This window comes from Trichosurus vulpecula, chromosome 1 (assembly GCF_011100635.1).
Source record: "Trichosurus vulpecula isolate mTriVul1 chromosome 1, mTriVul1.pri, whole genome shotgun sequence".
NCBI classification, from domain to species: Eukaryota; Metazoa; Chordata; class Mammalia; order Diprotodontia; family Phalangeridae; genus Trichosurus; species Trichosurus vulpecula.
This window is the reverse complement of record NC_050573.1, coordinates 319,290,428-319,360,870: the sequence shown is the minus strand read 5'-3', so window position 1 is coordinate 319,360,870 and position 70,443 is coordinate 319,290,428. Positions and strand designations below refer to the sequence as shown.

Here is a 70,443-nt window from a genome sequence, read left to right as displayed (position 1 = left end):
CCTGACTCAGATCTTAAGCAGGCTCTGCACTCTAGCTCTGATCTGCCAGTTAATTCCTTCCACCATGTGGTCCTGGGTCTGGAAGCAACTGCCTCTGTAGTTCTGTACCTGCCCCACCTCTGCTGCCCCCAGGGTGGTGGCCTAACCAGGAACTTCCACTCTGTCCCCCACCACTTTTCCCACTAATCTTCCCTGTTTTCTTTGCTGTTTGTGGGTTGAGAAGTCTGGTAATTGCCACAGCTCACTGATTCAGGGTGCTAAGGCCTGTTCTGCCCGATTCCTGGTCTGCTTTGTCCTGCCACCACCCATGCTGGGCTCTGCTCCCTTCTGCTCCCAGCTCCATGCTCAGTAGACCTCAACCAGCAACCATCCAGGCTGTCCTTGGCTGGAGCCCTGCTTCCCTCTGTTATTTTGTGGGTTCTGCAGTTCTAGAATTTGTTCAGAACCAATTTTCATAAGTTTTTGGAGGGACCTGGCAGGGACCTCAAGCTAGTCCCTGCTTTCCAGCTGCCATCTTTGCTCCATGTCCCCAAGGGTGATTTTTAAAAAAAGATATAAATAAGTAGATATAGAATCACAATACATATACCCACCTTTGCTACTTATTACAAAATAAAAAGACAAAGAAACATTAATATCCAGATTATAAGCATAAACTCAGATGAATTCAAGCATAATAGAAAAGAAGGTACATGGATGGGGAACTTTTTTTCTCCTCAAAATCTACATAGACATACCTATCTATCTCTACATCAGCTTAGACTTTCAATTTCATAGATTATTTGCAAAAAACTCCTCAACCTCCCAAAGAGAAAAGGATATATTATAGGAGGGGAAGAAAACCATATTCTTTAAAATGTGGATGAAGCCATAAGAGGGACTGCTATTCTGGACAGGAAATGTACAAAGAAATTGATTGATTAAATACATAGGAAGTATAAAAAAGGGAAGAGTAAACATTCTATCTTATACTTTATGACTTTGTGACAGAGAAAAACTCATCATATTTCATGAGAATGAATTACAAAGAGTTTTCAGAATAGATAAACAAAATGACGTGATTGGTAACATTTTTAGAATAAAAGTTTTATAACAAAATACTCTGATAAAAAAACAAACAAACAAATAAAAGGGGGATACTTAAAAAGACACAGATGAACAATGGAGATGCCACTGATCAACTTAAAAATGTACAATAACGAGAACAGTAGTTAGAATTTATACACTGCTTTAAAATTCTTAAAGTAGTTTAGAAATATTTAAATAAGATATTTCCAAAGGCACAAGATAAGCTTATAAACCTAAACAAACTATTTAACAAAACTCAGTATAATACTACGGTGGTGAGGGGAAATGAATCTTTAACAACAAAAATATTTTCTAAGCATCCTGAATTTTTTGATCATAACTGAAAAGAATAATTGAAAAGCAAATGTATGAATCAAGAGAAACACAGGAAACACAGAAATGCAAATTACAAGTGTTGTACGTGTGTGTGTGTGTGTGTGTGTGTGTGTGTTGAATCATAATATCACAATATGGTCAGGAAAAAATGCTATCAGAACCTTAATTTCTTCAAGAGATTGAAATTTTTTTAAAAAAAATTTATCTGCAGAGTAGTTTTGTTCTATTTTAATTATCCTAAAAATAGAAGGAAATAAGAGTGAAAGGGGAATATCCTGGGTAAAGAGGAAAAGGAGAAAACATACTCTTTCACATAATGCAGTGTGGTGTTTATGTGATTAAAGATCTTCTCCACCCATTTAATAAGCCTCAGGTGGAGGTAGTTAAGGGAAGCTTGATTACAGGAGGCTTGTTTGTAGGAAGGCACAAAACCTTTTGATAACTAGGTGCTAAGTCCCAGGCCCACACCCTTTTGCTGATTAAATGTGAAGTCCTGGGGCCCTAAAAAGCCTATTTATACATACATACATACATACACACATACATACACACATACACACATACATATGCATGCACATGTATATATGCGTATATATGTGTATGTGTGTATATGTACATATATGTGTATGTGTACATATACATATATGCATATAGATAAACATATGCATAGGTACACACACACACACACGTGTGTGTGTGTGTGTGTGTGTGTGTGTGTGTGTGTGTGTGTGTATTCTGAGGGTAGCCATTAAGTTTAGAGACAGAAAGATAGAGAAATGGAAGTGCTAAAAGAGAGGACTGCAGAGACACAGAGGCCAAGAGAACGAGAACTGCAAGGAGAGAAAAAAATTGCCAAGGCTCTCTGAACTGCAAGCTCTCAGAAATATGGGAGGAGAGGATTCAGGCAAGCAGACAGCTAGTCTCTGTGAGTGAGTGTTTATGAGAAGGCCTCAGTGGAAGGGAAGGTTACAGGATGGCTTGGCTCCTTGATGCAATATTGTGTTTTAATTTCCTTGCTGTTACATGAAGTGGACTTGCTGGTTTTGGTATATAATTGTTGCTCTGTCAAATTGGAATTATTGGTTTTGGACTTGATGCTGTGGTGTCTGAATAAATGTTTTACTTCTTTTGTCTTCTACAGAGAGAGTTTCTTATATTTTGCGATTCCAGACTATACAGGCATATTCATGGTCACCATCTATATCATGAATCTTGCCTTACAGATACATAGAGATACGTAAATGAAAACCATAAAACACTGAGGAGGAAAGGACACTGAAATCCCTCACACCACAGGTGCTAATCTTACCTGAAGGCCCTATATAAACACACATAAAAAGAAAGACACTCCTTCCCTCAAGGAATTTATATTCTAATGGAGAAAAAGGAAAAAGTTTTAGGAGCCTAGGCATATATGTATATGCATGCATATATGTATGCAAATAAATCTGTATGTGCATGCACACACACACATAAGTGTGTGTGTATATACTGTGTGTATACTTTTTTTAAGTCCAGAAATTTGGAAACAGTCTTGGAGGAGAAAGAAGAGATGGGGGCCTGGGGCAGTCTACAAAATAGAAGCTCAAGGAAGAAGTCACCAATGGGAATTAGAGAGTGTGTTAAAGATATTTAATGGAACAGATTTCTTTTTTTTTCCCTAGAAGAATTAAGTCTTTACCTGGAGGCAAAGGTTGAAGTTGTCTATTCCCTTGTGATTTTTAAATGGAGACATTTTGGCCTTCTCATTGAATTTATCTTAACTGACTTCATAACGACAATCAAGGCATTTTTGAATAATGACATTTTTACCATTGCATACATTGTTTCAACATCTTTAACTTACTACATAAATTATGCAAACACACACATACATACTTAAATAAATTATAAATTCATCATAAGTTATAAATTACAAACAAGTTATAATAGGAAGACATTTTGGAATGGACATTTGCTTTTCTTAATTACTTCAAAAATCACTCAAAGGAACATGGAGCTAATTGATAGTTTTAGGATTCATTTCACAAAACAAATAAATAAAGCCTTAATAATATCATTGTAATAGTCTTTAACCTTTACAGAGCATGAGTTTCTATGTATTGATCTGTTTTATTTAATTTCTTCATCACATTGGTCTCTACCACATCCATTGGCTGTCGGAGAAGTACTGAGAAAGAGGCTCTTATGCCACAAACCATTAGAAATCCTCTTGAGAAGTGGCAGTAATTTTCCTTAGAGTAGGCAAAAGAATTCAACACATGTGATCTGCTTATTTTGCTGTTGTTGCTTTCTTTCTAATCAGTTAGGTTTGACGTATTCACCAGATATCCTACCCTGGCAACTTACTGACAATAATAGAAATGAAATCAAACTAAGGGAAAAGCACCAACATCAATCCAAAAAAAATGCCCTAATATCTGCTGTGATGATTGTCCTTGTTAGAATATCTTGGAGAACCCATACTTAAAATCTTCGAGTATAAAAGTTGATAAAGACAATATAAAGTGAATACTATGAGTAAATTTACCAGTGCAGCCAGAAACCAGAACGACAACCAAAATAAGAACCAAAACTTAATAACACAAATTTTGGGACCAAAGAGAGTTTAAGTTTACCAGCAAGGGAACCCCACACCCATGGGTAGAGACTCTTTGATGGAACAAAATGATAAAAGCTTATTTAGGTTTCAATTTAGGCAGCAGATGAATTGGGTATGGGGTACCTTAAGATTGCTGGGGGCTAATAACAAGAAAGACTCTTCTTCAGGTTAGCTATCTTAATGGATAGAACTGTCCTTGCTATTTCAGCAGTAAGGACAGTCACAGACAGGTTTGGGGTTGCAATGTAAGCAGGATCAGGGACAAGATAGAGGAACTGCAGACAAAATGGAGTTGCTTTACCTTTCTCTACTACCTGCAGTACTTATTAAAACTGCTTATTTAGAAAGGTTATATTACAATTTTATAACCAGGTAATGGACTGTATAATTAAAACAAAACAAAGAAAGTAATTGTTTTCTACTTTCATCTCTGTAAGTTCACATTACCTTAAATGAGAAATTGGGAGTTAGAAATATATGATCAATATTATTTGAAAATGATTGCCATTAAGAATTTTCTCCATTGTTACTTTAAATCCAATGTACTGCTTTTCTACCAATTGTGAATTTATGAAATGAAAGCTGCCCTAACACAATATGCCATAGTTTCAAAAATAAAGCTAAAAAATAAGTTTCCTTTGTGATTTAGCATGTAGGTGTTTCTTGTATTAGTTGAACTTCTACTCAATTTTATTTCTTCAGGTTGCATTATTATCAGAGATAAACAACAAACATTCACCTTCTAACATATCATAATCAAAAAGTATCCCTAGGCAAAATATCTGGGTGAAAATAAAACACTCAATTAAAGTGATCTCTATTTCATTAACCCTTAATAAATCTGGCTATATAATTTTTAGTATGCTCAACAAATTCCCATGTGCTAATTATTTACAAAACTCATTAAAAGATGCATTTTATTTACTAAATAAGCATTATTTTGTCCTGAAAAGCTTTTTAATTTTTTAAAAAAAGACAAATATATATTGTATTGTGATTTTTTTCTCAGGTGACCCTGGTTATTTTTCTTTTTTGATGTTATTGTCCAAAAGAATTCTCTGTCTCACTGTTGAGTTTCTTTACATAGTATTGAAAGAAAGATATATGTAACCAAAAGCATAGCTGTCAGGAATATGATTCCCTCCTTGGAGATAGAATCTGTCAAAGAGGAACTGCACTAAAGTTATTTAAAGGAATCACTTCTGAGGCATAGATCACCTGATTTGTGGTCAAAAGTCTATTATTTGAAGCCCAACTCTTATATATGGTAGCTGTGTGATTATGTATAAATCACTTATTTTAACCTCAGTTTCCTCATCTATACTAGGAGTTAAGGTTATTGAGACTCCTACTGAACCATCATGGATAATCATAGTAATCTTAAGTCTGTAACAAGATGGATAAGTTAATATGTGATGTTCCTATTTCCTGGCTATTATTATAAATTAGACGTGAAATTTAGAGAGAATGCAAATTATTCATTTTATTAGTCATTTTCACTGTCAAATAATTTTTGGAAAATGTATTCATGTAAAAATATATTTCAATGCCTTTTTCTAGTTTATGTTTTATTTAGGTGACAATGATGCATATTTTTTTAATTTTAATTTTAATTTTTAAAAACTGCCTGTAGCTAATAGCAAAACATTTTAGTTATGCGGTTCATAAGGTTTTACTATATTATTTTAGCAAGCCTCCTTATATTCACACATATACATATATAATATATATTATATATCCATACACACACATATATATAATGATATATAATTACTTATGATATGTAAGCATTATAATCATATATGTGATCATATATGTGCTTATATAGAATCACATAGATGAAAAAAGAAGGAAGGAAACAAGCATTTATTAAGAATCTACTATGAGCCGGACATTGTGTTAAGCACTTTGCAATTAATATCTCAATTGATCATAACAATAATCTTGTGAGGCAAATACTGTTATTATTACAATTTTGCAATTGAGGAAACTGAGATAGTAGAAATTAAGTGACTTACCAAGTGCCAAATAGCTAGTAAGTGGCTGAGGACAAATTTGAACCCAGATCTTCCCAACTCTAGGCCCGGCATTCTGCACTGTGTTATCTAGGTAGAGAAGAAGAATGAACTGCCAAAGATGAAGTAGTCACTGATTAATACCTGCAATGTTTTTTTTTTTTTTATGTCCAAGATCTTAGAGAATTTTCATCAATGCTTCCCAGGTATATAAACAGTGACCATAGAGAGACAAAAAGAAAACTACTTAGGATCAAGAGATATGCCTCAGTCATTGAACTCAAACACTTATAGATATTACTACTTCTATCTCTTTCCCTTTACTCTCTACTAAATTGACTTTAAAACTGTATTATATGTCTACATGCATGCAATGAACAGCAAGTAATAGAGTCTTTTGCTCTCTTTGTTTTATCATTTTCTTAGAAACATTGTCAAAGTCAAAGAAACTTCAACTGGCCTTATGCCTTTTAACAAGTAACTGCGTTTCCTGTCCTCACAGGTGAAATGAATTCCTCACCTTATTGATTATAGGACTATGATCCAGTGAGTTAATACTTATTATTTATGTTATATAGGTTATATGCTTATTAACATAATATTAACATTAAAGATTAGATGTTATCTTAATTACTAGATGTTAAAGTAGCTAAATCTTCAATATATTTTAATTGTATGCACTTTAATTTCACATCATTTTCCACTATTCTTATGTCCACATTGAAGCCTGAATATAACTTTATCTTAATATTGTAACATCATACTTCATATTGTAACAGCATACTAAGATTGTGTATTGTAAAATATCTGCTTCTCTAAAGCATATTATTATTAGGTTTGCAATAAAAATGCATAAAACTATTTTATTGTTGGTATGATATGTTACTATGGAGATAAAGAACATTGATTGATAGATGCATTTAGATGAATAGAATATACTATTAAATGTCTTAAAGAATAACAGTATCACCTGTATTACTCTATAACTCTATAACAGAATATAATTCTATTGTTATTTACCTTATATATTTTCCTAAATTTATGAAAGGTATAAAGCATTTGAAATATGATTTGTTGAATTGTATTAGAATGTATATGCAAAAAGATAAAACTTGGTGGTGACTAAGTTGCTGAAATGACCTATGGATGCACAGAATTGTTTGGTATCATCAGACTCATGTAAGCATCAATAGACATAAACATGGTGGTAAATGATGTGAAATGAAATATATTGAAGCCTTAGCTACTTCAACATGGCAGCCAGCCATGAATATTTCTGTGAAATGGCTAGAGCTACCTAAACATTTCAACTCTAGAGAAGTCTTTGAAAATATGATGTTGTTGGAAACGTCAGACTGAGGTTCAAGTCTGAAGACATGAATTCAAGTTTCATACCTACTACTGCCTATATTAACAACTACACAAAGCTAAGGAAAGAAGGTGAAAGCAAAGGCTAATGTTGCTATTTCCCTACCATTTATCAAGAATGAGTACAAAATTGTAGGGTTATCTGACAACATTGTGTCATAAGTGTTAGAACAAAGTAGGAACAGAAATTGATAAGGAAAGCTAAAGACAAGAATAAAGGTTAGGGATGAGTGAGGAGGGACATTGCTAAGGATAAGTTTATTATTCCCTAGAAATGAAACAATGACAACTGATGAAAAGTGTCTTAACATGTATTTTGCTTCTATTCTCTCTATTAAGGCAAATACTACTAGGACTGAGGAGAGATAAGTCATTCTTTTCAGGCTTTGAGCCCTGTGAGCCTAGTTACTCATCACTACAGTGATTTAATTCATATGCATAGCTTGATCTTAGTCATTGAGATCCTGAATGCAGACAGGCTAAGTGCACTGGGCAGGGAGGAAGAGTTCTGATTTTTCATGAACACTAGGTAAATCAGTGAGAATATTTAGATCTGAAGGACTTTTCATTTCCTAGTAGGTTTTTGAGGTTATTGACCCAGGAGCTTTCCAGTATATAAGAAAATGGAGAAAAAACATCTGTCAAATATATATCCTTGTTTAGTGTTTATATATTCTGAATGTTTGTGTTTAGTAAAAAAAAAAACTTGTTTGTTGTTTTATTCTCCTTCATTTAGTCAATCTTAATTGACTAATTAAGGTCATACTTTTGCACTTGGAATTACTATGTACATAGTCTTAAAGATTTGGTGTAGACAGTAGGCTCTGGCAATATTGATAGTGTGACTATTCATTATTAAGACAAGAAAGGGCAGTACTGAATGAAAGGAATAATAGGGTCCTCCATTAACTGGAATGGCCCTGACCTTGTTCCTTATTATTCGGTGGCACAAGAATTATGGAATGTGTGTATAAATTCCAAAATGGGATGGGTTTTTATACTCCCCCCCCCAAAGACCCAGAAAGATTGGCATATGGGATCTAGGGAGAGAGGGAGATAAGGTATAAAAACACCATGCACTTCTCTATTCCGAAGGTGTTCATAATTTTGATTATGGAGGTGGCCCCTGAATTAGAATGAGGTAGAATAAGAAAATACTAACTATGGGAACATAACATAATTATGTACAAAAGGGTATATACAAGGGTAAATGAGAGTAGAATGGGTGGGGGAGGAAATAATATAGTCAAACAAGCACTTTAGGAAGATTACTTTTGCAAGTGAGTGGGGTGACACTTGGTTTAGGGAGAATTATTATAAGGGTATTGTGATAGTCCAAGCACGAGGTAAAGAGAACATTTACAAAGACTGTAGCTTTGTGAGTGAAGAGTAGGGAATATACAAGAGATGTGATGCTAAAAGATGTTAGCCAAAAGATTTGAAAATGAAATAATAAATTTTACATTCAGTATGTTTTGTATTTATTGAAACTATCTATTGAAAATTTAAAGCTTTTCATGTTTGTTCCTTCCTATTTTTCCAGTCTTATGGTTTAATTATTTTTTTATTTTCCTTCATGTACTTAGTGATCCAGAAACTCCTTCCTTCTTGCTGTTTACAACACACTACACTCCATTTTCTGATTCGCTGACTTTTCAATGGCTTGTCCACCATGCTTGGAATGCTTTCCCTCATCAACTACATGTACTCTTTTCTTGATTGTTTTCAGTACTCACCTCAACGTCCACCTTCTGTAGCAGTTCTTTCCCAGTTTCTCCCTGCAACATACACTGATACTACCTTCCATATGAAATTAACTTTCCATCAACTTGATATCTACTTTTATGTACAGTTCATTGAATATTTTCTCCATTCAAATGTGAACTCTAGAACATCAGAATATCAGAGACTGAAATTGACCTTTTAAAAAAAATTATATTCCCAGTATTTAGCTCAATGCCTGGCACATAATAAGCTATAATGAAATGCTTTTATTTTTCCTTTATTTCGTTAACTTTCTTCCTTTCTTCCTTTCTTTCTTTCTTTCTTTCTTTCTTTCTTTCTTTCTTTCTTTCTTTCTTTCTTTCTTTCCTTCTTTCTTCCTAACTGACTGACTACTAGGTATGGAGACCCCATATCTTGAGTAACCATCAAACTCTGTAAATTACAAAGTTTTATTTTATAGACAAGCAAATTATTGTGACCAAAAATGATAGACAATAGATCTGAATTTTTTCAATGGAATTTGCAGAGTTTCGGGGTGATGTGGCATTGGATGAGTTACTTAACCACTTTAGTCTTCTGATTTCTCATCTGTAAAATGAGTCATCATAATTAGTCAGCCTACTCATAAAATTTATTTCATTTTCATGTTAAGCCATGATGTAGGAACTTTAAGGAAAGCATGACTTAGGATCTAGGAATTAGGGAAGAAAAGGCACATTAATGTAGATGAAATTGTTGTTTTCTGCTCTTGCATCTAGCTTCTGGTGACTTATTTCCACATCTCAGATAATTAGAAAACTGCTAGAAAGAAACCTGGAAGAGTGTTGAATATTCAATCAAGGGAGCAGGACTGGGGATGAAGCAGGAACGTCATCAATACAAGGAGAACAAAAGATGAAATTTTGTAATAGTCACTTGGTTAAATAAACTCATTTTTGAGGCCAAAGCAAAGGATAGAATTGCAGCATACAAATCTCAGCATATCTCTATTTCATAGCTGCAAATTTCACTCTTAACTCACAACAACTGCAGTATATTCCAAATAAATAATTTATTTACAAGGAAAATGAACCAAGAAATCCACCAAAACAAACAAATGATAGACATATTTTGAGCATCCACCAATCTAAGATAACTTTGCAAGGTTCTAAGCACTGGGGAAACAAAGACCTCCCTAACTTTAAATTTTGTGAGGAAATTAGAAAATTATTCAGAGAAATATAACGTAAGATAGGATACTATAAGAAACATTTTGTTTTATAAAGATATGGTTGATTCCAGAGTGAGCTACGTACAGGTCTTGCCTCTCACATTTCAGATATTTGTGACACTAAGTGAAACATTTAACATCTCATGCCTCCAAAACACCTTTACTGGTATAAGTTAAATAAAAGTTGGCAAGCAGCACTGGTAAAGTTAGCTTTTAAACCAGGATGTTTGAGGGTAGAGTCAGAATGGTAAAATGAGAATCAGCATTTTTGCACAGTACTCCCAACATACCCCTTCCACAAGAGTATCAAAAATCATTAGAATTTTTATATATTACTAACAAAGCTTAACTGAAAGAGATAGAAAGAGAAAATCCAGTTAAAATAACTGTAGACAATATAAAATATTTGGGAGTCTACCTGCCAAGACAAACCCAGGAACTATATGAACCAAACTTACAAGAATTTTTTCACACAAATAAAATCAGCTGAAAGGAAGTGGGAAGATATCAGTTGCTCAGGGGTAGTCCAAGCTAATATGATAAAAATGGCTATTATATCTATATTAATCTACTTGTTCAGTTCCCTACCAAACTAACAAAAATTGTTTTATAGAGCTAGAAAAAATAATAACAACATGCATCTTGAAGAAGAAATGATAAAGAATATCAAGGGGATTAATTAAATGAAATGCTAGGAAAGATGCCCCAGCCATACTAAATCTTAAACTGTATTACAAAACAGCACTTATCAAAACTACTTAGTTCTGGCTAAGAAATAGAGTGATGGGTCAGTGGAGTAGGTTAAGTACACAAGACACTATAGTCAATGACTGTAGTAATCAACTGTTAGGTAAACCTCAAAACTCCAGCCTGTGGAATAAGATCTCACTATTTAACCAACATTTCTGGGAAAACTGTAAAATAGTATGGCAGAAACTAGGCATAGACCAGCATCTTACACTGTATACCAAGATAAAGTCAAAACGGGTACATGATTTAGACATAGAGGGTAAGGTCATCAGCAAATTAGTAGAGCAAGTAATAGTTTACTTGTCAGATCCATGGAGAAGGGAAGAATTTCTGACCAAATAAGAGATAGAGAACATTATGAAATGCAAAATGGATAATTTTGATTACATTAAATTAAAAAAAAACTTTTATACACCACGCCAATGCAACCAAGATTAGAAAGGAAGCAGGAAGCTGAGAAAGGATTTGAGAAACATAGCCAGTATCTCTGATGAAGGCCTCCTTTCTCAAATATATAGGGAATTGGGTAGAATTTATAGGAATGCAAGACATTCTCCAATTAATAAATGGTCAAATGATATGAACAGAAAATCTTCAGATGAGGAAATTAAAGTTATCTACAGTCATATGGAAAAATGTACTAAATCACTAAAGTCATATAAAAATGTGCTAAATCACTATTGATAAGAGCAACACAAATCACAGAAACTCTGAGGTACCACCACACACCTATCTGATTGGTTAATATGAGAAAAAAAGAAAAATGTTAAATGTTGGGGAAGATGTGTGAAAACTAGAACACTAATGCGGGGTTGGTGGAGTTGTGAACTGACCCCACCATTCTGGAGTGCCATTTGAACTATGCTTAAAGGGCTATAAACCTATATATACCCTTTGATCCAGCAATACCACTTCTAGATCTGTATCCCAAAGAGATCATAAAAATAGGAAAAGGGGAAAGGACCCACATATTCTCTCTCTCTCTCTCTCTCTCTCTCTCTCTCTCTCTCTCTCTCTCTCTCTCTATCTCTCTGTATATCTATATAGATCTATATGGATATATATGTATAGATACAGATCTATATAGATGTATGTAGATATAGATCTCTATCTAGATATAGATATATTGATATAGAGATATAGAGATAGAGATAGAGACAGAGACCGAGATAGGAATAAAGATATAGGTACCACCTCTTTTTGTGGTGGCAAAGAATTGGACTATGGAGTCTCAATGCAGATTGAAGCATGCAATTTTCTGTTTTATTCTTCCTTGTGTTTTTTTTTTCCTTTTTGTTATAAATTTTTTTTTCACAACATGATTAATGTGGAAATATATTTAATATGATTGTACATTTATAGCCTATATTGGATTTCATGCTGTCTTGGGGAGAAAGGGGGGAAAGTTTTGAAAATAAAAAATCTCATAAAAGTGAACATTGAAAACTAAAAATAAATAAAAAAATTAAGAAAATAATTGTACCTTAAAGATAATTTCTGAAAACTTAATTTTAATCCTCAAGCTTTTCTGGGCTTTCTAGGCTAATGACTTAAATTGATCCCCTCCCAGTTCTATTCAGTATTGTTGTTGTTGTTGTTGTTCAGTTGTTTCATTTGCATCCAAGCCTTCGTAATACCATGTTGTGATTTTCTTGGTTTATCCATTTACTTCTCTAGTTCATTTTGCAGATTAGGAAACTAAGGTAAATGAGGTTAAGGCATTTGCCCAGAGACACACAGCTACTAAGTGTCTGAGGTCAGATTTAAACTCAGGAAGATCTTTCTTGACTCCATGCTCATTGCTCTATCCATTTCACCACTTTGCTGAAACCCCACCCCGCAGATTTCAGCTTACTTTAAAAGCATCCTAGAATCCTAGAGTGAATTCATTTTTTGGCTTAAAAAGAGATTTTCTCCTCATTAGAAAAAGACAAATTTAGAATAACTAGATATGCTCAGCCCTTTTAGGGACTGGATACCTTTGTACTGCTAATGGTTATCTTGTACAAATTGTACAGTGGAGGCTTCCTGAAAAGGACAACTTTACCAGCTTTAAGGGAATCTTATTTATATAAACAGCTTTTTGGAAATGATAAGGCAGCTGAACAGGTGAGGAACTCACCAATGAAAACAGTATCAATCTTTTCCCGTAACTAGTGAGTGACCTAAAAGGGTTTTATTTTTTCCCATTATTGAACCTAAATTACCAGTGAATTATGCTCAATCAGGCCTAGTTGAAAACTTAAGGCAAATGAGAGATGTAAAGAATTCTAGGGAAATTTCATGAAGGGAAAAAAAAATGTTTAGCTTTCATGTACAAGTATGTTGCCTCCACTAAAACGATGATAGATGATACATATACATACATGTTCAATATGTAGGGGGCCTTGATATATGAATAGAAAATGCATAATACTTGTGTCTGAAATACTTATTAACATAATATCTCTTTTCTTTATTTTACTGGAATTATTTCTCATTTATTAATGCTTATGTATTAATATAAATGCACACACATATATACATACATACACATATATATGGGATATAAGAGATGTTTGCATCAGTATAATTTATTTATCAGAACACATAGGCATATATACATCTATATACATCTATCAGTGTGTATATCTGTGTGGAAATCTGAATGAGAACATAACTAAATTACTATGTAGTCATATTAGAGTATTTTCCAGAATTAATTAAAAGTATGTTAGACATTATATTTATGTCACTTTCACATTGGTCTGTCAACTTTCAATTTAATTATTCATTGCTAAAGAGCTATTAAGGACTTTGTGATGTTTGCTGGTATCCTCAGAGGAGCACAGGCAGTTTTCATTAGATATTTATGGGTAGACTCAGCAAATATCATTGGATAACTTCTGGGAAATGGAACCATGCATAAAAACAATCCTATCATGTGCCATAAAATTTTAATGACTGTGAAATATTGGCACCTACTAATTCATGGTTGTAATGTCTTAGAGAATAGAGCAACAACACTGATTTAGTGTGCACAAAAACATCAAAACATGTAGACAAACAACAAGTAATTCTACCTGATGTAACAATTTATGAATTTTGGAAAAGACAGATTCTGCTTGTCATGATTCCCTATATCCTCTCCATTATATCAGTTTCTTCACAGTGTTTCATAAAGTAGTAATCCCTGCTATCTATTTGTACCTGCAAGTGTATAAATAAGGAAACTATTTGACCTACTATTGAATATGTGTCATGTCTATGACATTTCACCATAGGGTTAGCCCTTTTAACCACTCTATTTAGTAACTGCCCCTTCAGGTAAGTGCATAAACTACCATATAGGGGTAGAACAGAGTAGCAGGTATTCATTCTGAATGGAAAATGTAGCAACTGACATTCTTTTTAAAGGAGAAATATTTTTATAAAACAATATGTTCTTTTATTAAACTACTACAAAGCAAATGTCAAGATTATATATGATGATTTATGTCTTTATGTTTTATTGATGTTTTTAAATACATGTATACACATATAAAAAGACACATTACTTACATAAAACTACAAATGCATATACACGCATAAATAAAAAAATATGTACATATATATCACTTTAACTTTCCTCCTTCCTCTTCTTCAAATAATTTCTCCCTTGTACTCAAGATGAAGAGTTTATCAAAACAAATCAGCACACTTGCCATGTCTTAAAAAAACATGCTTCATTCTATACATATAGTTCACCTCCTCTACGAGGTGTGAAACTTAATTCACTCTCAGCACCTCAAAGGCACAACTGATAACCCAATTGGTCAGAATGCTCAAGTTTTATATAAGCAATGTCTTTTTTTATTCACATTACTATGGTCAACATGCAAGCTCTCTGGTTCTGATTATTCAATTTGCTATCAGTTAAAACAGTTCATGTTATATACTTCAAAGGAACTAATAATACAATTTCTATTGAGAATCACAGAATTGTTGTAGTGGAAGGTCTTCTATGCCTATTAAGCCATATCCAACAGGTACACAAAGAAGCCCAGAGTCTTGGAGCCAGCTCATACATTCTTCCGACAGTCAGTTGTTAAATTATTAGTGTCAGTATTTAGACTTGAGAGATAAGCCAATACTATGAATCATGGTTTTGCATTTATTATTTTAATAGTTACTAAATTTTATAAAGTTATAGAGAAAATATTAATAATGCAAATTATATTAAAAGGTGTTTTATGTTTTATTCGGAAAGTTTATTAAGCATTTTTCAGTACACCTAACAAATAGGTAAGGTTTTTTTTTTTGGTGGGGCAGAGGTATTAAACCCATGATTTCAATGATAAGAAGAAAGCTTGGATGAGGAAGCTCATTCATCCAAGGGAGGATTGGTACCTACTCTGTAACTAGTGGTCTAGAGTCTGCTTAAAGTGCTGAGAAGTTAAGTGAGTTTCTAAGATAAATATGTGCTAGCTAGTAAAATAAGTCTTTCTGGCTCTGAGACTGACTTTCTTTCTACTAGGTAACCCTAACTTTTAAAAACTAATTTAAAATATACATATGTGTGTGTGTGTGTGTGTATTCTAAATAGTTAATTTCAAGCACAATTTTATTCTTAGACTTATAAAAAAGGCTTCCATTCCAGTCATCTCAACATAACTTGGCCTTAAAAAATGAGTAGCTTGAGGAGAGAAGGAAGGAAGGAGAGAAGGAAGGAAGGAAGAAAAGAAGGAAGAGAAAGAAAAAAAGAGAGAAGAAAGGTGAATTTTATTGCTACCTTTTGTTTTTACATCAAAAGCATTTCTGAATATAATACCTTACCACCTGTCCCTACTCTCAGTTTTAGACAAGACTCACCAATGTGCTAACTCTGTTGCAGTCTATGTAATATTTCACCTATGTTTTACCTCTTTAACATCAAAAGGAGAGATCTGATTTTTTCCATCCCTTCTTAGAGCCCATTTTGAACACTGGAATTACAGTGTGCATGCATGTGTGTGTATGTGTGTGTGTGTACATATACATACATACACACATATGTATATATAATGCTATTGAGGTCAATCTTTAATGCCTGATTTTGTTTATTTCATTCCACATTAGTTTATACAAGTCTTTCCATGTTGCTTTGATTTTGTTTTATCCAAGCAATGGACAGTTGAACTTTTATTTTCAGTTTTTTACTGCAAAAAAGTGATATTCTCAATATGTTGGTGTATAGATATAAATACAGCTATTCATCTATCTTATACACATATGCATGTATATTTATGTGTACACAAACATCTACATGTATATGTATATATTTATGTACTGTATTGCATATATATTTCTATATGACTTATGTATGTATACACACATGTCCACATGCATATTCACATTTTGAATGGATCTTCGAGACTTCAGCAAAGCTAAAAGTCAGAGAGCATTAAAGACAAAGACTTTATGTCAAAAGGCTAAAACTTTTTTTTGGTAACATGAATGCCCTTTTCTCAGTCTGGTGAAACATTTGGAACCATTCTGAGAATAATGTTTTTTGTTTGTTTAGTCTATAAAATATATAAGATTACAAATAAAAACAATTATATTTAAATAAAGGTATGGCTTTTCCCCTATACATTTTCAATGAACTGTTAAACTCTATCCATGGCATTTAATCCTCAAGTTAAGAAATTCTTGCTTTAAATATAAAAGAGAAAGCCTTCAAATACAATATAGCCATTTTCTACCTTAGAATGGGTCTGAGGCTCGATGGCACAGTAAGTTGTGATAGAGACTTACCTCTAGGGAATAGAATATATAATAATTGGTCCCTAGAAACCAATCTGCATAATCTTCCAAAAGGAGGATGGGAAGTGTAACTGAAGGTGAATAGCCTTACTGAAAGAAAAGCCTTTGACCCAAGAAAGATTGTCTGAAATTAGAAGTGATCCTCCTCCTTATTCTTGGGCAGAGGTGTCAAACTTCAGAATTGAGGCTTTTAGAGAGTAAAGAGGAGAGTTGTCTGCCAATTCTAGTCAGTGTAATTTCCCTAGCTAATAGAGTACTCTGACAGTTCAGCCAAAGAGATCTCAATACCAAACAGCTGAATAAGTGGCTAGAAGTGGGATAACAAACTGTAGTTACTTGTAGAAGAGTGATGTTAGTTGGCAGGGGAAAAAATGAAATGGCATTGCAAAAATCACTCTTCATTTTTGTGTTAATAAATATTTATTTGCATACATATACAACCATATACTAAAACATGCATACATATACATATATACACATACACATACATATACATATACACATGCATATAAATATACATGCATGCATATGCACATACATACATACAGGAAGTTCAGAACTGAAAAGTTACTTTGTATATTTGACTAATGAAAAAAAAAACAATCTAGACAATTCAGATCTCTATTTTTCCTCTTAACTGTCTTACCTGGCACTTTCAGATAGTTTTTTTTTAAATTTTCTACTATACCTTTTTACTAATAACTTCAGATCAATTTCTCAGGATTAGAAAAAAATATTGAAAATGATAATCTTCCATATTCACATTCACACCCCTGCAAATTGTATTTTTGTTTGGTTACGTGTGTGTATTTGTTTGTGTGTGTGTGTGTGTGTGTGTGTGTGTGTGTACTTGCATGTATCTTCTCTGTATCTGTATTCTCATATACTACACGTATATGCATGATATATACAGATAACATCTATATATACATCTATAAACATGTATATACATGGGCACACATATGTGAGAGACAGACTTAGGAAAATAAATCAATAAAAAGTTAATCAAGCACTTCAGTAGATGTATGATTCCATCAACATCAGTGTTCCCTCAATGAAATAAAATTGTGCCAATACTATGACTTTTTATGTCATTATCATCTACATTTCCCCATTAATTGTCCACAAAGTTTATGTCTAAAACAATTGAGGACATAAATTACTATTTCAACATTATTTTCAAATAAACAATTTGATTAAAAATGATTCTTATGTAAAACTTTTTTTAAATGTCTAAATGAAGATAACCTGGCATTAAAAATTTAACTTATAAAAAAGTTAAATTGTAAATGGCACTAAGTGAACATTCCAGATGCTATATCCAAGTATTAATGAAATTCCAATATGAATAAATTAAAGGACAGTCAGAGCTGAGAAGCTACCTCAATATATTTGATTAATGACACAAATTAATCTGGAGAACTCAGTATTCTATTTCCTCCCTCAACTATGTTGCCTGACACTTTGAGAAAATTGTTTAAAGTCTGTATCTTTCTTATATCAACCACTGATCAGTTTCCAAGGATTAGAAAAATAGTATGCATGGGAATGAGACTCTTCCACATTTACAATGGCAGAATTGTAAATCATTTCTATACAAAATTTGCACAATACAGAGCTCCAATAAGTTGCTTAGCTACATAGGGGGGAAAGAAGCTGGTTTTCCAATGTTTAGAGTAAAATAAACATTTTATTTACATCTACTAACAACATACAATGTTTGAATCATATCTATTGTTTACAGATTTCGTATTTGCTTAGGATATTTGACTCTAAAAATGAATGTGATTTACATGAATTTACTAGCTATGAATTAAAAATTTCCTTTTATGCTGCAACTTTATATAGCAAATGGAAAAAAAGTTTAACTGAAACAAGTTGAAGTCTGACAAATATATTGATTTACTGACATTTAATCAATTAAACAAAATTTATTAAGAATTTATTATATCTAAGGTGCTAGGATATAGCATACAAAGACAAAAATGGGAAACATTTCCTACACTCAGGAATTTTACAATCTGCTAAATATACATTGGCAAAAATAAAATAAAATAAAGCTAAAGAACTGACATCAAAGAAGGAAATATCATATATGGTTGGTTGTTGTGCTTTGTTCTTGAAGAGGAGCAGAATGACATCACTTTGTTAAAGTCAAGGTACAATGTGCCTGATCAGTCCAACACAAGCTCAGAATGTGTTACCACAGGTGGGGTACAGATAGTCCATGTGAATATTCGTTGTGAATGTCTCTAAACTTATGCATCTCTTGTTTCCTCTGAGCTACTGCAATTCTGCTTCACTCATAGAATACAGCAACTTCTTTTATCTGGGTTGGCCATGCTGGGCAGCAGGTCCTTTGCCATCATCTACCATGTTGTGCAACTGATAAGTTCTTCAGAGAAACATTGAGCATGTCCTAGTAACGCTTTGTCTGACCACCGTGTGAGGCCACGTATATAAAGCTTTCCTTGTCTTCCATTTTGTTAGCTAAAACAAATATATTATGCATTTCCTATTTTTATGTTATACAAGTGGCAAGTAATGAATTCAAAAAAAAATGTAGCATATTGTTCTTTGGTGAACAGAAAACATAAAAGTAGTCTAAGTTATTGTTTTGGGAAGAACAGGGAATGTGGATTAATTTCTATTCATTTTTTAGTAAATAGGGAACATTTATGTAGTAACACCTAATGGCACTAAATTCATCACATATAACTATTTTCTGATATTAATTAGCATTATGCCCTTATACCATTTCATTACTTAAAGATCATTGTGTTATTTCAATTGGTGGCATATTCAAGTTTGAGACTGGGGGAATGAGGGTGATGAAGCCAAGCTTTTGATTTTACTTAGCTAGTGACAAGACAAATAAAAACTATTAATTCTCTACCTAAGTACTTGTAGAAGGGAATGTTCTTCAAAATGTCTTTTTTCCTCCCCCCAAAAAAACAATTTGGAAATAGCTTCATTATTCCACAAACCTAGTAGGGTCTCACAATGTCTTCTGTTACCACCAGTTATTATGTGCATGAATTTCAATGGCCTTTCAGTTATTATTACAAAACATAAAGGAATCCTAAATCAGTCTATGCTTTCACATGCCTGGGAGGAAAAGAAAATGATTTTTAAGAGAGAGAAGAAATATTCCTTTCACTGTCAACTACTTTCTGTTCATAATTGTTCTGTGGTTTTAATGCCTCTCATATGTGAAGACAAAGAATATACTTTTGAAAGATAAAACTAGAACATTTAAATATAAATCTGTCTCAACTTGCAAGTTCTTTCTTTTTTTTCTTTCTTTTCCTTCTTCCTCCCTTCCTTGATTCTTTCCTTTCTCAATCTTCTAGAGAAATTTTCATCTTTTTTGTTATATATTGACATTGTTAAGAATAATAACTAATAATAACAGAAGAATCTCTTTGTGATTAACTGAAAGTTAGAAGTAGGGTAACATGATACTCCTTAGTTTTTTGACTTTTTCTTTACAATATCTGAAAACAAAATATGGGTATAATATTTTATGACAATTCAAAGGGATTAAATACATAAGGAGAATGTTTTAATCCTCTTTGTAAAATTTTTTGTCATTTGAATTCATTATACAAATTATCTAAACTTTATTATATTTTCTAGCAAAAGTTCAAGCTAGATACATTATAAATTCATGCTATCTCACTCTAATGGACCCTCATTACAAGTCATTTTTTTACTCTTCTCTATTTGAATCCCTATCTCACTGTCCAAATATATATATATATATATATATATATATATATATATGTATTAAATTTCTCTGTACATCTTACATGTGTTCCATCATCCACCTCTTTCAGCAGAAGATATTGCCTCTTAATTTACTGAGAAAATTTGGGTCATTCTACATGACTTCCTTTTTTAAAAAAATAAATCTCAAAACCCCTTGACATCTCCCTTCACTCGTTCCTTTCTCCTATTCTCTAAGAGGTGGCACTACTACTTGCCAAAGCAAACCTCTCTACCTTGATCTCATTCATTCTCATTTTCTCTAATAGATGAAAAGAAAAACCTTAGCTTTCCCCTGCCTCTAATATTCAGCCTCTCCATATCTTCTGATTTCTTCCCTATCGACTTCCTATAGGCTTAAGTCTCTCCTGTCCTAAAAAAAATAAACAAAACCTTTACTAAACTCCTCCATTTCTCATCCAAACATTTAGTTAAAAATCTTCATTTCTACCTACTACCTCTACTTTCACTCATTCATCACTTTCTTGCAATGCAGCTTCTGACTTCATCACTTGTTTGAAACTGTTCTGATTTAAAGATACCAGTTATCTCCTAGTTACTCTATCTATTGGTCTTTCTTCAGTCCATCTTATTCTCTTTTATTTGTTCTGGTCTGATAAAAAAAATATCTTAAAAGGGAAGCTCTTCCATTGCCTCAATATCCCCCAGGAATCAACATTGAATACATGTGGATTTTGAAACCTTGGGATGATGGGGGAGGCCGTTACAACTCAGGAATATTCATGTTTTGTTGGTGGAATATATCAACTCTGAAACTAGGATCCAATTAGCCCCTTGGACCTTTTAAACTCATAAAACTGTAGAATTTGTTCTCTTCACCAAGTGAGCAAAAAAGTCAGTCAATGAAGGGTTAAGGCAATCAGTAAATACGAAGACCCCCCCCCCCCATTTGAAAAGGTGAGGCTACAGGTGGTGCCCATGAAGGGAGGTCTGATTATATCTTCGCTCCCAAGTAGGCCCAAAACCCTTAGCTACTGGGTATTGGGCTGATGTGGGTGCGAGGCTCTCAGGGTCCTGGGGGGAGTTCCTGGGACCAGAGCCAATAGCGGGCACCTGGGTTCTGGTTGCTCAGATGTCATTCTAGCCGATTGGATGATGTCTAATGACTGTGTAAAAAGGGAGAACACAGCTTGGAGATTGAGATGTGGTGGAGGCAGGAGAAGGAGAAATAGCAGAAGCAGCAGCAGCAGCAGCAGTGGAAGAAGCAGCAGCAGAAGCCAAAGCTTAAGCAGCAGCAGAAGAAGCTGAAGCAGCAGGCACTACTGAGAGCAGGACTAACCCACGTGCAGACCGCAGAGTGTTGAGAAAGGGCTTGAGGCCATTGGGTAATCTTTTTACTGGAGGGCACAAGCTTTGGGGGGGCAGGGAGCATGAATATAATTTGGCTTACTGTCATAATATTTTTTTCTGTAACTCCCTGGTTATTTTTGTGAGGTGGATTTATTTGGCCTGGAAGCTTTTGGCCAGGATATCAAATTGGGGACACTGGTTCATGGGTCTGCTACTTTGGAGCTTGAATAAATGCTTTAATTCCTCTGCCTTCTACTTAGATAACTCCTTATATCCTGCAGTTCTGAACCATTCAGGCATATTTCTGGTTTTCTTTGAAATCATGAATTCTGCCTTTATGTTATATCAAGTGAAGAGGAAGTAGATTTTTCTATCAATCAAAGAGGTTCCTCCTCAACAGGTGATTAGTCAATTGGACATAGTTCAGATCTCCATACATGTCCCATAGCCTCTCCAAAGTATTTACATGATATGCCATTGTGACTTTCTCAGAAGTAAGGTCCCTGGTTTCCTTCATGAAGACGGATTTTATCTGAGATTAATCATGCACTTGACAGGCCCACTATAACTGTGTTCCTATGCTTTTGTATTGGCTATCTCCCATGCCTGGAATGCACTCCCTTCTCTCACTCATCCCATTGAATATATTCCATTAAAAACCTATCTCAAACAACAACTTCTTCATGGAAATATCCCTGATCCCCTTGACTGCTAGTAACCTACATTTAAAACTATTTCACACTAATTTTATTTATATTTATTTTTATAAACTCGTATACATCCTTACTGTCACTCCTATTTGTAGGAATTACTTAATTCTTTGTATTTTTTCCCTAAAGCACCAAGCATAATGTCTATCACATTGTAGGCCCTTAATAAATACTAATTTATTTGAGTTAAACTTTCTTTTCTGGTTTTAGGTTTCAAATTGCAAAAATTAATACTTTACTTTTCAATACAATGACTTAATAACTGTGACTTTTAAAGAGCCCATGGGAGCTGAATGTTTTTAGATTAAAGAATTAATTTAATTTTGGAATATACAACTAATGGCATTTCTTTTTAGTTCTAAGTTTCATATATATACACACAGATACATATACATAAATATGTACACATATGCACATGTATATGTGTGTATACCTACTATGGTATAGTTGTCACAGATTCAGAATGAATCTTCTAATTGCTTCCCAACTACTAAACTGGGATTGTTAACCTTCTATGTGTCATGAATCCCTTTGGCAGTTTGTTGAAACTTGTGAATCTCTTCACATAGCAATTTTTGTAAATGAGTAAAATAAAATACATAAGATCACAAGAGAAATCAATCATATTTAAATGCAGGCTATACATATAAATGTGTATGTATATATATATGTATGTATATGTGTGTGTGTGTGTAGTTCATGGACCCCCATTCAAGCATAGCTAGCTATCCAAGAAAGAATATTAAAACCTAATACATCCTATTTGAATCCTGCTTAGGTAATCTAAGATTTTTTTTTCTTAAGCAGAGAAAAGGAGGGGTGCTGGTAATGTAAAATGAATCAACTCATTTTTCTCATTCTGTATTCTGAAATCTTAGACGAAGAAAAATTGTGATGATCCTCTCATTGGGAACCTTCTGCAAGCCCTGGCATTCAAATTTGCAGGTGTGATCTTAACTCCTGATGGTGCCACTTCATATGCAGCCTAAGGCATTTCCAAGTTTGTATAGAAGGTAGATAAACTGAAGGGTTAATTATTGAATAGTTATTTTTTAATGCAGTCCTATAAATGGTAGTCTTATTTGATTACACTCAAAAATAGATAAATAATGAACAGTTATAGTGATTACCAAATTCCCATGGAAACTAGAAACATACATATATTTATAGCAAACTTGATACTTTATAAATATCAAATTGTGCCATTATCTGCAGATGTGCCAGTTCTGCCTAACTATGCAGAAATTGGGTAATTATTTCTAAAACGAATGGGTATGTGATGAAAATTCTGCAAAGTGAGAAATGTCACTTTACTGCCTACATCAGTTTCTTCAGTCTTGGAGACAAGAATGGGTCAAAAGGTAGGTGTTTAATGAATATAAAAAGAAAAGACAAAAATGACATTATACAAGCATTTAAAGTGATGAAGATGCACATTTTCTGCCAGTGATTTCTGAATAACTTGAAGAAATAAATTATTTGCTTTCATTTTTTCGTGTACAAAATATGAATGATGATATAAATTAATAATTTTTGAGAGGGGAAGGAAGGGCAATTTTTGTTAAGTGACTTGCTCAAGGTCACAAGCTAGGAAGTGTGTCAAGTGTATGAGGCCGGATTTGAACTCAGGTCCTCCTAACTCCAGGGCAAGTGCTCTACTCACTGTACCACCTAGCTGCCCCTTTGAATTAATATTTTTAAAGCAAACTCTACATCTTTTTGATTCTGTGAACCCATCCTGGGATCTGTTTTCCCTTTCTCCTAGTTCTTCCTTTTTCCCTCCCCAAGTATCTCCATACTAAAGAAAAATTATAGGATCATTCCTTTAATGTCTGGAAATACCTTAAAAGATTTCTTGTTCAATCCCCTCCTTTTATAAATGAGGAAATGATACCAGAGAGTTTAATTTAAATTACTTAGTTAAAGTGATATACATATGGACAGGGACAGAGTTGTTATTTGCTAACTACAAAGGATCCTTCTCTATATTAAAAAAAATTTAAGAAAAACAAACAAAACTTAAGTCTTTGTAAGAAAAAACTTAGGCCAGCTATAGAATACATAATGTTCATTATTCCTATGGCCTATGTGTGAAGCAAACAGTGATTTCAATTTTTTTGTGGGGGGAGGGTTTGTTTTGTTTTGTTTGTCTTCTTGAACTTCCTGTCAATTCTTTTCTAGTTATCAGCTAGAAAGTTTCTGATAAACCAATTCTCATTAAGATGCATGTGAATAACACCTTGCTTTAAATGATATCTCATTTAAGCATATATAAGTACTTCATTAGGTTTCTTTTTAATCACACAGGGGATTGATAGAATTCTGTAATGATTGAATTTCAAGGAACAACAAGTGGATGGGGGAATATTTTGGGGGAAGGGTCTCTTCCCAGTTCCATTCAAATTGTGCTACATGCTTAGTAATTTCCTTAGAAGCAACAAGGGGCCTCAGTGAATACAGTACTGAACTTAGAGTTCAATTCCTACCTCACATAATTACTAGCCATATAAGTTTGAATAAGTAACATAATCACTCTTGGCCTCAATTTCTTCATCTGTAAAACAAAGGAGAGTGGTGAACCTAATGACTCATTAGGTACCTTTCTTCACTGAGACTATACCATTACATAAAAGTAGCCCCGTTTTCTTCTTTTATAGAACACATTCAATATTTCTGCATCATATCCATTTAAAATTTCATGCAAAATACTGATTCAAAAATGTATTGGAACAATTTGGTTATTAGCAATATAGTACATTAAGAGATGAATGTCATTTAGATTAAGAACTTTATTTGTAAGAGCTGTATCAACAATCTGGCTAGCAGCTACTGTGGCTGTGTAAAAGCAATAACAACCAGACCACAGAAGTCTGCTAACACAATTTCTTTTGATCTGCTTTACTAAGGGAAGTAAATTTAAGGGATTAACAATATCATTTTAATCCAACATACAAATATCATTCACTTAGTTCAGGGGGAAAAGTTCAGCCCCCTGAACTTCAAGACAAATACAAACAGAAATTACAAACATCAACAGACAGACCTTGTCTGGTTCAAATCACAATTCATAATTACCAGAGAAGAACCAATGGATCTAGGTTACGAATTCAAGATTCCCTCAATTGTATACTACTCAGAACCCTGAGGGCCATCCCCAGTCATATACAAGTCAATGACTCCTGATTGTCTTAATGCTGAGAAATAGGTGAGAAATATTCTAAGACAAAGACAGCAAAAAGGTTTCCCACCCATTCAAACAAAAGGGAGACTTGATAGTCTTAGCATCCCAAAAGGGAAGAACCAGGAAAAGTCTGATTGCTTTAATAATAGCCAAAGTGCTGCAGTTATGGATGGAAACCCAAGAACTCGTCCTTCCCTGCCAGCCCCTAGAACCTAGAACTTCCAGGCTTCCTATTCTCCTTTCCTACAGATGTCTTATAGTGAAAATTAAGCTAAGTCTTTGGGATATGGTAAAAACTATAACAAAATTAAAAAAAAAAACTAGTAAGGGAAACATGCAATAAAAAAACTGAAATCAATAGAAGAGGCTTTTACTATATCCCATGATGGGGGTGACCATTTTCACACATACTAAGAGAAAACAAAGAACAAATGGATAACTTTATCCATCTTTGATGACAAGGAAAATGGAAAAATTAAGGAAAAGAAGACTGAAACTGCAGTTTTGTTGAAACCTTCAGGGGGATATAATCTCTTATAATAGGCCAGATATTATTTAATCATTTCATTCAGAAGGCCTATAGCATGCAAATCCCACAGTAGCATCCATGTACATCAGTGAAGTATCTAGAAACAACTGTACTTTTGTCTCTGGAAATATTAAGGCAATTAGGTTGGAAAGAAATCACAAGGTGGCTATCCCAGTTAATGAACAGGAAGGGGAATATAGCACAAGCAAATTATTAATAGAACCTATTTACCATAGTTCTGAGAAAAATAAATGAAATAAAAGAAAACATCACACAGAAAAAGTTACTGGTGGACTTGAAAACAAACAGAACCCTTCTTCAAATAAATTTGATATAGACAATGAGTTATCTCAGTTTTAAAAAGAAATTCAGTAGCTTGAGAGTAAAAATGAAGATTTGGAAAGCAATTGTCAGGAAATTAATTCCTCTCAGGAACAATTTAGTTTATAGCATCAAGGCCTTAACAATAACAATTTAAAATCTGATGATGAAAAGAAAGATACTGTACATTCTATACCATACATTCACCCCTTGGTGATGAGCAGTACTTTAATAATGAGACAGTTGGTTGGAACACTGAATATCCAGTTAAAGACGAAGTAGAACCTACATTTTTTTAATAATCCAATTCCTTCATTTGGCAACCAGTAGAATTCTCTTTAATTCCTCATGTCCTTTTCCCTTCATTTAAATTTTCAAAGATTTAATCCCTCCCCATTTCCACCATCAAATGTTTCCCATGATCAAGATGTTAAATTACGTGAAATGAACAATGTATATAATGTAAACAGTGGCAACACAAATTGGAATTGTCTGACATTTGATCTGCCTAACAGATTTTCTGATTGTGATGGGAGTTACAGTATCATCCAGGCCTCTAGAAATGGCCACAGTGAACAAGAGGATGAAAAAGTAATGATTTCTGTGAAACAAAAGAAGAATCTTCAGAAAACCCTTTTTTATTCTAGATGGAGAAAATATATAGGCTTATAAACCAGCAGTTTCAAGGGGAAAAGCTAAAGAGGCTACTTATGCTTTTAAGTGGTCTCCCGCTTTAGAGAAAATGATACTGTCTCATGTTCTGCTTGGTCAGAAGTATGGTCTTCAGCACTGATGGTTATTTTGGCATCAAAATGGGTACACATACAATGTTATACAACTTGGCAATGCCCATGACTGGGACCAGAGCTGAACAAAGAAATCTACTGATCAGGGAAGATATCCAGTTATAATAGATAACACTAATACCCAGGCTTAGAAGATGAAACCTTACGTGGAAATGATTATAGGCAAAGGATACCTAGTGGAGCTCCATGAACCTGAAACATGGTGGATATTTGATCAGAGGAATTAGAAGAGAGGAATAAATGCAGGATGTCTTGTGAAAAGTTTGCACATATGTTAGATCATTATGAATAAAAATGTCTATATTATAAAGAATTCAGTGAAACCTCCACAAAGAAGGTCTGAGAGACTTCAAAGACAAGTGGAAGCTGTAGACTATGAAATCACTTTGATGATAAAAAATCACTAATATTCAGTCTGCTTTCAACTAAAATGAGCTTGTGGCTTACCCTTAAAAAACAAGCATTAGGATTTTCTGGAGGTTTTTAAATAGGTTCAAATCTAATATAAAAGAACCACTGTTACCTCATAAAGTTTGTTTACAGAAAAGTGTTTAAATTTTAAAATGTAAATTAAAAATAGTATATAAATTGTAAACAAAATAGAACTTTACATGTAAATAGTTTATATTAAACATATTCATAGAACAGATTTTTATTAATATTCCACTTAACGTAAAGCCATACTGAAAGTATAACTTAGTTGGAATAGTCGACTTCATCATCACTCAGATTTTTAATGTTACACATTTTCATACTGTCTTCAATAACTCTAATAGATTTTATTTTAAAATTTGGATTAATCTTTCTACCAGCTCCTCAATTAAGGCTGACTCAACTTCCTTTATAATTAAGCAGCTTAATAAACATCCACACCACTATCTAATATTTCTCAACGTAACCCTATCCTTGTTTTAGTTTAAAGTTGTCTGTACCTTCTTCATTTGTGTATGTGTGTTTATATCTTTTCAACCCTTTGTTGATACCAATTTGACAGCAAAAGTCGAGGTTATCAGCCTTTCTGAACCAAGGAAAGTGGTTTCCTTAGCAACAGAAGCAGTGTAAAATCTCTCCAAACACCTGTTCTTCCCACTCATATTTCCTGCAGCTGAGAGCTGTGCATTTGAAAAACAATTTCTATTTTGGTTTCTGATTATATGTATTCAGGTAAATTATGGAAAAGGGATGTTGCTGAGCTTATAGCTTCACATGGCTCAAAATAGTCAAGCAGTTAAGTGTTTTGACCTCTTTCTAGTTATTAGTGATTAACATTTCAGCTCCCCTAGAAGTATTTTCATTGTACTTCCTACCGAAATCCTTAGCAACCTGTGACAGTACTAAGAGTTGGAAATCTAGTTAGGGCAGTAGGTATTGTCGAAGTGCAAAACGACAACACATTATAGATACCACAGCTCCATTGTCACCCTTAGGCTTTATACTCAGCCAACATTCATAATTCATGGAACCCAGTAATATAAAAGGGCAATGTGCCTGACTGCTTGAGAAAATTACTGTCATACTTTAGCTTATAAATTTTTAAAATTATTCATTCTCTTGATTGCATAAGGTCATTTTTTGTCAAAATTTAACTCAGACTGACTTGCAGTACTTGTACTATTTCTCATAAAAACAATTTCCTTTAAAATTTATTGCTCATTTATATTCTGTTTCTTTAGTAGAGTTCCTTAAAAAGTCTAACCTTAAGAAATATTGTGATTATATTTTAAAATAAGAATCCTATACCTACCTAGATTTTTCTTGAACTTAGTCCTAAAGTATGCAAGACCTTCAAATGTAAAATTCTTTTCTCTGACTTTATCCTTGACCTTTATACTTTCCCATCTTTTCCTTATGCAAAATAACACCATTATTCATATACATCATGACTTCCATTCTGTTGTGCCCTTATCATTTTCCTGATCAATCACTCTTAATGTCATCCTTGTATAATCCACACCATCTAACTTTTCCTGATTTAATTTGGGATTTTTGAGTTTTCATGAAAATCGTGAAATTATACAGATTTTATCCATTATAAATTTGTACTTAGTTTCTCAGATCTCTTCCTCTTTGTTCTTAAAGAACAATAAATTCTATTGAATTCATATACAGCAACTTGTTCAGCCATTACCCAGTTGATGGGCAACCCTTCAATTTCCAATTCTTTATCAACTAAAAAAGAGCTGCTATAAATATTTTTCTGCATATGGTCCTTTTCATTTCCTTAAGATCTCTTTGGAATACAGACCTGGAAGTGGTTTTGCTAGATCAAAGAGTGCGCATAGTTTTATAACCCTTTCGGCATAGTTCCAAATTGTTCTCCAGAATGGTTGGATCAGTTCACAACTACATGAACAATGCATTAGTGTTCCAATGTTCTGACATCTTCTCCAACATCTAGCATTTTTCTTGTCATATTAGCCAATCTGAGAGGTGTGAGGTGCTACCTTAGAGTTGTTTTAATTTGCCTTTCTTTAATCAAAAAGCATTTAGAGCACTTTTTCATATACCTAAAGGTATCTTTGATTTCTTTATCTAAAAACTGCCTCTTCATATCCTTTGACCATTTATCAATTGGGAAATGACTTGTATTCTCAAAAGTTTGACTCAGTTCTCTATATATTTGAGAAATGAGACTGTTGTCAGAGACAGGCTTGTGTAAAGGTTATTTTCCAGCTTTAAAAATATCAAAACTCATCTGGAAGAACAAGAAGTCCAGAATATCTAGGGAACTAATGAAAAGAAATGCTAGGGAAAGTGGCTTGGCCATACCAGATCTTAAATTGTACTATAAAGCAGCTATCATTAAAACTAGTCTGTACTGTTTAAGAAATAGAGGGGTAGATTAGTGGAATAGGTTAGGTACACAAGGCATGGTCATCAATGATTATAGCAATGTATTGTTTGATAACCACGAAGACCCCAGATTCTGGGATAAAACTCTCTTTGTGACAAGAACTCCTGGGAAAACTGGAAAATAGTGTGGCAGAAACTGGGCATACACCAATGCCTGACACCATATACCAGAAAAAAGTAAAAATGGGTAGATGATCTAGGTATAAACAAATTAGGGGAGCAAGGAATGGTTTATCTGTCAGATTTATGAAGAATGGAAGAATTTATGATGAAAGAAGAGATAGAGAATATTATGAAATGCAAAATGGATAATTTGATTATATTAAATTGAAAAAGTATTTGTACAAAAAAACCTAATGCAACCAAGATTTGGAGGGAAGCAGAAAACTGGGAGAGATTTTTTACAACTAGCATCTCTGATAAAGGCCTAATTCCTAAAATATGTAGAGAACTGAGCCAAATTTACAGGGATACAAGTCATTCCCCAATTGATTAATGGTCAAGGCATATCAGTAGGCAGTTTCAGAGGAAGAAATTAAAGCTACCTATAGTTACGTGAAAAAATGCTCTAAATCACTATTGATTAGAAAGATGCAAATCAGAACATCTCTGAGGTACCACCTTACATCTATCAGACTGGATAATATGACAAAACAGGAAAATGATAAATGTTGGAGATAATGTGGGAAAATGAGAAGACTAATGCATTGTTGGTGGAGCTGTGAGCTGATCCAACCATTCTGGAGAGTAATTTGGAGCTATGCCCAAAGGGCTATTAAATGTGCATACTCTTTGACCCAGTAGCATTGTTTCTAGGGCTGCATCATAAAGAGATCATAAAAATGTGAAAAGGACCCACATGTACAAAAATATTTATCGCAGCTCTTTTTGTGGTGGCCAAGAACTGGAAATTGAGGGGATACCCATCAACTGGGGAATTGTAGTATAGGATTGCAATGGAATACCATTGTTCTATAAGAAATGATGAGCAGGTGTACTTTGGGAAAACATGGAAAGATTTATATGAACTGATGCTGAGTGAAGTGAGCAGAAACAGGAGAACATTGTACACAGTGACAGCCACAGTGTATAAGGACTGATTTTAATAGATTTAGCCCTTCTCAGCAATGCAAGAACCTAAAACTTTCCCAATAGACTTATGATGGAAAATGCCACCCACATCCAGAGAAAGAACTCTGGAGTCAGAATGCAGAGTGAAGCAGACTCTTTTCTTTTCTCTTTTGTTTTGTTTTGTTTTCTTTCTCATGGTTTCCCCTACTTGTTATAATTCTTCCATGCAATATGACTAATGTGAAAATCTGTTTAATAGAAATGTATGTGCAGAGCCCATATCAGCTTGCCTGCCATCCTGGGGAGTGTTGGGGGAAGGAGGGAGAGAAAATTTAGAACTTATGGAAGAGAATGTTGAAAACTGAAAATAAATCAAATTTTTCAAAATAGTAACTATGAAAAAATTGAGGCAAGTTTCTGTGATAAAGGCCTCATTGCTCAAACATATAGAGAATTGAATCAAATTTATAAAAATAAGAGCCGTTCCCCAATTGATAAATAATCAAAACACATGATCTTTTCAGATGAAATAATTAAATTTACCTATAGCCATAATAAAATAAAAAACTCTAACTCACTATTGATTGCAGAAATGCAAATTAAAATTATTCTGTGTTACTACCTCATACCAATTATATTGCCTAATAGGACAGAAAAGGTAAATGACAAATGTTGGAGGGAATGTGGGGAAAATGAGAAATTAATGCATTGTTGCTGGGGTTGTGAACTGGTTGAACCATCCTCTAGAGCATTTTGGAGCTATGACCAAAGAGCTATAAATCAATGCATAACCTTTGACCTAGCAATACCATTACTAGTTGTGTATACCAAAAGAGATAAAAAAAATAAACAAAAAGGAAAAGTACCTATATATAGGGAATGTTCATTACAGCTCTTTTCTGGGGGCAAAGTATTAGAAAATAATGGGATATCCTTCAATAGGGGAATGGCTGAACAAGCTGTGATTAGAATGGAATACTATTGTACTATTAGAAATGATGAGCAGGATTCTCTCAGAAAAAAAAATAACCTCAAAACACTTGCACAGCTGATGCAAAGTGAAATGTACTGTGTACAAAATGACAGCAATATTGCAAGATGATCAGCTGTGAATGACTTAGCAATTTTTTGTAATGCAATGCTACAAGAAAACTCTGAAGGACTTATGATGAAAAAACATTATCCATCCACAGAGAATGAGCTGAAGGTATATGAACTCAGATTTAAGTACTTTTTTTTTACTTTCTTTATTTTTATTGAGTTTTTTTGCCTGTTTTCTTTAACAAAATGACAAATATGAAAATGTTTTTCATGACTACAAATGTATGTCCTATATGGAATCAATTGCTTTCTGAATGAGATGGGGGTGGTGAGGGAGGGAGGAAGATAATTTGGAAATTAAAGTTTTAAAAATGAATGTTAAAATTTGTTTCTATATGTAATTTGGGAAAAATAAATACTATCTATCTATATCTATATCTATCTATATATAATTTTAAAAGAAAAGTAAAATGACCAAGATGGCAGAGTAAAGGCAAGGAGTTTCTTGAGCTCTCCCCCAAACCCTTCCAAATAAATGAAAAAAATGACTCTACACAAATTCTAGAGTAGTGGAACCCACAAAAATACAGAGTGAAAAAAATTTCTACCTGAAAACCATCTATAAGTTCAACAGGAAACGTCATTTGCACTAGGATGAGAGAGGAGAATAGTTCAGCTCTGGCCCCACCAGCACAAACCAGTCCCCAGCAAACTAGGAGCAGGCCTCATGTTACTGAATCACTGGCAGCTGTGGAAGTTTCCAGATTTCTCAACCAGCAAACACAAAAGACAACTTAGAAGGTCAGTAGGAAAGGGCTGCCAAACCTGGATGAGAGAGGAGCACAGTCCAGCACAGGCCCAACCAGTATAGACCAGGTACCACCAAACTTTGAATAGGCCTCAGAAGACTGAATAACTGTCAGTTGTGGCAGTTTCCAGAATTCTTAACCCATAATTGCTAAAGACAACTTTGAAGGTCAATAGGAAATGGCTGTAGGACCTAGGTGAGAGAGGAGTACAGTCCAGTGTGAGCACAACCCCAGGGAAATGGCAATGGCAGCTGTAGTGCCAGTGGTGACAGTGGCAGTGGTAATGGTGGTGGCAGTAGCAGTTGCTGCTTCCAGAGCTCTCAGCCCAGAGATGGTAAGGCGATCCAACAACTGATCAAGAGGAGGTTATAGGGATCCCTTTGCTGGCACTGAGGCAAGACTCTGTTCCTTTGCCCATACTTGGATCTGGGTCACATTCCTGGATGACAGTCCTTGGCCAAGGAAGAACATTGGCATAGCGGAGCTTGTGGGAGCAGTGAAGAGGGAACCCTCCTCACAGTTCCAGTGAAGAAAAGAGTACACAGACCAGAGCACAAGCCAGGAGAGGAGTAAACACCTATGCTTAGATATCATACCATCTTAGAAGAAGTGAAAACTTATAGGTCCCTAGAAGTATTTCTGAAAACAGCTGCACATAATCCCTGAAGCTAGGGATAGTAGACCTCCACACTGGAAGCAGATCGTAGCATAACAAAGAGTTACAAAGTCAAGTAATTGGCTGGGTAAATGAGCAAAGAATGGGGAAAAACAAACAAAAAAAAAAACTTCAGACTATAGAAACTTACTTTGGTGACAAGGAAGAACAAAACATATACCGAGAAGAAGATAACAAAGTCAAAGCTCTTACATTCAAAGCCTCTAAGAAAAATATGGATTGTTCACAGCTGAAGGAAGAGTTCAAAAATGATTTTGAAAATCAAGTAAGAGAAGTGGAGGAAAAAATGGGAAGAGAAATGGGAGTGATGTAAGAAAACCATGAAAAATGAGTCAACAGCTTGCTAAAGAAGACCCAAAAAATGTTGAAGAAAATGACACCTTGAAAAATAGACTAGACCAAATGGCAAAAGAGGTCAAAAAAGCTAATGAAGAAAAGAATGACTTAAAAATCAAAATTAGCCAAATGGAAAAGCAGGTCCAAAAGCTTGCTGAAGAAAAGAATTCCTTAAAAATTAGAATGGAGTAAATGGAAGTTAATAATTATATGACAAATCAAGAAATATATAACAAAACCAATAGAATGAAAAATATATGAGACAATGTGAAATATCTCATTGTAAAAACAACTGACCCGGAAAATATATCCAAGAGAGATAAATTAAAAATTATTGGACTACCTGAAAGCCAGGATAAGCGAAAAGGAGCCTAGGCAACATGTTTTAAGAAATTATCCAGGAAATCTGACTTGAAATTCTAGAACCTGAGAGTAAAATAGAAATTGAAAGTATCCACTAATCACCTATTAAAAGCACCCCAAAAGGAAAACTCCCAGAAATATGATAGCCATATTCCAGAGTTCCCAGATCAAGGAGAAAATATTCAAGTAGCCAGGATGAAATAATTCAAGTATTGTTGGAGCAACAATGAGGATAACACAAGATCTAGCAGCTTCTACATGAAGGGATTACAGGGATTAGAAAATGATATTCCAAAGGTCAAAGGAGGTAGAATTCAAACCAAGAATCACCTACCCAGCAAAAGTAAATGTAATCCATGAGAAGAAATCATTGATATTCAATGAGATAGGGGAATGTAATGCTTTCTTGAGAAAAATAAATTGAAAAATTGACTTTCAAATACAAGACTCAAGAGAAGCATGAAAAGGGAAACATGAAAGAGAAATCATAAAGTACATATTAAATTTGAACTGTTTACATTCGTACATGAAAATGATATTTTTAACTCATAACACTTTTCTTACATGTAGGATAGTCAGAGGGAATATATATGAACACAGGGAACAGGGTGAGTTGAATATCAAGGAATGCTATCGAAAAAAATAAAATTAAGGGGTGAGAGAGCAATATACTAGGAGAAGGAGAAGGGGAGAGATAGAATAGGATAAATTATTTCACATAAAAGAGGCAAGACAAAGTTTTTACAATGGAGGGAAAGAAGGCAGAGGTGAGAGGGAATGAATGAACCTTACTGTCATTGGGATTACCTTAAGGAGGTATTAACATACATATATCTTACCCCACAAAAAGTAGGGGGAAAGGCATAACAGGGAGGATGATAGAAGGGAAAGCAGATCTGAGCAGGCAGTGATCAGAAGCAAACACTTTTGAGGAGAGACTTGGTGAAAGGAGAGAAAAGAATAAATGGGAGGCAGGATAGGATGGAGGGAAATATAGTTAGTCTTTCACAAAATGACAGATCGCAAGTGTTTTGCATGATTATACATGTACAAACTATATTGAATTGCTTGCCTTCTCAATAAGGGTAGGTGGAGAAGGAGGAAGGGAGAGAATTTGGCATCTAAAATTTTAAAAACAAATGTTAAAATTATTTTTATGTGTAACTGAGAAATAACATATGTGGGTAATGGTGTATATAAATCTATCTTACCCTACAGAAAAATAGAAGGGGAAGGGGATAAAAGAAGTGAGAGATAGAAGGGAGGGAAGATTGGGCAAAGGGGTAATCCAAAGCAAAGCACTTTTGAAGAGGGACAGGGTGAAAGGACAGAAAGAATAGAATAAACAAGGCTAAGGAGAATAGAATGGTGGGAAATACAGGTAGCAATAATAACTGTGGAAAAAAAAGTGATTTCTGAGGCAATTTTCTCTGATGAATACCTCATTTCTCTAACATATAGATAACTGTGTCAAATTTATAAAAAATAAAAGCCATTCCCCAAATGATAAACAATCAAAAACTATAATCAGTTTTCAGATGAAGTCATTAAAGCTATCTATTGCTATGTGGAAAAAAATTCTAACTCACTATTGATTGGAGAAATGAACATTAAAAGAATGCTGAGTTACTATCTCATACCTATTAGACAGAAAAGGTAAATGACAAGTGTTGGAGGGGATGTGGGAAAAATGAAACATTAGTGTGTTGTTGTTTGAATTGTGAATTGATTAAACCATTCTATAGAGCAATTTGGAACTATGCCCAAGGGACTATAAAACTATGCATGGTGATATAGCAATACCACTACTATGTCTGAATCCCCAAAGAGATAAAAAATGAAAAGGACCTATATGTTTCATTGGTAACTAAGGGGGACTTTCTTACTGTTTTAGAAGGATAAATTAATTAATTCTCTTTGAGCCTTACTAGGTGCAAAGCCCCAAGCCCAAACTCCCAATTACTAGGTGCTAAGCCTATGTGGGCATGAGTTGCTAAGACCACAGCCAATAGTAGGAGCCTAAGTTCTGGTTGCTCAGATGATATCTGATGATGGCTAAAGAGTATATAAAAAGAGAGAACAGAGCTATTTGCTGGGGGCTCTCACTCTTGGAGGAGTGTTGATGTGGAGACTCTAGTCAGCTGTAGGTAAGAGCCCTCCAGCTTGTGAACCCAGATGTTGTTGCCTTCTTGGTAACTATGAATTGTATTTGGTCTGTTTATAATGTATCTTTGTAATTTGTTTTTATTTGCTCTGAAGTTCAGGGTGCTGGTTTTTAGCCCTGAGCTAAGTGAATGACATTTGTATGTTGGATTGAAATAAGATTGTTAACCCCTTAACATTACTTTCCTTAGTAAAGCAGATCAAAAGAATCTGTGCTGGCAGCGTTCTTGTTGTTGGGCTTGTGTTGGTTTTTCAATGGAACAACAGCTGCAAGCCAAATTGTTGAAACATATATGCAAAAATATTTATAGCAGATCTTTTCTGTGGATAAAGAATTAGTATTTGAGGGGATCCATATCAATTAGGAAATGGTGGAATAAGTTGTGGTATGCAATTATCATAGAATACTATTGAACTCTAAGAAATGATGAGCAGGATGCGCTCAGAAAAACCTTGAAAGATTTACATGGATTAATGCAAAAGGAAATGTCCTGGGTACAAAGTAATGGCAATATTGTAAGATGATCAGCCATGGATGACTTAGCTATTCTCAGCAATACAATGATCCATAACAACTCTGAAGGACTTATGATAAAAAATGCTATCCATCTCCAGAGAAAGAACTGAAGGTGTCTGAACACAACATTGTCGCCACTTTTTTCACTTTATTATTTTTAGTTCTCTTTTTTAGTCTGTTTTCTTTTACAATATGACTATTATAGATATGTTTTGTATGACTACCCATATATAACCTATATGGAATTGCTTGCCTTCTCAATGAGGAGGAGTGGAGAGGGAGAAAGGGAAAGAATTTGGAACTCAAAGTTTTAAAAACAAATGTTAAAGTAATAGTAATAATTAAAAATATCTAATAAAAAGAAAGGTGTAATATCAAGGGTCCACTGGCATTCTCATATTGCTGTGATAAAAGCAAGGAAGATCTTCAATACATAGGGTGGATCTCCTGTGATGACAATTTTGGAGGACATGAGTGGGTGTTGAGCAAGATGGGAATGCCTAGACAGGCATTAAATTAAAATCCACATCATTAGAGTGAAATTCCTTATCAATGAGATTATGGAGGCATTTGAGTATTTTCTGAGAGAGTCTTTAACCTTTCTACCATATTAAAAGATTTCAGGAAACAATTCCTGACCATTATAGATTTATTTGCAAATAAAGAATCATGGTATTCTAAGGGTAGAAATCTATTAGAGATCAAATATGTTATAAGAATATTATAATTCTATAACCAGAAGAAAGTGGTTCTATTAAGTGTACTTCACTTGCAATATTGTTATACAAGTTGTGATAAAAACTAGCTTATTATTCTTAAAGGATGAACATCTATCCCTTGACCAAGGTGGTTGTTTTACACAAAATATTTCTAATTAAATAAGATTATTCCAAATAATTCACAGAATAATTAAATTAAATCATCAGTTGTAAATGTTCTCTGTTAATATGAACAACAGTGTATCAAGATTTTCATTTAAGTTAATTTCTTTGGAGAAAAAAATAGAAATTAGTAAACACCATAATTATTAGAAATGGATGCTGAATATACCATTTATGTTATTGCTGGGTTTCTCTTGGCAAGAGACAGAAATACTGACAAAGTTTTATGTTATTTAGTTGACAAGCTTTTTTAACATCATCATAATTTTAATTGGATTTCTGTCTCATAGATAATTGATCAGATCTAATGATAATCTCTTCCAATTTTAACTCTTTTCTCTATATTATTCCATTTTTATTTACATGTATCAGCACTATCATCTTCCTATATTCCCTCTGAAAGATATGATGCAACTATGATTATGCAAAAAAACTTTCATCAAATTAAATTGCTATTTAAATTTATTAACTCAATAGTATACTTTGAAAGCATATAATTATGTGTGTTTCTAATAGCTAAAGCAGTGCATGGCTCAGTGAAAATTTTGAATTAAAAGACTGAATTAAAAATATAGAACTTTCTTATTAACAACAATGTATTAGTAAGTAATGTGACATTAGCATATCCCCAATCATTCTTGTTAAGTCACTTCAGTAATGTTTAACTCTTCATGACTAATTTTCCAGAAGCAGAAACTGAGAAATACAGGGTTAAATGGAAAATCTGGGTTCAAATCCTTCCCTTCACACACCCTAGGTCTGTAACCTTGTACAAGTCATTTAATCTCTCTGTGCCTTAGACAGCTCCCTAAAACATGTCACGTCACAGATAATTCACAATCTTTGTGCGTGGAAGGAATTCCCACAGCCAGATGTCCTCGCAGTGTTAAAATCAGAAATCCTTCCTATATTCAAGTATTAATAAGCTACACGATGTCTAAAGGGGATCAGTCAGAGTGAAATATAGAATGGAAATTATGCCTTATGGTGATCAATTCAAAGAACCAAGGATCCTTACACTTGGTGTTGGGCAAGTAAGGATTCAGTAGGAACATATTTGTTATCTTCAATTAGTCAATCAATAAACAAGCAACTATTATTCAGCTAGCCAGTTACTGTGCTGGATTCTGGGGATAAAGTACAAAGGCAAAGAAGGAACCAACAAGCATTTGAAGGGCTAGCATATCAAAGAGAGATTATATTCCTTCTTTGTGGATCCAGAGGGCAAACTACAGAGAAATACAGAAAAAAACCCAACATACTTAATCTTGTTATACAGAAAAATAAAATAAAACAAAACAAACACAATAAAACTTTCTAGTAATTAGATCTGCCAGAAACACAATGGGCTAATGAACAAATAAAAATAAATAATGCCGTAAACTTGGGAGGAAAAGCAAAATTGTTGAAAGATTTAATATCTAAAATATACCAATATATTAGAAATATAAAACAAAATTAATCAGAAGCAACTGAACATATAACTCTTCATTAAATTTCAAAATACAAACATGAAAATGATACCATGAGAAAGACATGTTTAAATAATAATTTCTCTTAAAAAACAGTTTTTAAAGAACCACAGAATTGGAAAGACCAGAACAGAACATAAAATATGGGACAACCCATATAAGGAGAAAATAGAACAACTTCTATGCTCAAAAATCTCCAGTTAGAGTTTAGCATATATTTAATAATAAATTTGGCAATTTTGTGAGGAAGCAGAGTCAAACTCACTAGCTTAACATTTGAAGATTCTACTCTTATTTTTATTTTAATTAAAATATTTATCCTTTCACAATTCTGTAGCAAATCTTCCATTAAGTTTTCTGGAATGTTATCTGTGTGTGGTGTGTTGAAGTCATTGAAACTATCAGTGATTCATCTTTATCTCTTCTTATCAGCACAGCAGAAGTGAAATGAGAGATAAAAGTTATGTTTAGATAAAGAAAACCACCAAGCTTACTGACAAAACTCAGAAGAAAGATTGCTAAGTACATTGAAGTTGGCAATACAGGTGATTCATTTTAAAGACAAGATGAAGTTAAAGTTGTCTAGTAGAAATGGAAAGAATAACCACACATCCTGTCTCTGTCTCTGTCTCTATTTCTCTCTGTTTTTTCTGTCTTTGCCTCAGTCACTATCTCTCTTTCTTTCTTTCTTTCTTTCTTTCTTTCTTTCTCTCTCTCTCTCTCTCTCTCTCTCTCTCTCTCTCTCACACACACACACACACAAACACACACAAACACATATACACCTCAATATTCTGAAATTACAAAAATTACAAAAAGCAAGGCAGCATTAAAAAAAAAAGAAAGGCAGCTTTGCTGTAAAGAAGAAATACATTGCGTTAAAGAAGAAATATGTGAAAACACAGCTCCCCTTCTCACCTCACCCTGGGGAAGACTGGAGATTGGAGATGCATGGTACGTTGTACAAATTTTCAGACTGTTTATCAGTATAAATTGATCATTCTTGCTGTTTCTTTCTCCTTCTCTTCCTCCTCCTCTTCCTTCTCCTCCTCCTCTTCCTCTTTCTCCTCCTCTTCCTCCTCCTCTTCTTACTTTCCTTCTTATTAATTAAAAAAAAAACCTTATCAGGTTTCTCTGAAAGAGTCCATTTTGTAATTTCTTTTGGCCCAATAATATTCTATTACATTCACATATATAACAATCTGTTTATTCATTACTCAATTGATGGATACTCCTAAATTTCCAGTTTTGTAACTAAAAAAGGGCTGAAATATTTTTTTTTTAAAAAATTGAGTCATTTTATTCTTTCTTTGGTCTCTTTAGTGTATAGGCCTAATAAATATGTTAATGTTTAAAAAGGCATCCATATTTTAATGACTTTTATGACATAGAGGTAGCTAAGAAGATAAAGAGGATAAAGTTCTGGAATCAGAGTCATCTAGATCTGACTTCAAATTTGGACTCAGACAGTTACTAGCTCTGTAACTTTGGACAAGTTATTTATTTTTTATCTGCTATTTAATTTGAGTTTCCTCAAATGTTAAATGAAGATAATAATAGTACATTCTTCTCATAGCTGTGGTGAAGACTGAAGGAGACAATATTTGTAAAACATTTAGCGCAGTACCTAAAACATAGTAGCTGCTTAGCAAATGCTTATTTCCTTTCCATAAATTCAAATGATTATCCAAAATGACTTCATGTAGTGTACTAGTATATCTGTTTTTCTATAGCCCCTCCAACAATGATAATTTTTCTTTTTGGTAATTTTTGCCTGTCTGATGTGTGCGAGGTAGAACCTCAGTATTATTTTAATTTGCATTACTTCAATTATTATATATTGTGTACACATATAAAATTATGAAAGTAAGCATCACCTATACAAATATCATAACTTTATGTATGTTTATAATTAGATATATAATATATACAATAATAAAAGCATGCTATATGTAGTAATATATGTATACCTATATGTGAAATTATTAGAGATTATGTATAAATATAACACTTTCTTGGAGGTCTATCAAGAGTGGATGTGAGATAAAAGAACTAGTTTCATTAACTCCAAACTAGAAGATAAATGGCTAGCAGGAAAATAGTGAGGACCATAGGGGGAACATCGAGCAATGAAGTGTTTTTTTGTGGTTCCTACTTTTACTGAAATGTCCTAAAATGTCAAGGGTTGCAATATGGAATTAGAATATCCCCTAAATGAATGAATCTCCTTATTTTTGTACTTTCCTGCAGGGTTTCAGTAGTGTGGGGTTCACTGTTTGCAACAGACACTGTCTTGGTGAAAAAATGTGACCCAGTTCTACAGCTTCATTGATAAAATTTTTCCTAAGGTGGCCTTCTCTGGCTTACATCTTATGATTATTCCTTCCTTTTCCTACATTATACAAATATTATAAATAATATTTTATTATGTTTTTGTTGTTTTGTTTTTTGGGGGTGGACAGGATATGTCAATCTCTCCCAAGCCACTGTTGCTCTCAGTCAGTGTATTTAAGCAAGGAGAAGCAAGGTTTTCTCTGCTGATATTTTGAAACTAACCCTTTACCTGTGTTTACTTCTGATCATTTTGACCTCTCAAACTCCACATGACCAAAATAGAACATCTTATATTTAAGCACAGACCCTCCTTTATCCCAAACATACTCATTTTTTAAAGGGAACCTAAATGGCAACATTAACAATAGTACTATACTTGGAGCTGAAGGATCTGAGTTCAACTGCTATCTCAGACACTTAATAGTTATGTAAATTTGGTCCAGTCTTTTAACCTGAGTCACCATCAGCTTCCTCATGTGTCAAGATAAAGACAGCAATAGCACTTTCCTCATAAGAATTTCATGAGTATCAAATGAGATATGGATGGTGCTTTGCAAATCTTAAAACACTATAGAAATGCTAGTTGTTATCATTTTATTTTTAAAGGTTTTCAGTCTCAAGACAGTGTTATCCTCAAATCTTCACACTCACCCCATACATGCAGTAATTTGCTAAATATTGCTTTTTCAATATATACTACAACACCTGTATCTATTCCTTCCTCACTATTGAAATAGCCACCATCTTATTTAAAGCTCTCATTACTTCTTGCATGGACTGTTTCTATGGCCTCCACATTGTTTTCCCAGTCTCAAGTCTTTCCCCTTTCCAGTCCATCCTCCACATAGATTACAAAGTTATTTTATTTAAGTAGAGATATGACCATTTCACTCCCCTGATCAATAGAATCTAGTGGCTTTTCATTGACCCTTGGATAAAACATGAACTATTTGGTTTTTAAAGCCATTCACACACCAGTCCCAACCTATATTTCAGACCTCATTGTTTCTGCACTTTGAAATCCAGCTAAACATACCATCTTTCTGGTAATAATCCATGTCACTCGACCCCACGTCTCTGGAGATTTGTTGTACTGCCCTCGCCCTAACCATGAAGGTACTCCCTTCTTATGTTGTAGAATCTCTGTCTTCCAGACACAACTCAACCACCACATTTTATGTGAAACCATTTTTGATCTCCACAACTACTAGTGCCCTCCCTCCCAAAGTTCTTTGTATTTACTCTGTGTACATTTATTTTATAGGCATACACACACACACACACACACACACACACACACACACACACACATACAAACACACACACAGATAGATGGGTATGTATTTTATATATTTCACCCATATACATTCCTTGAAAATAAGGGTTATTTCATTGTCTTTGTATCCCTAGTGTAAAAAAAAAATGCCTGGGGCATAGCAGGTGCTTAATAAATGCCTGTTTCTTGATTGGTTCAAAGAAAATATATATAGTGCATAAATACAGAGAGGACACAGACGCTTGGACTCAAATCTCCTAGGGTATTTTTTTTACCCCCTGTGTTTGTATTTAGTGGTGTGATTTTCTTGTTCCATTATAAATTTCCCCATATAAGTCAAGAAATTGAGAGCAAAAAACTTTGGTAGGAAACATTTGTGTGAAGATCAATAGTGGAAGATATGGAATAATCGTCGTGACAGTATATTGCAGATCACCTTGGCAGAACTGTTGGTATGTGAGTACTGAATGAAACATGCTTTTTTTTTTACTTTCTTTATCTTTCTTAAGGTTTTTTCTCCTTGTCTGTTTTCTTTCACAACATAACCATTATGGATGTGTTTTGCATGACTCTACATGTATAAGCTATATGAAATTACTTGCCTTCTCAAAGGGGCAGGGTGAGGAGGGAAGAAGGGAGAGAATTTTGAACCCAAAATTTTGAAGATCATTGTTAAAGATTGTTTTTGCATGTACCTGGGGGAAAATAAAATATTAAATAAAAGATTAAAAAAGAGAAAAGCAGAGAAAAAAAGAAATGAGAGTTAAGTAAGAAAATTTTGAAAAGAAGATTAATAGTTTGGTTAAAAAAAGACACCAAAATATTCTGAAGAAAATATCACTTTAAAAAAACAGAATAGGCCTAAATATAAAAGAGGCATGAAAATTCACTGAAGAAAATACCTCCTCAAAAATCAGAATTGGGTAAATGAAAAAATAGGTACAAAAGCTCACTGAAAAAAATTACTTTAAATTAGAATTGGCTGAAAGGAAACTAATGACTCCATGACACATCAAGAAACAATAAAAGAAACTCAAAAGAATGAAATAAGAGAAAATCTGAACTATCTCATCAGAAAAGCAACTGTCCTGGAAAACAGATTGAAAAGAGATAAATTAGAAATTATTGGACTAAATGGGAGCTATGATTAAAAATGAATTTAGACATCATATTTCAAGAAACTATAAAGGAAAACTGCCTTCATATCTTATATCCAAAGAGTAAAGTAGAAATTTAAAGAGTTCACTGAGCGTTTCCTGAAAGAGATCCCCAAATGAAATTGCAAGGAATGTTAAAGACCAATTCCAGAGCTCTTAGGTCCAGGAGAATATATTGCAAGCATCCAGAAAAAAAGACATTCAAATATTATGCAATATCACATATGATTTAGCTGCCACCACTTTAAGAAGCATAGAGCTTGGGATACGATATTCTAGAAGGCAAAATAGCTAGGCTCAAAATCAAGAATAATGTACCAAGGACAATTGAGAATGATCCTTTAGAGGAAAATGTAGACATATTTTATAGATTTTATAGACATGTAAATAGCTATACTTATTAAAATAGAGGAGCATTATTGATGAAAAGAACAGAGCTGAGTTGGAAATGCGCCTTTCAAAAACTCAAGAGAAGCATAAAACAGTAAATATTAAAGTGATCATAAGGGACTTGATAATATTATACTGTTGACATTCTTATACAGGAAGATGAAACCTGAAACTCCTAAAAATTTTATAATTATTAAGACATGAGTCTACTATATGCAGAGATGTGAGAACTAAACTGACTCTATTTGGTGAATAAGTTCCATTTTTGTTGTTTTCCTGTAAATCACCCAATTTGGGGCAATTCTACTCTCTAGCTGTTCTCACAATATGGAAAGTCTATCATCTTTCCTCCAATAAGAAATCAGATTACCTAAACATACACCCTGTTGTGTATCCTGTTTATTGTTTTCTTTTAATGTATAAAAACTTAGTGAAAAATCTTCAGTTGAGGTCTTTGTGCTTGCTGAGGGGACTTTGATAGAGTTTATTATGCATGCCTTGTTAATAAATTACATAGCATAGATCCTGTTTCCTCAGTTATTATAAATCCACTCATGACAGAGGGTGGGGATATGAGTAGATTATAGATTGAGAAAGGTTGATAAAGAGAGATGCACTGAAAGAAAGGGATAGGGAGAGGTAAAATGAGGAAATTTTTTTCACCTAAAAGAGGCATGCACCAGACCTAAATAATTGGACATATAGCAATTTCTCATGAGCAGGCCAAGATAATATAACAAACACAACAATTCTATCTAAATTAATTTACTCATTTAGTGTCATGCCAACAAAACTGCCAAAATTATCTATAGAGCTAGAAAAAATAATAACAAAATCCATCTGGAAGACCAAAAGGTCCAGAATATGAAGGGAATTAATGAAAAGAAGTGCAAGGGAAGATGGCTTAGCCACACCAGATCTTAAATTGTACCATAAAGCAGCTATCATCAAAAGTACTTGGTATTGGCTAAGAAATAGAGTGGTAGATTAGTGCAATAGGTTAGGTACATAAGACACAGTAATCTATTGTGTGATAAACCCAAAGACTCCAACTTCTGGATAATAACTCACTAACAAAAACTGCTAGAAAAACTGGAAACTAGTATGGCAGAAACTAGGCCTGGACCAATATCTTACAACACATACCAAATAAAGTCAAAATGTGTGCATGATTGAGATCTAAAAGCTGATACTATAAGCAAACTGGGAGAGGGAAGACAGTTTACTGGTCAGATTTATGGAGAATGGAAGGATTTATGACCAAAGAAAAGAGAGATCACATTATGAAATGCAAAATGGATAATTTTGATTATAATAAATTAAAAAGGTTTGAACAAACAAAACCAATGCAACCAATATTAAAAGGGAAGTAGAATGCTGGGAAACATTTTTTTTACAACCAGTGATTCTGATACAGGCCTTATTTCTCAAATATATAGAGAAATGAGTCAAATTTGTAAGAATGCAAATCATTCCCCAATTGACCAATGGTCAAAGGATAGGAACAGTCAGTTTTCAGATGAAGAAATTAAAGTATCTCTAGTCATATGAAAAAAAATGCTCTAAATCACTGTTGAGGAGAGAAATGCAAATCAAAACAACTATGAGGTATCACATCATACTTGTCAGATTGGCTAATATGACAAAACAGGAAAATGATAACTGTTGGAGGAGAAGTGGGAAAATTGGAACACTAATGCATTGTTGGTAGAGCAGTGAGCTGATCCAGCCATTCTGAAGAGCAATTTGGAACTATGGACAAAGGGGCATAAAAATGTACATACCCTTTGATCCACCATTAACACTTCTAGGACATTAATTCAAAGAGATTATAGAAATGGGGAAAGGACCCACATGTAGAAAAAATATTTTTAGCAACTCTTTTTGTGGTGGCCAAGAATTGGAAATGGAGGGGATGCCCATCAATTGAGGAATGGCTGAATAAGTTGTGATATATGAATGAAATGGAATACTATTTTTCCATAAGAAATGATGAGCAGACTGACTTCAGAAAAACCTGGAAAGACTTACCTGAACTGATGCTGAGTGAAGTGAGTAGAACCAAGAGAGAACTGTGCTCTGTAACAGCCACATTGTGTAAGGACTGATTGTAATAGCTCTTTTCAGCAATGCAAGGATCTAAGATAATTCCAAAAGTCTCATGATGGAAAATGCTAAATCCATGCAGAGAAATATTGTGTCTGAATGCAGATCAAAACATACTGCTTGCTCTCTCTTTTTTTTGTTCAAAAAGGAAATATATACATACACACACAAGCACACATACATATATACACATATACATGTGTTTGTTAGAGAAATCTGTCTTACCCAATAGAGAAATAAGAGGGAATAGAGAATAAGAGGGAAAGGGAATTAGAGAAAAGGTGAGTAGTGATAAAAAGGGAGAATGAATTAACAGACATGGTAGTTAAAAACAAAAGGAACTTTTGAGGATGGACAGAAGAAAAGAGGATAAACAGAAGAAAATAGGATGGTGGAAAATACAGTTAGCAATCATAACTGGGAACAGGAATGGGATGAATTTACCCATTTTTTAAAAAGTGGCTAAGAGAATGGAGATGTACTTGAAACAGAAAGACAGTTGTAGAGTTGCAACAAGGCTCTGGAGCAGAATTTATTATGCTTCAGCTGAAATTAACATGGCAGTCATGATCTCAGATAAAGTTAAAAGAAAGTTGATCTAATTAAAAGAGATGATCAGGGAAACTACATTTTTCTAAAAGATATCATATACAATGAATAGCAAAACATGTTAGATCAAGTTTCTCTGGTAAAGGTGTTGTTGAACTGATTCAAATTCATAAAAATTAGGAGTCATTCCTCAAATGCTGAGTGGTCAAAGAATATAAACAAGAAGTTTACACAAGAAGAAATAAAAACTATCTATAATTATATGGAAAAATGCTCTAAATCACAAATGATTAGAGAAACACAAATGAAAACAACTCTTGAGGTACCTCCTCACACCTATCAGAAATGGCAAATACTGTAGGACACTAGGGAAAATAGTTACACTAATAAATTGTTGAAGTTTTGAACTGGTCCTATCCCTCTGGAGAATGATTAGGAATTATACTCAAAGAGTTATAAAGTTGTGCATACTCTTTGAGTGAGCAATACCACTAATACCTCCATACCCTGAAGATATCAAAGAAAAAGGAAAAGGGCCTGTATGTTTAAAAATATTGATAGCTTTTTTTTGTACTGGCAAAGTATTGGGAATTGAGGACATGTTCATTAGTAGTGGAATGATTGAGCAAGTTATGGCATATAATTGTAATACAGTGCTATTGTGCTATGAAAAACTATAAGGGAGTGGATTCAGGGGGAAAAACACATCAACACCTATATGAACCAATGCAAAGTGAAGTGAGAACTGGGAGATTATTGTGCAGAATAAAAGCAAATTTATAATAAAGATCAACGGGGCGGGGGGGGGGGGGATTTGGTTACTCTAATCAATACAATCATCCAAGACATTTACAAGCTATTTCATCATGAAAAATGCTATCCACTACCAGAGAGAGAGAAGGGGAGAGAGAGAGAGAGAGAGAGAGAGAGAGAGAGAGAGAGAGAGAGAGAGAGAGAGATTTCTTTCTGGGTTAGGGAGAAATGATAGGGAGGGAGAAAATCTGGAACTCAAAATTTAAAAAGAAAATAAAATAAATAATAAAATCAGTTTTTTAAAGTGAACAAAATCAAGATTAATATAAAACTAAAAGTGTAAAAATGTGAAAATTCTGTGTCACATTTAGAATATATTTTATTTTTTCATTTAAAAACATGTATTTTCTTTTCCTCCCACAACCCACCTATTAAATAGAGAAGAAAAACAAATATGCTTAGTCAAACAAATATGCAAAATAGATATGCAGAGTCAAATGAAGAAGACTCCCTTATTTGCTGTGTTCAAAAATGTTTTGCTGAATCTGAAGTTTGAGTCCAATACTTCTCTGACAAAATATGGGTAACATGTTTCATCCTCTGTCCTTTGGAATCATACTTTGTCATTGCACTGACCAGATTTCTAAAGTCTTTCAAAATTACCTTTGTAATGTTATTTCCATTTCATAAATCATTTTCTTGTTTCTCCTCACTCCCCTTTGAATGATTCAGAGGCAACTAGATGGTCCATGGGATACCATGAAAGACCTGAGTTCAGATCCTGGCTTTGAATTATTATTAGCCTCAGTTTCCTTGAAGTAAAGTGGGGATGATAACAGTATCTGCTTCACAGGTTTGTAGTGAGGCTAATTTTTTTTTATTTTCTTTTTAATTTTGCATTTGTTGGATTCTTTCTCCTCTCAATTTGAAATTTTCCTTTTTAAGTACATTTTTATTTTTTGTTATGACACTCTATCTCTCATCATGCTGTGTCCCATGTTTGGATCACAAGTCCTCTTCACCTCTACCTTATTTCCTTTTCTTCAAGATGAACATCCTTTCCTTCAAGTACCACCTTGTCCACAAAGTTTTTCCTGATTCTCTTAAATGCTACTACCCTATCTCTTAAACTACTTTGTGTTTAAATATTTTGTATTTATTCTTTCGATATTTATTCCATTTATAAATAAACGTCTCCCTGTATTCTCCTTGGTCAGTTAGTGAATTTATCTTTAGAGAAATATTGGCATTATGGATTGCTATGTTTGAAAGATGAACACTGCAGTCTAAAACTGCTCATTATGTACACTAATATATTAATATGTCACATTATGCATATTAACACTTAGCAATTGAGTCAATGTACAATCATGCATTAAGTGCTGACTATAAACCAGGCATCAAGCTAATTGCTGGGAATACAAAGAAAGGCAAAAGTAGTCTCTGGCCTCCAGGAACTCACATTCTTTTTTTTTGCATTTTATTATTATTTATTTGATATTTTTCGATTTCAGCATTGATTTCCACAAGATTTTGAATAACAATTTCTACCCATTTCTATCCTCCCCCCGCCACTCCAAGATGGCATATATTCTGATTGCCCATTCCCCAGTTAACCCTCCCTTCTGTTACCACACTCCCCCCCATCCCCTTTTCCCTTACTTTCTTGTAGGGCAAGATAGATTTCTATGCCCCATTGCATGCATATCTTATTTGCTACTTGCATGTAAAAACATTTTTTTTGAACATCTGCTTTTAAAACTTTGAGTTCAAAATTCTCTGCCCTCTTCCATCCCCACCCACCCTACCCAAGAAGGAAAGCAATTCAACATAAGGCCACACATATATCATTACGTAAAACCCTTCCACAATACTCATGTTGTGAAACACTAACTATATTTTGCCCCCTTCTACCCTGTCCCCCTTTAATCAGATTTATTCCTTGACCATGTCCTTTTTTTAAAGTGTTTGCTTCTGGTTACCTCCTCCCCCTATCTGCCTCCCTTCTATCATCTCCCCTTTTTTATCCCCTTCCTCCTTCTTTCCTGTGGGGTAAGATACCCAATTGAGTGTGTATGTTGTTCCCTCTTCAGGTCAAATCCAATGAGAGCAAGATTCACTTATTCCCCTTCACCTGTCCTCTCTTCCATACCAAGAGAACTGCTTTTTCTTGCCACTTTTATGTGACATAATTTGCCCCATTCTATCTCTTATTTGTCCCTCTCTCAATATATTCCTCTCTCATTCCTTAATTTGATTATATTTCTTTTAGATATCATCCCTTCATATTCAACTCACCCTGTGCCCTCTGTCTATATATGTATATATATACATATATATATATATGTATATATATACATATACATACACAAACGCACATGTATATTCACTTCAGCCACTCTAACACTGAGGTCTCATGAATTATACACATATTATACACATCCTCTTTCCATGTAGGAAGGTAAACAAAAAAGTTCAACTTTAGTAAGTCCCTTATGAATTTTCTTTCTTGTTTACCTTATCATGCTTCTCTTGATTCTTGTGATTGAAAGTCAAATTTTCTATTCAGCTCTGGTCTTTTCACTGAGAAAGCTTGAAAGTCCTCTATTTCATTGAAAATTCACACTTTGCCTTGGAGCATTTTACTCAGTTTTGCTGGGTAGGTGATTCTTGGATTTAATTTGAGCTCCAATGACCTCTGGAATATTGTATTCCAAATCCTTTGATCCCTTAATGTAGAAGCTGCTAGATCTTGGGTTATCCTCATTGTATTTCCACAATACTCAAATTGTTTCTTTCTGCCTTCTTGCAGTATTTTCTCCTTGATTTGTGAGCTCTGGAATTTGGCAACAATATTCCTAGGAGTTTCCTTTGGGGGTCTTTTTCACGAGGTGACCAGTGGATTCTTTCAATTTCTATTTTATCTTCTGGCTCTAGAATATCAGGACAGTTCTCCTTGATAATTTCTTGAAAGATGATATCTAGGCTCTTTTTTGGATCATGGCTTTCAGGTAGTCCAATAATTTTTTTTAAATTATCTCTCCTGGATCTGTTTTCCAGGACAGTGGTTTTTTCCAATGAGATCTTTCACAATCTTCCATTTTTTTATTAGTCTATTTTTTAAGGTATTGTTTCCTTCAGTATTTTTTCTGTATGTTTTTGGGTCTCCTTTAGCAAGTCATTGACTTGTTTTTCATGGTTTTCTCCCATTACTCTCATTTCTCTTCCCAGTTTTTCCTCTACTTCTCTTACTTGCTTTTCCAAATCCTTTTTGAGCTCTTCTATGGCTTGAGACCAATTCATATTTTTTTGGAGTCTTTTTATGTAGGCTCTTTGACTTTGTTGACTTCTTCTGGCTCTGTGTTTTGGTCTTCTTTGTCACCAAAAAAAGATTCCAAAGTCTGAATCTGAATCTGAGACCATTTTCACTGCCTGTTCATGTTGCCAGTCAACTACTTGAAATTTGAGTTTTTGTCAGGGTATGACTGCTTGTAGAGTAGAGAGTATTTTGTCCCAAGCTTGAATGGCTGCACTGCTATTTTCAGAGCTATTTCTATACAGCAGTCTCTGCCACAGCAGCTCTCCTTCTCCCCCAAGAACTGAAAACCAGGATTGCTGCTTGGATCCAGACAGGGCAAAGCAGGCTTTTCACTCCCACTCTAATCTGCTGCTTAATTCCTCCCACCAGGTTGGCTTGGGGCTGAAGGCAAATGAAGCTATAGCACTGGTAGCAGCCTGAGAGCTGCACCACCTCTGTCACCCCCAGGTGGAGGCCAAGTGTGAACTCCTTTCCTTCTGTCCCAACAGATTTTCCCACTAACCTTTTTTGTTGTTTTTGTCATTTGTGGGTTGAGAAGTCTAGTAACTGCCACAGCACACTGATTCAGTATGCTAAGGCTGTTCTGCCCAGCTCCTGGTCTGGTTGGTCCTGGCGTGGCCCACACTAGGCTATGCTCTGCTCCACTCCCATCTCTGTGCAATAGACCCTTTCCAGCGACCATCTAGGCTATCGTGGGCTGGAGCCTTGTTTCCCTTTGCTATTCCGTGGATTCTGCAGCTCTAGAATTTGTTCAGAGCCATTTTATAGGTGTTTGGAGGCACCTGGGTGGGGGGAGCTTAAGTAAGTCCCTGCTTTCCAGCCACCATCTTGCCTCCACACTGAGGCTAAAATTATATTATGTATATAAAGCATTTCACAAACCTTAAAATTTTATATTAAGGCAACCTATAATTACTATTAAAAAAACAGAGGCAGAGCCAAGATGGCGGTGGGTAAGCAGGGACTAGAGTGAGCTCCGTACCGAGTCCCTTCAAAAACCTATTAAAAATGGCTCTGAACAAATTCTAGAATGGCAGAACCCACAGAACAGCAGAGGGAAGCAGGGCTCCAGCCCAGGACAGCCTGGATGGTCTCTGGGTGAGGTCTATTCCACATGGAGCTGGGAGCTGGGAGCTGGGAGCTGGGAATGGAGTGGAGCAGAGCCCAGCCTGAGCGGCGTGAAACAACCAAATTTGGAGTTGGGTGGATGGGGCCCCTAGCACCCTGAATATGTGAGCTGCGGCAGTTACCAGACCCCTCGATCCACAAACACCAAAGACTGCAGAGAAGGTTAGTGGGAAAAGCTGCGGGAGTGGAAGGAGTTCGTGGTTCGGCTGGGCAGCAGAGGTGGGGCAGCTACTGTTGCTGCTACTTCTGGCCCCAGGCCCACCTGGTGGGAGGAATTAAGTGGCGGATCAGAGCAGGAGTGCACGGCCTGCTGAAGATTTAAGCCCTGCCCGGGCTGGGGGTTTTTGGGGAAGGAGTAGTGCAGGTGAGACAGAGCTGGCACCTCCCCCCCAAACGTGGAACATAGAACTCATTAGTCTACAAGCAGCCATACCCCACCGAAAAACTCAAGGGTCAAGTTAGTTGGTTGGGAATATGGCCAGGCAGTGAAAGCACACCCAGATTCAGTCTCAGACTTTGGATTCTTTCTTTGGTGACAAAGAAGACCAAAACATACAGCCTAAAGAAGACAACAAAGTCATAGAGTCTACAACAAAAGCCTCCAAGAAAAACATGAACTGGCCCCAGGCCATAGAAGAACTCAAAAAGGATTTGGAAAAGCAAGTTAGAGAAGTGGAGGAAAAATTGGGAAGACAAATGAGAAGGCTGCAAGAAAACCATGAAAAACAAGTCAAGGACTTGCTAAAGGAGACCCAAAAAAAGACTGAAAAATACACTGAAGAAAACAACACCTTAAAAAACAGACTAACTCAAATGACAAAAGAGCTCCAAAAAGCCAATGAGGAGAAGAATGCCTTGAAAGGCAGAATTAGCCAAATGGAAAAGGAAGTCCAAAAGACCACTGAAGAAAATACTACTTTAAAAATTAGATTGGAGCAAGTGGAAGCTATTGACTTGATGAGAAATCAGGATACTATAAAACAGAACAAAGAAATGAAAAAATGGAAGATAATGTGAAATATCTCCTTGGAAAAACCACTGACCTGGAAAATAGATCCAGGAGAGATCATTTAAAAATTATTGGAGTACCTGAAAGCCATGATCAAAAAAAGAGCCTAGATACCATCTTTCAAGAAATTATCAAGGAGAACTGCCCTGATATTCTAGAGCCACAGGGCAAAATAGAAATTGAAAGAATCCATCGATCGCCTCCTCAAATAGATCCCCAAAAGATATCTCCTGGGAATATTGTCGCCAAATTCCAGAGCTCCCAGATGAAGGAGAAAATACTTCAAGCAGCCAGAAAGAAACAATTTGAGCTTTGTGGAAACCCAATCAAAGTAACCCAAGATCTGGCAGCTTCTACATTGAGAGATCGAAGGGCTTGGAATGCGATATTCCGGAGGTCAATGGAGCTAGGATTAAAACCTAGAATCACCTACCCAGCAAAACCGAGTATCATGTTCCAGGGCAATATATGGATTTTCAATAAAATAGAGGACTTTCAAGCTTTCTCAGTGAAAAGACCAGAACTGAATAGAAAATTTGACTTTCAAACACAAGAATCAAGAGAAGCATGAAAAGGTAATCAAGAAACGGAAATTGCAAGGGACTTACTAAAGTTGAACTGTTTTGTTTACATTCCTACATGGAAAGATGATGAGTATGATTCATGAGACCTCAGTATTAGGGTAGTTGAAGGGAATATGCATATATATCTGTTTATGTATATTTATATAAGTGAATGTGTATGTATGTATGTATGTATGTATGTATATATCTATGTGTACATGTATGTATGTGTATGTATGTGTATATATATGTGTGTGTTTATATATATATGTGTGTTTATATATATATGTGTGTGTTTATATATATATATATATATATATATATATATATATATGTAAAAGAGAGAGAGCAGACACAGGGTGAGTTGAAGATGAAGGGAAGATATCTAAAAGAAATAAAATGAAATTTAGGGATGAGAGAACAACACACTGAGAGAGGGAGATAGGGAGAGATAGAATGGGGTGGATTATCTCACATAAAGGTGGCAAGAGGAAGCAGTTCGGTGGGAGGAGGGGAGAGGGCAGGTGAGGGGGGAATGAGTGAACCTTGCTCTCATCAGATTTGGCTTGAGGAGGGAATACCATACATACTCAGTTGGGTATCTTACCCCACAGGAAAGAAGAGGGAGGAAGATAAAAAAAAATAAAAGGGGGGGGCATGATAGAAGGGAGGGCAGATGGGAGTGGAGGTAATCAAAACAAACACTTTGTAAAGGGTACAGGGTCAAGGGAGAAAATTCAATAAAGCAGGATGGGTTGGGAACGAGCAAAATGTAGTTAGCCTTTCACAACATGAGTCTTGTGGAAGGGTTATACATAATGATACATATGTGGCCTAGGTTGAATTGCTCAACTTCTTAGGGAGGGTGGGTGGGAAGGGAAAAGGGGAGAGAATTTGAAACTCAACGTTTTAAAAACAGATGTTCAAAAACAAAAAAAAAAAGTTTTTTCATGCAACTAAAAAATAAGATACACAGGCAATGGGGCGTGGAAATTGATCTTGCCCTACAAGAAAGGAAGGGAAAAGGGGATGAGAGGGTAGGGTGGTGATAGAGGGGAGGGCTGACTGGGGAACAGGGCAACCAGAATATATGCCATCTTGGAGTGGGGGGGAGGGTAGAAATAGGGAGAAAATTTGTAATTCAAACTGTTGTGATAATCAATGCTGGAAACCAAATATGTTAAATAAATAAATTTAAATAAAAAAATAGAGAATGTAGACTTGGTCAGGCAGGTAGTGGGAGTTGGATGCATTAGCTTGTTCAGGTTTCTGCAATCTGATAACACTTAACGAAAAGATACTATTTCATTATTATATAGGTCCAAAAATAATCATATCCACAATCTTATACTTATAAATAATTTATGCATCCAAATGTCTCTTGAAACCCCTGCCTTCTACATCCCATAGCCCACATTTGCATTGCTATTGTGGTGGAAAATGATAACCAGGACTGAAGCTTTTGGTGTCCTTGTGGTTCAGAATGATTAAAAAACTCATGAAAAGGAAAGAAACTGAGGTAAAACCATCATGTTTCCAAATCCTTGTCTTTTTCACAAAATATCTTATTCTCCATACTTCCTGCTTTTTTTTAAAGAGAAGTGAAAGACGAAACAAATTCATTTTATTAAATGTTTCCCAAGTTTCTATTCATTGGAGATTAAATTCTGTTTACTAAACTCTGTAAGAACTGTGTTGGATATACAGTATAACAGTGGTGAAGTACGAGGAGTGGAGAAAAAACCATAGTCTACTGAACCACAGTCTACCAATCCCCCAAATGTTTGGTCTTGAAAAAATTGTTAGCTCAAGCATTTTTATTTCACATGTGCTGAGCACTTGCTTCAAATCTCAATTACTAACACAAAGTGTATAAATTGGATAAAATAAATAAGATTTTTAAGCAGAGGCAGATAACTCTGCCTATTTTGATCTTCAAATGTAGAGTATTTGTATCACCACCCTCATCTACCCATTCTCTTTTGGGAAGTCTTAATGTGCTCAGTGAAGACATCCCTACTTCATCTATTTGTTTAAGGCCTGTCAGTTATCCTCAAGCTGGTTTAACGTGTCTGCTGAGACTGTTTTACTAGGGTGTGGCTTCTGGAACATGCTGCACTTTTTTGGATCCACTGAAGCAGGTGGAAGTGCATTAGCACATAAAGCTTGGTCACACATCTAAGATGCGAAACTCATTCTTGCATCCTGGGCCATTGCCAGTTACCCTGACTTTTTTCCTGCCACTGGACTTCAGTGACCTTGGAAGAGATAATTAGGCTGATGACTGCAACTACAACTCATTTAAATCCAATTCATGCACAAATCAAGACATCACTTCATGATGTCAATGGTCCTCTTAGAAAATGAAGGATTACAAACATTTATACCACTATTCTTTCCTTCACAATAAACATTACGTTGTCCTGGTTGCTCACTTAACTTCCTGGGTCTCTTTTCATATGTAGGTTCAATTAGTTTAACTTAGTAGGTCACTTTAGCCTTGACATAGTATGGTAAAAAAAAGGCACTGGGTATGGAGCCAGAGGACTCGAGTTCAAATGCTCCTTTTGATTTGGAGCAATTGACCACTTTCCAGAGTTTCAGTTTCTTCATCGAAAAAAATGCAGAGGTTGGGTTATTTGATTTCTAGGATCCCTTCCAAATACATACATATGTGTATACATATACATATGTGTATGTATGTATGTATGTAAATGTATATATGTATGTATGTATGTGTGTATGTATGCGTGTATGTATAAAGTATCAGGTGACAACTTACTATGATATGGTTTGTAGATACAAATACAAAAGTGAGACAATGCCTATTGCTTTTTAATACTTTTGCTGTAATTCTAAGGATAATTTATGAATGGCCATAAAAGTGAATATAACAAATAAAACACTGGCAAAAATACCCTTCTCTTTTGAGATCTTATCTTATATCAGTGCTGTAGCTTCCTTTAGAAGTAAAGTCGGGGTAGAGCCAGGATGGCATCTGGAAAGCAGGGACTAGCATGAGCTCCCCACTGAGTCCCTCCAAGAACTGATAAAAAATGGCTCTGTACCAATTCTAGAACTGCAGAACCCACAAAATAGCAGAGGGAAGCAGGGCTCCAGCCCAGGACAGCCTGGATGGTCTCTGGGTGAGGTCTATCCCACACAGAGGAGAGCCCAGTGTGGGCGGCGCGGACCAACCAGACCAGGAGCCAGGTGGAGCGAACCCTAGTGCCCTGAATCAGTGAGCTGCAGCAGTTACCAGAGTTCTCAACCCACAAACACCAAAGACAACAGAAAAGGTTAGTGGGAAAAGCTGCTGGGGATAGAGTGAAAAAAGGAGTTCGCAGCTTGGCCACTGCCCCAGGGGCAGCGGAGGTTGGGCAGCTACAGAACTAGAGCTGCAGTTGCTTCTGGCCCCAGACCCACCTGGTGTGCGGAATTAAGTGGCGGATCAGAGCAGTAGTGAAGAGCCTGCTGAAGCTTTAAGTCCAGTCTGGGTTGGGGGATCTTGGGGAAGGAGGAGTGCTGGTGTGGCAGAGCTGGCACATCCCACCAAGCTTGGAACACAGTTCTCTTAACTCTACACGCAGTCATACAGTGCTGAAAAACTCAATGGTCAAGTTAGTTGGTTGAAAATATGTCCAGGCAGTGAAAACGCACTCAGATTCAGTCTCAGACTTTGGAATCTTCGGTGACAAGGAAGAACAAAACATACAACCAGAAGAAGTCAACAAAGTCAAAAAGCCTACAACGAAAGCCTCCAAGAAAAAACATGAACTGGTCTCAGGCCATGGAAGAGCTCAAAAAGGATTTGGAAAAGCAAGTTAGAGAAGTAGAGGAAAAATTGGGAAGAGAAATGAGAAGGATGTGAGAAAACCATGAAAAACAAGTCAATGACTTGCTAAAGGAGACCCCCAAAAATACTGAAAAGTATACTGAAGAAAACAACACCTTAAAAAACAGACTAACTCAAATGGCAAAAGAGATCCAAAAAGCCAATGAGGAAGAGAATGCCTTGAATGGCAGAATTAGCCAAATGGAAAAGGAGGTCCAAAAGACCACTGAAGAAAATACTACTTTAAAAATTAGATTGGAGCAAGTGGAAGCAAGTGACTTGATGAGAAATCAAGATATTATAAAACAGAAACAAAGGAATGAAAAAATGGAAGACAATGTGAAATATCTCATTGGCAAAACTACTGACCTCGAAAATAGATCCAGGAGAGATAAATTAAAAAAATTATTGTACTACCTGAAAGCCATGATCAAAAAAATAGCCTAGATGTCATCTTTCAAGAAATTATCAAGGAGAACTTCCCTGATGTTCTAGAGCCACAGGGCAAAATAGAAATTGAAAGAATCCATCGATCGCCTCCTGAAATAGATCCCAAAAAGAAATCTCCTAGGAATATTGTCGCCAAATTCCAGAGCTCCTAGATCAAGGAGAAAATACTGCAAGCAGCTAGAAAGAAACAATTTGAATATTGTGGAAACATAATCAGAATAAGCCAAGATCGAGCAGCTTCTACATTAAGAGATCGAAGGTCTTGGAATACGATATTCCAGAAGTCAATGGAGCTAGGATTAAAACCAAGAATCACCTACCCAGCAAAAATGAGTATCATGCTCCAAGGCAAAATATGGATTTTCAATAAAATTGAGAACTTCCAAGCTTTCTCAGTGAAAAGACCAGAACTGAATAGAAAATTTGACTTTCAATCACAAGAATCAAGAGAAGCATGAAAAGGTAATCACGAAAAAGAATAAGAAAAGGAAATTGCAAGGGACTTATTAAAGTTGAACTATTTTGTTTACATTCCTACAGGGAAAGATGATGTGTATGATTCATGAGACCTCAGTATTAGGGTAGCTGAAGGGAAAATGCATGTATATATATTTAGGTTTATGTATATATATGTATATGTGAGTTTGTATGTATGTATATATGTATATGTATGTATGTATGTGTGTGTATGTGTATATATATATATATATATATATATATATATATATATATATATATATATATATATATATACACAGAGAGAGAGAGAGAGCACAGGGTGAGTTGAAGATGAAGGGAAGAAATCTAAAAGAAATAAAATAAAATTAAGGGATGAGAGAGGAATATATTGAGGGAGGGAGATAGGGAGAGAAATAGAATGGGGTAAATTATCTCACATAAAAGTGGGAAGAAAAAGCAGTTCTGTAGGAAGAGAAGAGAAGGCAGGTGAGGGGGAATGAGTGAATCTTTCTCTCATCAGATTTGACCTGAGGAGGGAATACCATACATATTCAATTGAGTATCTTAGCCCCACAGGAAAGAAGGAGGAAGAAGATTAAAAAAGGGGGGGGCATGATAGAAGGGAGGGCAGATGGGGGTGGAGGTAATCAAAAACAAACACTTTCAAAAGGGGACAGGGTCAATGGAGAAAATTCAATAAAGGGGGATAGGTTAGGAAGGAGCAAAATATAGTTAGTCTTTCACAACATGAGCATTGTGGAAGGGTTATACATAGTGATACCCATGTGGCCTATGTTGAATTGCTTGACTTCTTAGGAAGGGTGTGTGGAAAGGGAAGAGGGGAGAGAATTTGGAACTCAAAGCTTTAAACAGATATTCAAAAACAAAAAACAAAAGTTTTTACATGCAACTAGAAAATAAGATACACAGGCAATGGGATATAGAAATTTATCTTGCCCTACAAGAAAGGAAGGGAAAATGGGATGGGAGGGGAGTGGGGTGACAGAAGGGAGGGCTGACTGGGGAACAGGGCCACCAGAATATACACCATCTTGGAGTGGGGGGGAGGGTAGAAATGGGGAGAAAATTTTTAATTCAAACTCTTGTGAAAATCAATGCTGAAAACTAAATATATTAAATAAAAAAGAGAAAAAAATTAAAAAATAAAAAAGAAGTAAGGTCAACAAATATTTATTCAGCACTTACTATGTGCCAGGCATTGTTCTACCAATTTATATATAACAAAGATTCCTCTACCCACTACAAGAAATAGTTGAGTTGGCAAGGGGAGAAAATTTTCTTTTCTGTTGCTAACAAGCAGAAAGAAGTGGGTGCTAGAAAATATTTTTTTCCTTTCCCAAACTATGATTTTGTTTTCAGTGAGTGAAAATCTCAAGGCAAAGTTTTCAGTGTCTGCTAGATAATCCATTTATAAATAATTTTAGATCAAGCTTGTAGAATATAGTATTGTGTATAGCAAACTTAAGTCACACTAATATGAGTTTGATCAATTTTGTGTCATCCTATCTTATATCTCATTACCATGATCAACTGATAAATGGGTGGGATCCTTCTAACAGGATGTTCTTTTTGATATTTCCTTCAGTGGAAATTCAATTGGCTCAAAGTTTTAGGCTTTAGAAGATAAGCCTCTTCATCCAATAAAGAAGACTTACTGAGCTTATTTTGTACTTAATATTGAATATCTACCATAAAAACTTATATTAATGTAATATTAAATAAATTAAAGTGACTAAGATTTTAAAATAACCTCAAATTATCGAATTTTCCATGACAAAGGAGGTGATTTGCAAACTTAATATACTTTTTAAATATAAACAGAATAAACAGAACTAAGGAAAAAATTATTCTAAGCTAAAGCAGGTTGGTATTAAACACTGTAATTGAGCTTTTTATAGCTCTATGGATTTCAAATAGTATCACTCTACAGAGAATGGGGGGAAAGCTCTGAGCTATGAATCTTAAGATGATTCACAGTTGTTCCTCTGCCTGACATATATTCACGGTTGTGTGTTAAAGTTAACTTTAATTACTTATAACGCAATTGTTAACATTTCCTATTTAAACTCTTAGTGCTGATTCATGTACCCAATCTATTTTAACGGGAACATGAAAATGTCAATTGCGACTTCTGAAAACATAATGATCACATTTTGTGTAGATAATTGGTGACTATAGGCTTCCTGTTTCTAGATCGAGAAAGCTGGAGAAATGGTGATTGATTTCAGTTTCAGACTTGAGATTTCAATTCACTGTATTTATTTAGTGAGTCACATAACTTCATTGAATCTCAATTGCTTAATTTGTCAAATGGAGATATCAATATTCTAAGGTTCCCTCAAGCTCTAAATCTATGATCCTGTGAGTCCTGTGAACCTATGTGGTGAATAAACCTCTTTAACCTTTGACTTTTTACATTCTGAAACATCTTTCTCCATGAGTATTCTTCCTCTGATGGACTGGATATCCTACAATTTCCATTTTAAGAAGTACACTCAGAGCATCAATGTCTTCATTCCTCTCTGGGATACATTTCCGAATCTTTGAACTTTCTCTATCATGTCACTAAACTGGTATCTCTTTTCCCCTCCTCCTTTTCATTTTCTTTTAAGTGTTGTCTTTCCCCATGAGAACACAATTCTCTTGAGGGCACTTGGTAAGTGTAGGTTGCAACTACTTTGTTCTCCCTGTCAAGAATACATTTTTCCTACCCCATCTATCCAGATCTGAATAACATCTTCATTCAGGTAAAAGTCAAGTATTGTCTTTTGTGTGGAGCCTCTTCCAAACACTCCAGCCCATACTGATCCTATTTTTTTTCTTGGAACTTCTATACCAAATATTGTCTATATTTATTTTTTGCACACAACCATATGTTGTCTTGAATTGTTATGCATTTCATGTATACTTGTATGTGTTTATACCTTGTCTCTTCAAGCAGATTTTAAACATTTCAAAGGCAAAGTCAGTATTTAATAACTTATATGGTGATTTAGGGATTGAAAAGCCTTTTATACTATTTCAGTTGGTCCTTATAATATCTTTGTGAGTTAGATACTCTTATTGGTTCCATTATACAGATGAGGAAACTGATGATTAAGAATTTTAAGTGACATGTTCATATATGCATAGCTAATAATTATCTGAGAGGGGGTCTCATTCTCTTTTTTTCTTTCCTCTACGTGCCTTAATTAACAATGTTCTGCTTCCCCCTTCTATTTGCTTAAATAAACAGAACACCAAAGTATCATTGTGAACACTTTAATTAAAACACCAGCCATGTGGAATTTCAACTCTGTAGGAAAATCTAAGAATGATCTAAGCACATGAAAATAGGAGGCTATAAAAGATGTTGAATCATGCTCATAATTATAACATAGTATTCACAAAATAATACTAGGGTACCAAGATTCTTCATGTCATTTAGTTTGATCCTAAAATGTTAAGGCATAATTTGCTTTCTAAATCTATTTAAAAATCACAGTGTGTATACTACTAATGGAAATAACATTTTAAAATAAAATTGGATTTTTGTCAATTGAAAGTAGAAATTCGGTCTACTGAGGGCGGAACCAAGATGGCGGCTGGAAAGCAGGGAACAGCATGAGCTCCCTGCTGAGTCCCTCCAAAAACCTATAAAAAATGGCTCTGAACCAGTTCTAGAACTGCAGAATGCACAAAACAGCGGAGGGAAGCAGGGCTCCAGCCCAGGACAGCCTGGATGGTCTCTGGGTGAGGTCTATCCCACATGGAGCTCGGAGCTGGGTGCTGGGAGCTGGGAGCTGGGAGCTGGGAGCTGAGCGGAGCAGAGCCCAGTGTGAGCAGCGGGGACCAACCAGACCAGGAGCCAGGCAGAATGTGCCCTACCACCCTGAATCAGTGAGCTGCAGGCAGTTACTGGGCTTCTCAACCCACAAACACGAAAGACAGCAGAGAAGGTTAGTGGGAAAAGCTGCGGGAGTGGAAGGAGTTTGAGGTAGAGGAAAAATTGGGAAGAGAAATAAGAAGGATGCGAGAAAACAATGAAAAGCAAGTCAATGACTTGCTAAAGGAGACCCCAAAAATACTGAAAAATACACTGAAGAAAACAACACCTTAAAAAATAGACTAACTCAAATTGCAAAAGAGCTCCAAAAAGCCAATGAGGAGAAGAATGCCTTGAGAGGCAGAATTAGCCAAATGGAAAAGGAGGTCCAAAAGACCACTGAAGAAAATACTACTTTAAAATTAGATTGGAGCAAGTGGAAGCTAGTGACATAATGAGAAATCAAGACATTATAAAACAGAACCAAAGGAATGAAAAAATGGAAGAGAATGTGAAATATCTCCTTGGAAAAACCACTGACCTGGAAAATAGATCCAGGAGAAATAATTTAAAAATTATTGGACTATCTGAAAGCCATGATCAAAAAAGAGCCTGGATACCATCTTTCAAGAAATTATCAAGGAGAACTGCCCTGATATTCTAGAGCCACAGGGCAAAATAGAAATTGAAAGAATCCATCGATAGCCTCCTCAAATAGATCCCCAAAAGATATCTCCTAGGAATATTGTCGCCAAATTCCAGAGCTCCCAGATCAAGGAGAAAATACTTCAAGCAGCCAGAAAGAAACAATTTGAGCTTTGTGGAAACCCAATCAGAATAACACGAGATCTGGCAGCTTCTACATTAAGAGATCGAAGGGCTGGGAATACGATATTGCGGAGGTCAATGGAGGTAGGATTAAAACCTAGAATCATATACCCAGCAAAACTGAGTATCATGCTCCAAGGCAAAATATGGATTTTCAATAAAATAGAGGACTTTCAAGCTTTCTCAGTGAAAAGACCAGAACTGAATAGAAAATTTGACTTTCAAACACAATAATCAAGAGAAGCAAGAAAAGGTCATCAACAAAAAGAACAAGAAAAAGAAATTGCAAGGGACTTACTAAAGTTGAACTGTTTTGTTTACATTCCTACATGGAAAGATGACATGTATGATTCATGAGACCTCAGTATTAGGGTACCTGAAGGGAATATGCATATATATATATATATGTATATATATATATATATGTTTATGTGTATTTATATATATATATAAGTGAATGTGTATGTATGTATATATCTATATATGTATATATATCTATATATATATATATAGGTATATCTATATCTATATATATCTATATCTATATATATAAAAGAGAGAGAGAGAGCAGACACAGGGTGAGTTGAAGATGAAGGGAAGATATCTAAAAGAAATAAAATCAAATTACAGGATGAGAGAGCAATATACTGACAGAGGGAGATAGGGAGAGATAGAATGGGGTGGAATATCTTGCATAAAGGTGGCAAGAGGAAGCAGTTCTGTGGGAGGAGGGGAGAGGGCAGGTGAGGGGGAAATGAGTGAACCTTGCTCTCATCAGATTTGGCCTAAGGAGGGAATACCATACATACCCAATTGGGTATCTTACCCCACAGGAAAGAAGAGGGAGGAAGATAAAAAAAAGGGAGGGGGATGATGGAGGGGAGGGCAGATGGGGGTGGAGGTAATCAAAAACAAACACTTTCGAAAGGGGACAGGTTCAAGGGAAAAAATTCAATAAAGGGGGATGGGTTGGGAAGGAGCAAAATATAGTTAGTCTTTTACAACATGAGTATTGTGGAAGGGTTATACATAATGATACACACGTGACCTATGTTGAATTGCTTGACTTCTTAGGGAGGGTGGGTGAGAAGGGAAGAGGGGAAAGAATTTGGAACTCAACGTTTTAAAAACAGATGTTCAAAAACAAACAAAAATGTTTTTGCATGCAACTAGAAAATAAGATACACAGGAAATGGGGCATATTAATTTATCTTGCCCGACAAGAAAGGAAGGGAAAAGGGGATGGGAGGGGAGTGGGGTGATAAAGGGGAGGGCTGACTGGGGAACAGGGCCACCGAAATATATGCCATCTTGGAGTGGGGGGGAGGGTGGAAATGGGGAGAAAATGTGTAATTCAAACTCTTGTGAAAATCAATGCTGAAAACTAAATATGTTAAATAAATAAATTTAAATTAAATTAAATTTAAAAAAAAGAAAGTAGAAATTCAGGAGAAAATAATGGGTGAAACAAAATGAGTCATTGTTAATCTACTTTCTTCCATGAATCATTTATTCATGATCACATTGCAATATAATATGTACTCACTGAGAGGAATCTTTTACCTTTTTCTTTTCTTATTTTCTACTTAAGTGTTAGTATTTAAGTTTATGACATGTTTCTTTTTTCTTATTTGCATTCAAATTTTAGTATTTAAATTTAAAATAATTTTAAAAAAGAAAGACAAGAAGGGGCTCCTCTCTCTATTTGAAATAATATAAACTGGACCTTAAAGAAATGCTTACAGTTGCTTTACTTCCCTGATTTTTCCTCATAGCCCTATTTCCATTTCCTATTGTGCTGTTCTCCATGAACTTTCTCCATTGCTAACTGTACCAACAAGACCATTTTCCCCCTCTCAGAACAAACAGCTAAAAAGAAGCAGCAAGAAAATGAAGAAAAGTACACTGTTTTTTTCATATGGGAATTTATGAATATTTCAGAGAAGAAAGATAGGACATTTAATCCCTTATAAGACATAACTTTTAAGATAATTTAAAAAGCAAAAAGGAAAATTGCACTGATAAAGATGTTTGTATACCCTAAGATACTAAATATTTGTTTTTATATCTATATCTGATAAAATACAACATATTCTAGCATGTTTGAAAATTGGATATTTTGAAGACTTTTTAAGTACAGAATTATAATGGTAGCAACACTGCTGCTCATAATCTATATTGATATAGCTATTATGTTAGGATATGAGAAAGGTATCTGAATATAGTTTGAACACAAGTCTGTATGCATATGTAAGAATTCACAAACATATCTATGTGCAAAGGGGAACATAACTGAATTTATCACCTTTTTACTGAAATCAAACTTTCAAGACCTCTACTGGGTGATGATCTCTTGTTGTTTCTTTGTTTTTTAATAGCAGAACATCTTATGAAATTGTTTATCACAACATGGTAATGGAAGACAATCAGTGGTCATGTATATCGTCTCCATACTAATTAGGTGATTGATATTTAATTTTTAAAAATCACTCAAATATTCAAATGGATCTGTAATCTTATCAATATGGTTATTGGCTCCAATGATACATATTACAACCTATCCAGGACAGTTCATTCTGTCCATTCATTCCCAGAATGTCATCCTAATGGGTCCATCTAATATGTAAAGCAAAAAATATTCTTCTTTGCTGTTAGTAAAAGATATTTTGATGCAATTAAAATCCATTATGGAGTTGTTACCCAATAACTTACCCTCAATTTAGCAAAAAATTCATCAACATGAAAACAAAAATAAAAAAAAGTATGAAATTATATATTAAACTTAGAAGAAGGCATTCCACAAACATGAAAAAAAAATATGTTCCTTGCCAAAACATTTATTTGCCTTTAGATAGTCAATGTGTATTTACTTTCTTTCCCATTTAAGAATATCACCTTTTAGAGACCTTTGAAGTACTTCACCTCATCTTTTATCAGAGCTGAAGTTTTCAGGCTTATAGTCATTAGGACTATCTGATAAGCAAATTCAATATAGTAAATTTGAGGGAGCAAATTAATTTTTACAAATATCTCAAATTGAAACATGTGGCATCATTTTTAATTTCACATTGCAAACCAATTTAATGCCACAAATTTCAACTCAAAAAATTTAAACGTGCTTCCCAACCTAGTGCCAAGAGGTTATGGGTCCACCCCACCCTGCATAAAGAAAATCTTTGCTAGCAGACCAAAGCTGCTGGCGGTCCTCAGTCCCCCATGGAAAGTGATGTGAAGGGAGAATTGCCTCAGGGTCCCAGGGCACTGGGTCATGGGCAGTCACCAAAGGGCACTGAATATCAGCATTCGTCCGACCACCCAGGTGGGATGAGAGGACCTCAACACCAGGCCAGTGGACCTTAGATGAAGGATGGGAGCAGTTTCTCACAAAGATGGTTGGTAAGGGGTGGGTGGAGGGGAGATAGAATGAATTGGAGTCTCCTACTGGGTGGTACCACCTCCTACTTCCCTCTATAGATAGCGCTATTAGGAAAGGAGGCCTCCTCCGGGCAGAGGTACACTTCAAGGGGTCCGCTGGTGGTCTTCAGACAAATCTGCAGGTTCTCCTCCCTTAGGTCCGGGAATTCCAGGCGAGTCTCGGGAGGGGCTTTTACAGCAATCTCAGGCCGGTACTTGAAATTTCTTATAGCCCGGATGTCCTGGTAGGTTATATAGGTCCACCATACTCCGTCGGGTTCTTCAGATTCAAGGTGCTATTCTGAATAAGCTGGTCCAAAGTCCGTTTGGTGGTGCTCAGCTTCTTCAATTCTTGCCCCAGGGTCTGCTTCCTCCCGGGGCCAGCTGGGTCTTCAAACTTTCCTCTTGTCTGCCTACCCGTTGGAAGTTGTTCTTGTCCTTCTTCCGGATGAGCTGGATCCCCTCCAGCACGTTGGTGATGTCACAGAAGCTCCTTTTCTGGAATTCCTGCACCTCTGCTCCCAGTTCAGGTCCAGGACCCCATCGTCTGACTCCTTCAGCAGGTAAATGAACTTCTTGGTGAGCTGCCCTAGGGATGTGTCATACGTTGTTTTCTGGCTCGGGGGACGGGGTAGGGGGGAGTAGACCTGAGTGTCTTGGGACTTGATAGGCCACCTACTCCGCTGCACTTCCCCTTGGCTGTCCGCAACTCAGGGAATCCCTGATGTCCCATACCCTCCAGATCCAATTCTTGGCCTTGAAACCCGGCCGCTGATCAGCGGAGGGGCAGCCTGCTCGGAGGTGTTCAGGCAGCTGCCGGGGCGGAGGGGGCGACATCGGCGTGTGGCCTCATTTTTAATGAGAACTATTGTGTGTATAGTTCATTGTCATGACAACTACTTGGTGCTTCTATCCAATTATCAATACTGATTATTTAAGCCAGTTTCTGGATTGTTCAAGTGTTACTGTAGTCCAGAATGAGAGTGAGGAGGAAAAGGAGATGCACCATGGTAATATTTCCAGCACAAGTGCAACCAACCTTGATTGATAATCCTGGCATTTTTAAAAAAGCCAACATTTGAAATTGTAAAAGTGACTCTAATCTCTAGGGTAATAGGTTCAAGAAAAGAAATGAATTCCAGATAAATTCACCATGGTAATACAGGTTTTAATTTCATTTAGGAAAATATGGAATGTGAGATGAACAGGGATGCAAAATAAACAAATGACAGTTCTTCTGTTACAGGATTTAGATAAATAAGATTCTAATAAAGTCCTTTGACTCATTTAATGTGGAACCTTGGGAAAGTCAGTTTGTCTTTTCATCTGACTCCCACTGTTTCACTCTTGGAAATGTGGATTACAGTCAATTAATAGTGTTGGCCGAATTCTTCAGATTCCTAGGTAACAGAAATTGCACTAGGAATTATGATATATCTTTTGGTGTATTTCCTGTTGTCATTAACCATATCTGACAGCATGTAGTATATATACATATATATCCTGGCACAGACCGTAAACATCCAGAAGTGTTTTCAAAATTTTAATGACACACAAATCAAAGGTTGAATGATTTTTAACCAAAATTCAATAACTTTACCTCATTAAGGTAACTTCATAATTCAGAAGGCTAACATGGGTGAAATATCACTTTTCCTCAAATGCTTTATTTTAGCATCCTTGACTTAACTAATGTTATTGTTTCTACTCTACATTCTACCACTGAAACCACAGGGGGATGGTATGTAACAGGCAAAGTAGAAGTTAATGTATTATGTTGAGAGCTTGAGTTGGTGGAATTACAGTTTTCCTTTCACCAACACACTTTTGTTTTCCTCTGCTACAGATAAAAAAAAGAGAAACCCTCCTTAAACCAGGAGTCAAAAGTATAGGGAATTCTTTTTTTTTTTTAATGCAATTTATTTATTTAACATATTTGGTTTTCAGCATTGATTTTCACAACAGTTTGAATTACAAATTTTCTCCCCATTTCTGCCCTCCCCCCCCACTCCAAGATGGCGTATATTCTGGTTGCCCTGTTCCCCATTCAGCCCTCCCCTCTATCACCCCCCTCCCCTCTCATCCCCTTTTCCCTTCCTTTCTTGTAGGGCAAGATAAATTTCTACGCCCCATTGCCTGTGTATCTTATTTTTTAGTTGCATACAAAAAGTTTTTTTGTTTTTGAACATCTGATTTTAAAACTTTGAGTTCCAAATTCCCTTCCCTCTTCCCTTCCCACCCACCCTCCCTAAGAAGTTGAGCAATTCAACCTAGGCCGCACATGTATTATTATGTATAACCCTTCCACAATATTCATGTTGTGAAAGGCTAACTACATTTTGCTCCTTCCCAACCCATCCCGCTTTATTGAATTTTCTTCCTTGACCCTGTCCTCTTTCCAAAGTGTTTGTTTTGATTACCTCCACCCCCCATCTGCCCTCCACTCCATCATCCCCCTGCCTTTTATTTTTTTTTTTATCTTCCTCCCTCTTCTTTCCTGTGGGGTAAGATACCCAACTGAGTATGTATGGTATTCCCCCTCAGGCCAAATCTGATGAGAGCAAGGTTCACTCATTCCCCCCTCACCTGCCCACTCCCCTCCTCTCCTAGAACTGCTTCCTCTTGCCACCTTTATGGGAGATAATCCACCCCATTCTATCTCTCCCTATCTCCCTCTCTCAGTAAGTTACTCTCTCATCCCTTAATTTCATTTTATTCCTTTTAGCTATCTTCCCTTCATCCTCAACTCACCCTGTGTCTGCTCTCTTTCTTTTACATATATATATATATACACATACATACACATACATACATATACACATAGATACATGCCTACATACACATTCACTTATATATATACATAAACATATATATATGCATATATATATATGCATATTCCCTTCACCTACCCTAATACTGAGGTCTCATGAATCATACTCATCATCTTTCCATGTAGGAATGTAAACAAAACAGTTCAGCTTTAGTAAGTCCCTTGCAATTTCCGTTTCTTGATTACCTTTTCATGCTTCTCTTGATTCTTGTGTTTGAAAGTCAGATTTTCTATTCAGTTCTGGTCTTTTCACTGAGAAAGCTTGAAAGTCCTCCATTTTATTGAAAGTCCATATTTTGCCTTGGAACATGATACTCAGTTTTGCTGGGTAGGTGATTCTAGGTTTTAATCCTAGCTCCATTGACCTCCGGAATATCGCATTCCACGCCCTTCGATCTCTTAATGTAGAAGCTGCCAGGTCTTGGGTTATTCTGATTGGGTTTCCACAATATTCAAATTGTTTCTTTCTGGCTGCTTGCAGTATTTTCTCCTTGATCTGGGAGCTCTGGAATTTGGCAACAATATTCCTAGGAGATTTCTTTTTGGGATCTATTTGCGGAGGCGATCGATGG

The 70,443-nt window shown here is 35.2% G+C and overlaps 2 pseudogenes; one reads left to right on the top strand and one right to left on the bottom strand.

Annotated features, from left to right (window-relative positions):
- The first annotated feature begins 27,304 nt into the window (after positions 1-27,304).
- Positions 27,305-27,870, top strand: LOC118837711 (annotated as a pseudogene).
- Positions 27,871-67,085: 39,215 nt separating this feature from the next.
- On the bottom strand, positions 67,086-67,878 carry LOC118837704 (annotated as a pseudogene).
- Between the last annotated feature and the right edge of the window lie 2,565 nt (positions 67,879-70,443).